The sequence below is a fragment of the Adiantum capillus-veneris genome, chromosome 1 (genome assembly GCF_014529385.1).
Source record: "Adiantum capillus-veneris isolate H3 chromosome 1, ASM1452938v2, whole genome shotgun sequence".
Lineage (NCBI taxonomy): Eukaryota > Viridiplantae > Streptophyta > Polypodiopsida > Polypodiales > Pteridaceae > Adiantum > Adiantum capillus-veneris.
The window spans coordinates 189,163,564-189,235,652 of NC_140931.1; the positions used below are offsets into that span (position 1 = coordinate 189,163,564).

General features: G+C 43.0%; 2 protein-coding genes across 2 annotated transcripts; both read right to left on the bottom strand.

Annotated features, from left to right (window-relative positions):
- Positions 1-12,018: 12,018 nt before the first annotated feature.
- LOC147466196 (uncharacterized) lies at positions 12,019-13,546 on the bottom strand. The gene is made up of 2 exons (XM_086524590.1): positions 12,868-13,546; positions 12,019-12,720 (listed from the first exon to the last, which is right to left on the bottom strand). The coding sequence occupies exons 1-2, from the start codon at positions 13,023-13,025 to the stop codon at positions 12,546-12,548; spliced, it is 333 nt and encodes a 110-aa protein (XP_086380716.1). The 5' UTR covers positions 13,026-13,546; the 3' UTR covers positions 12,019-12,545.
- Positions 13,547-13,688: 142 nt separating this feature from the next.
- On the bottom strand, positions 13,689-36,107 carry LOC147466197 (cell number regulator 6-like). Its single transcript, XM_086524585.1, has 4 exons — positions 35,892-36,107; positions 14,844-14,958; positions 14,450-14,715; positions 13,689-14,371 (listed from the first exon to the last, which is right to left on the bottom strand). Exons 1-4 carry the CDS (start codon positions 36,003-36,005, stop codon positions 14,162-14,164), a joined length of 705 nt encoding a protein of 234 aa, XP_086380711.1. The 5' UTR covers positions 36,006-36,107; the 3' UTR covers positions 13,689-14,161.
- Between the last annotated feature and the right edge of the window lie 35,982 nt (positions 36,108-72,089).

Below are 72,089 nucleotides of genomic sequence, written 5' to 3' on the forward strand. Positions count from 1 at the left end.
TTGCAGAAGTTATCATGGTTAAGATCCTGAATTTTAGATATTTTTAGGAGAGGTAAATGAAATTGTAACATAGAAGCAATAGAGAGAGACATAGAGAGGGTGTATGTATGTAGAGGTTCATAAAAGAACTATAGGGATGAGAGAGAAGGGTAATGGTGAAGAGGGTGGGAGAAGCCATGGAAATTGCAGGTTTGAGTGAGGGAAGGAGAGGGAGGGATGTGTAAGAGTGAGTAGGTGTGTGGAAGGGTGAGAGAAGACTAAGGGCTACTTGTGAGAAAAGTGGGCAGACTTGGATCCACTCAAAAAATCATAGCTCACCGTGGTAGCTTCAAAAATCATGAAAAAATTTGAGGTGATTATTCAGAGCGTGGGCTACAGTTTCTCTTTTGACCACCGCTCCAAATTCGGAGTGGAGATAGGTGCCAAAATTCTCACCAAAAAGCCTGTTTTTTATGCCTGCAAAAGTCTTTTAGGGGACCCCTCCTTTGTTGAATTTGTACAATGCATCCAAGAGTGAGCCCCTCCTTTGTCATATTATAATACAAAGCATCCAAGTTGCCCTTGACCCATGCATGGAGGAGGATTATTGGTGAATAAAGAAATATATACATGGTGGGACTAGTGTATGGACTATTCATGAACTTTAGCTCAATGAGCACATGGTGTTAGAATAATGAGTAAAAATAATAATAAAAATATGGAGGAGTTATGGATATGGAAAGATATTGGAATCATATGATATGGTCCCTCCTTGAATTATTTTGGGTGAAAGAGGAAAAGGTATGCAAGTAAATAATATAATAAACGTAACTAATGAGTAGAAATCAATTTTTTGTTTTCAGGAGGGTGAGGGTGAAAATGTGGGAGTGATTTGTATAAAGGAAAAATATGAGGTTAGAGTATGTACATATTGGCAAAAAAATATAATTATGGTGTAAGAGGATGAAAGAAGGTGTACATAGGTTTAATAAAACACACACCTAAGTAGAAATATTTAAATAAAATACCAAAATAATTATAAAAAATCCCTATATTTAGGCCATATATAAAATGAAATATTTACACACAAAGAGGCCATAATGTACTTTTATTTTTTTATTTTTTTATTTTTTTTATTTTTTTGGCTCAACTAGCCCAGTGACTAGCTAGCTGAGGGTTTTTAAGAAGATATGGGAAAAGCCCCCTAACTCACACACGCCTATGTACAGTGAAATGGTAGGGATAGCCATAGCGTTTGGGTGAATTTGGTAGGGTGGAGTAACTTACTATGGCAATTATGGAGAGCCAAAAAACGGCTATCACTATGTAAGTTTGGACTTGAGGATTGCAAACCTATTGCCACTCCCATGGAAACAGGTTTGAAGTTGAGTCTACATGATGCTAGCGATCCTACTAATGTCACTCTTTATCAAACTGTTGTTGGCTGCCTCATTTATGTACGCAACACAAGGCAGGATATTCAATTTGCAGTCTCACAGGTCAGCAGATTTATGCATAGCCCAGGGTCTAAGCATTGGCAGGCTCTCAAGAGGATTTTCCGCTATCTTAGTGGCACTATACATCTTGGCTTGTTTTATCCCAAGGGGGGATCATTTCCGCCAGACTTACATGCTTTTTCGGACTCAGATTGGGCTGGTTTTTTTGACACACGAGTGTCCACAAGTGCTTTTTGTTTCATGCTTGGCAATTCATGTATATCATGGTTGAGCAAGAAGAAACCTACTGTGGCCACTTTGAGTTGTGAGGCTGAGTACAGGGCAGTCTTCACAGCTACGGTTGAGTGTGTAGGGCTCAGACGCCTTATGGCTGATTTGGGTGTTGGACAGGACACTACCAACACTATCTACACTGACGGTCAGAGCGCAATGGCAGTTGCAAGGAACCCAATTTTTCATGCTCGCACAAAGCACATTGTTACCACTATGTCAGGGAGAGGCTCTCAGCAAGAGAGATCAGCTTGGCTTATGTGCCAACACAGGACAACCTTGCAGATCTTTTCACAAAGGCATTGTCTCGTGAGAAGCTTGAAGCTTTCCGCAAAGCTTTGGGCTTACTCCCCTTTGTGGAGTGATCATGTCCTTAGGGCATGGCACTTCCCTTTACTCATGTGCCAGCTCTCGTTCACCGCATCACTCCAGGGGGGATTTGTTACCATATACATGAGGTAGTGATGTGTGTGAACACACTAGGACCATCGGGGCATTTTTTCCCTCTTTAGGAGGTTGTTTCCCCCGAGCATTGTATATACGCCCATCACTCTAGGGCTATCTATATTTCCATTGCACACTAATTTATACACTCTCTATTGTGTGCCTTGAGCTTCCTTCATCTTCTCCAAGCTGTGTGTGTTTCTCTGCAACCCTAATTCCAACAGTCATATTTTTTGACATCACTATATGAGACATATTTCACATGTGGAGAATATGAGTTTGTAGGATTGAATGGCACCTTCTTCTTAATTATGTGTCACAACACAGTCCTTATATGCTGGTCAGATTCATTTTATAGACCGCTTCAAGCATACCGTATCACAAACAATGGCCAAAAATTATCAAAATATAGTAAGACTTGTTACTGTAACAAGTATTGTTAAACATTAACGGATGTTTTTTTTAGGCTACAATTTTGCATCCCCATTTTGTCTGTTGCAAGGCTATGTCATGTCAATAAAAATGTTTCATTATTTATACCTAGATGTGGTTTATGATCACATTCTATTATGGTTTAAATATTTTAGCAAGGCTATCTAGTACTTTTTCCATGTAGCCTAATGTGAATAGCTACGGTTCAAGGATAAAAGTATTTAATTCTTGGTGGGTCTACCAACCACCATACGAGGTCTATACAGGTGATTGTAGATAGGTTGAATAAACTCTCTAATTTTATTTCAACCAATTACACCATTCCAAATTCTAGGTTTAGTCACATTATTTGTTGAAAATTTGTATAGGTTGCACAGATTTTCCAACAATATTGTGAATGATCGTTTCCCAAGTTAACAGTCACTTGGGACAATAGTGTTTAAATGATGGGGAATGCAACTCAATATCGGTTATGTGAATCATCTTGAGATGGATGGGCACATAAAATTGCCATAGGATATGCTAAGAGCATTCGTTACCAAGAAGCAATCTAATAAGGACGGTTATCTCCCTATTTTTGAGAATATTATTGCACACTATGATACGGCCCGATTTAGTCCCTTCATGCTTATGTGCAGTTTTCAACCTACATCACCAATTGTGGTGGGGTTGACTTTTGAGAAAATTCAGCAACTTGAGGATTTTATCCAAGACCATATGGACATGATGGAAGTTTCTCAACGATACAAGAAGTATGTAGTTGAGAAACATCGGCAAGTCACTTTCAAGGAAAGCTATGAAGAAGTATCCTTACATATTTCAAAACCTTTAGAAAGTCTGAAAAGGTCATCACTCTAGATACCTCTTGTGTGAGTAAGAGGTTTGATCTACACCCTCTTATAGTCAACTAGTTCCTTATGCAAGTCGGTTACATAAACGAGATGTAGAGACAACAACTTAGTCAATCAAGATGTGCTTCATTGATTTCTTTGAGCCTCCCACTCAACCACATAACACTACCCATGTTTTTCACTATCAAGGTATAGTCCAAGAAAACATTAGTGTTATTGCAAAGACATATGCCACTTTTGTTTTTTAGAATGAAAACGCTTCTCGAAGGGGGGAGTAATGTAAGGGAAATGGTAGGACCATTGGAAAATCCCTAGGCTAAGCATGCAGTTTAGAGGTCTCTAGGCCAAGGGCTATATAGAGAGTGGTTGCGAGGAGAAGCATGCATTAGCTACCATTGGTATTTCATGTAGGATTAGCTTACTAATACGTAGTACCATTTCGAGGTCCTGTAGATTGTGGAGCACACTCTTGTAACAGATAGAAATTATCCCTTTGTCTTGTGGTTGTGTAGACATATCGATCACACTCCAGAGAGAGCTATAGAGAGTATAGATAGAATCCCACTCGTGCTGTGTAGAGGTTTCATCCTCACACTTCAGAGGTGGGCTAGATTTTTATGTCACTTTGTGTTGTGTTAAAAAAAAAATCAAACGTTAGAGACCATTGTGTATATAGAATATACACATTGACACAACTAAAGAGTGAAGAGTTAAGTTTGACTTTCTCTTCATCTCCTTTTGTGTCCAATGTGAATGCTTCTTTACACTATTTTCTACACTTTAGTTTGACGTGTCCCAATCGCCTAGCTGCATATGCCAACAAATAGTGAGCATGAGTTGAAGCTTTTCTTCTCTTTTCATCACTGTCTATTCCATACACTAGGTGATGAAAGATTTCTCCACATTAATTTAGCTTCTCCAACAGATAGCTACTTTAAGACGTGTTGATAAATGGGTTGGTTGTTGCATTATGTTAGAGGCCTTGTCCTCACACCCCAACAATGACCAGATTGATAGCTCAATCTATGAATCCTTTGCATAGCAGGGTCTAGCTATTCACTCACACAGATGGGTTTCTTTTACATGATGTAGTCTGCTACTAGTGATCTACGTTTGAGGTTTTTTAATACTTCAATAGAGAGAAGTAAGTGATAACAAATCTATTGGTGATGATTCCATATTCAAATTTTGTCATAAAATCTAATATCTAATATCTAACCAACCCAAATGATTTTCTCATATTAAATTGATCACTTAATGTGGGAGAATAAACGGGAACAAGTGTTAAGATATAGACATGTGCTTATAGATCTATCTCAACACGGGGCCAATGGTAAAGGGGCCCAAATGAGAGATGGTCTATCAAAGACCAAGGCTAACAAATGGTGCATAATACCTTAGGGTTAGCTTCATTGAAGACCTCCAATAATGTGTGTAAAAGGCCTTTGACCTTAGGTAAGCTAGGGCTGAGCTCATTAGGAGAAATATGGACCCTCTAGGGGCCCTTTGGGATTAAGGTTAATTAGAGGCCAGCCAATAGGAAGAGGGTGGTGGACACACTCTACAACTAGGAGGAGCTAGGTGTGTCATAGTTTGTCCCCTCCTTCCCTTGGTTTTCCTAGGTCAAAACAACCTTTTAGAGGAGAATACCATGCTCTTACAAGCCTTTAAAACCTGGAAAAGGGGGTGTGACAGTGAGGTGACAGTTGGAAAAGTGAAGATGACATGATGGTACAATGTAATTTGAATTTGGGGAGGGGGAAAGGGGGGGTGGGCTTCAATCTCAACCATTAGATCCTTTTTTCATCCAATGGATATCATCAAAAGGCGCCTTTCAACCTCCACCCTTCATCTTGAGTGAGATCTAGTGGCTAGGATGGGCTCCCCTCTCTTAAAAATGCATCTTTTCACCTCCTCCCTTGATCTTGATCAAGATCCCCCCACTTCAAATGGCGCCTTTCAACCTCTACCCTTGATCTTGTGTAAGATCCAATGGTCAAGATTGCACCCCCACATCATATGGAGCCTTGCTCTTTTACCCATTAAACAATTTGCACCTTCCCCTCCAATTAACCAATGGTCCATCTTCCAAGGCCTATTAAATATGGGCCAAAGACCCCACTAGTCAGTTTCTTTTGAAAACTGACATATTCTAGCTCAAAACCACTAAGAGGTTTTTTGTGTCCCCTTAACCCCCTACCAATTAGAAATTTAATCCCAAACCTTACAAGGCCCCAAAGAAGTCCAATATTTTCCTAATGTTGAGGCGCGGGAACCCGACCCAGCTCGAGGTGCTTGTCCTGCTTGTCATGCTTGATGACTAAGGTGCTTGAGGTGCTTGATGATTGAGGTGCTTGAGATGCTTGAGGTGCTTAATTATTGAGATGCTTGAGGTGCTTGACATGCTTGAGATGCTAAGGTTGCACTTGAGGTGAGAACCCAGCCCAAGCGTAAAGTGCTTATGAGCCAAGCTTGTGGTGGGAACTGGGCCTATGCATGAGGGGCTTGAGGTGTCAAAAAGTCAAAGATTCAATCCCTACAAGGAGGGGGCGATCCCTACATGAGGGGGGATGAGAGAGAACACCCACACACTCACACAAGGCATGCATGGTACAAATAAAGCAAAAGGGACACTTGTCAAGTTCCTCCTCATGTTGCCCTCATGGTGTGCCTGAAGCATATTGGTTGGCCACCCAAGGGGTCCAATAATAATTTAGGAGATTTAATTAAATGATTTAGCATTTATCTAGCCCTCTCTCTCAAAGGGGAAAGGGGGACACTTGTCTCAAGGCTACCCTTGCTGCTTGTAATGCCTCCTGCTTGTGATTGGCTAGGCCTGGAGGGGTCCAATGAGCTTCAAGCATGAGCTACAAGGGAGGGTCGACCCAAGCAAGCTAGGGGGTTTCTTAGGGGGTATACTCACCCACACACACTCACAAACACTCTCATTGTGTGCTATGCAAAGTGCAAGAGCTCCCTCTCCTTCTCCAAGCAAGTAGAGGTTGAGAGCCTACACCAACACTCTTGGATATGGAGTGCAAATCCAACCAAGAGCCATGATTCAATGCTTAATCTTGCCATCTCCTTCTTCTTCATTACTATGCTATTATGTATGCTAGCAACAAGAGTTATGATAAGTGAGGAACTAATTCTTTCTCCTACGAAATGTTTCTTCTTCCTCTTCCCTACCCTCATTCCCTGCTAGCTCTCTCCACCTTCGAAGGTGTTTGAGGTCTTGGGACTAAGGCTTGGGATAGTTAAAGCTTTCTTCAAGTTTATGTTATGTTTTTGATGCATGAAGCTTTCCATCTTCATTGCATCACCTAGGTCACAAGGAACACAAAGATTGTATTGTAACAAGTCTCTCTTAATGGTAGAAATCATAATACAAATGCCTATTGGAGGGGGGACCGGCTCCACATAAATCCGGTCCTCAACTATTGTCATGTTCTCTAAATTCTCTCTCTTGCAAAAGTATTGTTCATGCCAAGTTAACTAATTTCTATGATTATGTTGCTATCTTCAATTATGTTCACCCGCTATGCTCACAAAGTCATTTCTCAAAAGTACTCTCATTAATTTCCGCTATTCTCAAATTAAATAGGCCAATTCCATGACATTGGTATCAGAGCATTTGGTTTCTCTTTTCTTGCTTAAGAAAAGAAGAGAGGTCCTTAAGTAGCCTATAAATGGTTGATGTTGTTAATTATATTAGGGTAAGTGGAACTGGGACCTCTCTTCTTGCTTAACAAGAGAGGTCCTTAAGTAGCCTATAAATGGTTGATGTTGTTAATTATATTAGGGTAAGTGAAACTGGGATCTATTATCGGTTTTGTTGAGCCCACTATGTGGGGGATGGTGCACACCTCAGGAGCCTTGGACTTAATAATGGAGTCTTTTTAGACTTGCCTACGGCTTTACCATTATTGAGCCATAAGAAGTCCGAAAGGAGCTAGCCCTTGGCAACTCTGCTATGTTAGACCTACTCCTCTATTCTCTATAATTAACCACTTCGAGCCGTGGGTGTAGATACTTAAGAGCCGATTTTCAAAGGCTAAGAGGAGTGGCAACTAAGGTTTTGAATTGCCAAAGCATACACTAAGTACATACATAAATTTTGTTAACATGGCTGACAATAATCAAGAGAGTAGTATGAACATTGATAGTGCTACTCAAAGTACATGGGAAGATCTTCGCCGCCGATGAGTATAGCCGTGACCTACAAGAATCTTTTCAAAAGATTAGGGAGGCTATATCCATCTCTCAACAAAGGCAAAAAGCTACTCTACTGATAAGCACAGAAGAGCCTTAATGTTCAAAGAAAATGATTGGGTCTTACTCAAGTTTCCTAAGGCTCGATTAAGGCAAACGACGGGAAAAAATCCTACGGGCCATCAAAAGTATTATGCTAAACTAGCAAAAAGATACTATGGTCCTTTCCAAATCTTGAAGCCCATCAATGAGACGGCTTATCAACTCAAGTTGCCCTACCATTGGCTCATACACAATGCCTTTCATGTAAGCCTATTTAAGCCCTACAAAGGAGAGCCACCAACTGAACCAATTATTGAAGACCCTCCCGAAGTTGAAGACCAAGAAGAGGTGCTACAACCCGAAGCTATCCTTCGGCATGAAGACAAGGTACTACGACATGGTAAGATCATCCGACGGTATCTTATTAAGTTCAAAAATTATCCTTTTGAAGATGCTAGATGGATGCAAGGAATACAGCTTAAAGATAGTATGAACCTTGTCAATGCTTGCAATGCTACATTAGAGTAAGCAAATGTACAAATTTCTTTTAAATGACTCATGTTTTTGTCTTATAAAACTAGTCCTCTTTTTAATTGTGCACAAATTTAACTAGTCATGCTTGATGACTAAGGTGCTTGAGGTGCTTGATGATTGAGGTGCTTGAGGTGCTTTATTATTGAGATGCTTGAGGTGCTTGACATGCTTGAGATGCTAATGTTGCACTTGAGGTGAGAACCCAGCCCAAGCGTAAAGTGCTTATGAGCCAAGCTTGTGGTGGGAATTGGGCCTATGCATGAGGGGCTTGAGGTGTCAAAAAGTCAAAGATTCAATCCCTACAAGAAGGGGGCGAGCCCTACATGAGGGGGGATGAGAGAGAACACCCACACACTCACACAAGGCATGCATGGTACAAATAAAGCAAAAGGGACACTTGTCAAGTTCCTCCTCATGTTGCCCTCATGGTGTGCCTGAAGCATATTGGTTGGCCACCCAAGGGGTCCAATAAAAATTTAGGATATTTAATTAAATGATTTAGCATTTATCTAGCCCTCTCTCTCAAAGGGGAAAGGGGGACACTTGTCTCAAGGCTACCCTTGCTGCTTGTAATGCCTCCTGCTTGTGATTGGCTAGGCCTGGAGGGGTCCAATGAGCTTCAAGCATGAGCTACAAGGGGGGGTCGACCCAAGCAAGCTAGGGGGTTGCTTAGGGGGTATACTCACCCACACACACTCACAAACACTCTCATTGTGTGCTATGCAAAGTGCAAGAGCTCCCTCTCCTTTTCCAAGCAAGTAGAGGTTGAGAGCCTACACCAACACTCTTGGATATGGAGTGCAAATCCAACCAAGAGCCATGCTTCAATGCTTAAGCTTGCTATCTCCTTCTTCTTCATTACTATGCTATTATGTATGCTAGCAACAAGAGTTATGATAAGTGAGGAACTAATTCTTTCTCCTACGAAATGTTTCTTCTTCCTCTTCCCTACCCTCATTCCCTGCTAGCTCTCTCCACCTTCGAAGGTGTTTGAGGTCTTGGGACTGAGGCTTGGGATAGTTAAAGCTTTCTTCAAGTTTATGTTATGTTTTTGATGCATGAAGCTTTCCATCTTCATTGCATCACCTAGGTCACAAGGAACACAAAGATTGTATTGTAACAAGTCTCTCTTAATGGTAGAAATCATAATACAAATGCCTATTGGAGGGGGGACCGGCTCCACATAAATCCGGTCCTCAACTGTTGTCATGTTCTCTAAATTCTCTCTCTTGCAAAAGTATTGTTCATGCCAAGTTAACTTATTGCTATGATTATGTTGCTATCTTCAATTATGTTCACCTGCTATGCTCACAAAGTCATTTCTCAAAAGTACTCTCATTAATTTCCGCTACTCTCAAATTAAATAGGCCAATTCCATTACAAATTTTGTTTGAAAATTGCGTATGTTCATAGATATCTCGTGGAGGTAAACCACAAAGCCCAACATTTCCTAGCACTTTGAACAAATGCTCTTTGATCCTAGTACCATTAGCATTGGACACATGGTGGAAAGACTTGCACTTCAAGCGAGATACAGTTCGTCTCAATGAAATTTCATGCACATACGTCCACCCATCATCATGAACCATAATGCGCAAGAACGTTCTAAAAGAACATAACAATTTTAAGTTAGCCATTTCTTCAAAGACACACTTAAAAACTATTCATCATCTATGTCAAACAATCAATGATAAGTAGTCAAAGATACCCTAAACCATTCCCATCATAAGCACACTTTAAAAGAAAAATTTATTTATTGTCTAATCATTCAAATAATTACCACATAGTTTATACACATGGAAAGGATGAAAATTGTAAAACAAGTCATCAAGTAAAACATTTTGTCACATTGGGTCATCTTGAAGTGTGAGCAACATGCTCCTACACAATGAGATGGTTGATAACCAACAAATTTTAGATTTCTATTACATTTTGCTTTTATGCAAGTCGCAATTTTGTAAAGACAATTTGTATTGACCATTACATATCATATCTTCTTGGAAGTGTGAGTAAATTCTTTGACAAAAATAGGTGATAAAATTGTATTGATTGAAGTATTTCCAACCTTAAAAAATAAACATCAAGCATGGTCAAAAAACTTCAATGAAAAATCTTAATCAATTCCCTGACATGTGTGAGTACTTCACTTTAACACAACAACTCAAAGAAATTCCTAACTCTACATTCATTTTGAAGTGTGAAATAAACTCGACAATTATGAATAATTCAAACTCTACCTAAATTTATGGTATATACACTAAAGCTTAAGCTTTAATTCACACTTAACAAATAGTTTCTGAAGTTAAACCTATAATTCAAAGCCTTTACATTGTTAGATTTTGTGCCTAAACCCATACCATGGAGCTCTCCTCTTAGCACACTTGACCAGATTCTTTATATATGTCCACTAGACTTGCCTATCACATTTAGTGGATTCTTGCATTGATTTTCCATGATACACACACACACACACACCCATGAAGGATCGTGAACAATGACGAGGCCATTTGGGTTGATCCCTACTCATTCCATCATCCATGATGTCAACCGAAGCCCCCTCTACATGCCTATATAATAGCTCACTATGTACATTCTTTGCTAGCTCAATAATCAATCCATTTTGTGCTCATTTTCATTGTGTATTGAGTTTCCTAATTGTGCTTATCTTGGCTACACATGATGCTCTCCCTATCATCATAAATGCAATCTTTATCTATCCTCCTTAACCTCTTCAATTAGCCTGTAATATCAGAGCTTAAAGTTAGACTACTCCCATTAGTCTAGGTTTGGATATTGGATGTTAATTACATGTACATTATCAATGATAAACAAACAATAACATTTACAATAAACGTGAAACAAATGATTATCTTCAAGAACGAGTAATCACTCTTATCATGAAGACATATAATCTTTATTTTTAAAATGTAATCATCTTGAAGTGTGAGTATGCACTCTCACACAATGATAGATGACTATAACACACAATGATAGATGGTTTATAATCTTATACAACTTCTCAACTTCTCTTTTAAGTGTGATAAAATTTCAATGCAAAAAGAGCAAATTTTAAAACTAATAAAAGGTAAGTTTAAACTTTAGAACCAAAAACAAAACTGCAAACTCCTACTACAAATTATCAAATGTAAGAACGATAACTAAAATTTTTTCTCTCTACTAAAATTACACCTTTTAAGCAAATCTTTTGGTTAATTACAAGAGAAGTAATTACTGTTTAATTCTCTTGTAATACTTGTTGCTTTGATAATTGATGGGGAATACATCTGACGAGGACTCTATATAATTCAAGAAAATGATACGATACTCCATTTATGACGTGTCCTTGTATTATACGATCGTTTTTTTAAGCCGGACATCTTATACCCCCTTGAAATGCAAATAATATGTTTCCCATTTAATGAATAAATGCAACTTAGTAGTTAATCGATATGAGCAAGATAGCTTGTTCTATTCCTATAGCCGAAATTGTCAAAGCCCTATAAGTAACATATTTGTTTATTCAGCACATAATCAAACTACATGGATTTACAACCCATACTGATTTTTGGTGCAAAGTGTGTGCCAAATTAGATGTTACTCTTACTATAAGACATGGTGATCACCCAAAGGAGCGATGATCAAGCAAAAAGGGTGAATCCAATTTTAGAAGACATGCTTCATGCCTATGTTACTAATAGGCAAATCCATTGGGATTCATAACTAAATAGAATAATAACAGTCCTCACAGAGCTATGGGATTAACACCATTTGAAATGAATTATAGTATGGCCACATTAACTCCAAGGATAGTAGGCTCTTGGGTAAGTTGCCCATGTGCGTGAATTTTCTGACAAAGATGCACGATCTACCAACTTATACAACAAAAGGATTCAACAAGCTTTTGATAGGGCTAAGACTTTAGCTGGTAAAAAGCGATCGATTAGTCTTTGAAAAAGGAGAAAGAACATTTCTCCAAGTCTCTTCAAAATCTACTTCTCTATCCACTAAAAACTGTCATAAGCTTTTTACAAGGTATTATGGACCCTGAAAATGATTCAAAAGCTTAGTGGCTTTGCTTATGGACTTGAATTACCCTCATAGTATCGAATTTATTTAGTGGTTCACGTCAACAAATTAAAGCTGATTATTGGCCAAGATGATATTTTAATATTGTTGCTTTAGTTGAATTCAAAGATCATGATCCTAGTCCAGAGAGAGAGAGAGAGTCTGCAGCATGCGTCTGCCTGGTTGCCTACAGCAGCAGCACCCAACTGTGCCCAGCACCACCTCAGCAGCTAACACAACAGCACAACAGCGGCACCTATCAAATAGGCCCCCGCAACAGACACACAAATAGAGGCTGCCCTTGAGCTACGTACAGAGAAAGAGGAGAAAGAGGCAGCAAAACTTCTGACTTCTCTCGACACCTCCTGCACCCTTGTCCCTCTTCACAAGCTGCACTATCCATGCATGCTACGGCCAGCTTTATGATATTCTTGCTACCCTTATAAGCAAGTTGAGATCGGTGAACAATCACAATCAATCTTATAGTGAGTGGGTATCAAGCTATCTGTGACGTCGAGGCAGAAACAACCAATCACTTACAAACTCAATCAAAGTGGAAGTGCACAATAAGACTTGCTCACCTGGTTAAATAGGTGAGAAATGCTCCAAAAAGATCCGGTGAAGACGCATTTGTAACACTCAATGGTCTCCTCTTCACAATGGTGAGGTAAGGCATAGAAATCGGAGTTACGAGGTTAAGCAGAAATTTGTCAGCAGGCAATGTAAATAGATCTAGCATGTCAATCAAAGTCAAAGACGAAGACTCATTATTGAAGGCATGCCTATATGGCAGGCCAAGAAGAAGGCAAGCCCAACAAGGCTGGATTCTTCAATAAATCAAATGACATGCATGAGTCCATCTGCATGAGTCCATCCCTTGCAAGGAGGATGACACAACCGGACAATGCCATGCGAAAGAACCCTTGTTCTTCAATCAGTGGACGCACCAACCGCACAAACAATTCTGCCATGCAATGTAGATAAGATGAGGTATGCAGTGGCTGAAATTCCATCCACCTTTAAAAGTATTTGTGCAAAATCAAAGCACACATCAAATGAAACAATCAAACTTAGCAACCCTACTAAGACTAGTCAACCAAACCAGCAACCAAATAAGCTTGTGCTAATTGATTGAAAAGACCAATGTCATACGCTAGTTCATTAAAACGTGCAGGGTTGCTTTTTGACAGGCATTTTACCCGTTTTGGGGGTATTTTGCCCGTTTTGAACGACTGAAAATGTGAGCTACCCTTCACTAAATACAATTCAGCGCCTAAAAAGTCATAAAATCCTACAAATTTGAAGAACAAGGGTGCCCGTCAAATCAACCCTAAAAACACCTATTGCTCGAGTTCTATAAAATCAGAAAAGTCAGAGAATATGGGTGCACCAAGTCCTGTGGTCATGTAAAGCAAGCTGATCATGTTGCTTGAATGAGAATCTATAATTATTTGCATCAAGTGTTCGCAGATTGAGCACACAATGCTTCACAATGAAGCAGCCATTTTATGCACGAGATCTGTAAGTCTAGCCCAGCCAGCTATTATTTTCTTCGTAGGGTGCGATGTCCTTGGAAACAATCTGCACTCAGTTCCATCATGTCATGAGAGTAATACCACTTAAGAAATATATGAGTCACCCAGACGTGAACATAGAAAAAGAAAGAATTGAAATCAGTGCAACCGAGCATGTTGGTAAACAATTTAGACTGCAGCTCACACCCTTGAATTAACACCATTACTCTAGGGCAGCAGCAAAATTTCCAACCCTGGCCAAACTCATGTAACCTGCCAAGCTGCCGCCTCCCAACATGCCTCAAAATCCATCATCAGAAGAAACATTTGAGCAATTGTTACACCACATCCATCATGTCAACTATGGAGCAGCTACATTGTCCTGCTTGCCATTCACAAGCTCCACCTGCTGACTCTCAGGCATTTGCATCTCTTGATGAGTTGGTGGGTTTATCATGGTCATGGGTTCAATGGCGTCGTCTGAAAGCCTTCCCTTCATCTCCCTATGTTCTTGGCATATGGCACACCAATGCATGCAACAGTGCACCATACAAGGATCACACGGAGAATCCTGCAAAAGCCTTGCCTCTCAATGTTGATGCAATCTTCATGTTAGAGAGATCCAAAACTGAAAGAGTCACATTCTTACTTGTAGATGGTACTTCCTTTGTAGCTGTTGCCTAAACAAACCTGTATAGATCCCACACATCCACCAGGCAAAGAGTAATCCTTCCCCTATCAAGAATGACGTATGTGGATTCACTCCATGAAAAGCCAAAGTTGCTGCAGCAAGAGCCAAACCCCCTTCAACAAAGATTGCATGGCACGTGCATGGAGTCGTCCACGGGATGTCCTCTCTCATTTGCTGCACATTTCTCCCAAACAGCACACAAGGGCAAGCAAGCCCTAGCCAGACTGAGGCAGTTTTGCAAATAAACCAACTCAAAATTAGCACGCAGGTAATACTATCAGACTTGCTGTGCAGCCCCCTGTAAAGAACAATGATGAAGCTGCTTCAAAGTTTCACACAGAAAAATACTTACAAGATTCCACGTCATCTGCACACCCACAAATGCCTGTTGTCCATGGCTCACTTCTTGGTGGTTCATAGCTTTCAGGAAGTGGTTGGCCACACTCTGAACAGCGGTGCACTATAAGCTGCACCCACAGTATGAAAATAAGAGATATTGTTGTACAAAAGACCTCAAAACTCTGCACAGCTCGATTGCATGCAGCAACTAGATAGAGTGTTAGTGCGCAACTTGCTGAACCCAGAGGTCAAGAGGGTGGAGACAGCTTGACAAGTTGCACCTCTGTAATTAATTAGTCTTTGGACCTTCGGCAAGTTTAGACAGCTTGAAGTGGGATTGATCAATGCCAAGGACAACAGATGGAAGACAAATGAAGCCACTTGCACAGCTTCAATGGGACAAATGCAATTGATTTGACGCTTTTTCCCGTCCACAGGTAGCCCTTCCTCTAGCCAGCAGACAGGCTTCTTATGGAGCAAAATCTTAAATGTAAATGGCCATGCTGGTGGCAAGTAGCTGGGATTCAGAATCCTGGTGCTTAGAAAGTTTGTGGGCCTGGCCCAAATTATACACAACTATTAGAAAGTCGTGATGCTCTCAACAAACTGCACTTTGAGGGTTTAGGAAACTAGGAGGTTGCTTCTCTGTGCAAGCTTGCAATACCCCCTCTAAGTGTTAGCAGACCAACTATGGTCCCATAATTTCAGGTGTGGCTCCCATTCTCAAGTTTTCAAGTTGTGCTCATGTGCTTGGTGTATGCGGAAGGTTTTCTCTTGGTCTGGCAGGTTTTAGAGGTTGAAGTGTATCTCCACACCCACTTACACTTTTTGTTTTTTTCTTTTAAGAGGGAAGAGAGGGGAGGGTGGGTCTCTTTTGGCTACATAATTGCCAATCTGGCCTTCACCTCTCAAGCCTGAAGAGAGTAATAGACTCAAGCCTCGGGTCATTATTTTCTGCTCATTGCTCAAGCTTCTCACCCTTTTGAAGGGTCCCTTTCAAGCTTCCTCTCTCGCAAGGTCCATCATGTCCGCCAATTACGCAAGGCTCAAACCTCCCATTCTCTAAAGCTTCACAATATATTCGTAACTAAACTCTCAAGTTCCACTATCTATTCTAGTCTCAGTTATCGCCTCTTACTCTTGACTTCCGCCATCTACCAGACCAACCGCTTAAGTCCCCTCTCTCTAAAGCTCCATAGACCACATGTTGCTATCTGTGCAAACATTCAAGCTCACACATCAAATCTTTGCTACATTGCCAATGTTTGAGCCATCTCTAAGGTTCTAAGATTCTGATGAATTGTGCAAGTTTCAAGAAGAAGAGCACCCAGGAGACATCCCAAATCAGCGCCAAGAGTACTGAGTAACTTGGAAAAGGCACATGGCTTGAATGATGGTTCCTTTTACTTTCCCTGAAGAGAGAGAATGAGAGAGAGGTAGAGATGTGCAAGGGGATTGGGGCGGGGGGGAGGGGGCGGGGGGGAGAGACCGTATTCTTGTAATGGTGATGGAAGTCCAATTGTGTATCCCTCGCATTGGTCCTCCAAAGGAGTCAATTTGAAGAAAGACACAGGAAGGTAGACATCGAGAAACATTTAGTTGTAGTCTTCCATGGTCTCCATGGCAAGCATTTTCAAGTTGCTCCACTCTGACAAAATCTGGACTTTAAACAGGGAGGTCATATAACTACATGCAAAAATTTTCATGAAGGCTTGCCAAGTCCTTGGAACATGCGGTTGTGTCGCGATTGAACTCTACCACTGCATAGTATTATCTTTAAAAAATCCCGCAGCTCAAGAAATCTTTGATTCTTCTATATAATTGCCAAACGCATAGATGTTGTCGAATTGTTGTAAAAACTGTAAGGCTTTCTTCCGATCTTTCACTCCAAAAAAAAAGTGGAAAATCTTACTGTCTTCCCGCCATCCTTGAAATCCTTTGGCCCATTAGGTGCATACCCTGGATATGGATAATAAGGATATCCATACAGGTTCCAACCATTGTACCCAAGTGGAGGTGGTGGTGGGGAACATGGTGGCAATGGCGGTGGTTGCACTAGATCAAGGTCAGACGGCTGCACCATGTTCCTGGAGACTCCCACAATCGGAACAGACAACTGAGAAGGTTGTCCATTAGAGGCTCTTGCACTTTTTGGTGTCGAAGGAGGGGGTACCACCTGGGACATCAGAGGGCGCAACATGTAGTTCAGAAACTGTTGGAAACTTTGCAACATCGAGAGATTCTGCTTAGGATGCCACAAAGTATGACGCGAAGCTCGTCGAGAAGAAACCGCAGGTACTCTGCCAAATCCATGAACGCCATTATGCTCTGTTTGTTCTTGGAAAAGGACCAATATCCTCTCAGAAAAGCACACGACTGGAGCTCTGATACCACTATATTGGGAGGGCAACACGTGCCAACTGAAAAGAACCGACAGAACAATATAAGTACTTCAATAACAATTAAACAGAAAAATATGCAAGACACACAAGACGCGGAGTGGTGGAGTTCCACTCCAAGAGAGCACTGGCCCCAAACCTTGGCGCCCCTTTTGATAACTCAGTACACGGAGGTGGCTCCGCTCTACTCCTGCTCCCGCAAAGATGCCAAAGAAGAGAGCACACCCTCGTATTTATAATCCCTAGGCCCAAAAGCAATTTACAAGAAAGGCATACAATCTAAAAGCATGTGCTCTCCCAAAAGCAAGTGCTCAAAAGCAGCCGGCACATTTTGCGGAAATCCATACTGCCAGGTTAGCAGCCTATCAGCAGAAAACACAGATCTACCCGTACAGTCTGCCACATCAGCATGTTAGTGGGATTTGCGGGGAATCCGTACAATTGTTGCCACATCAACAGTTTTTATACTAGCTTGGTATGTGTGTGTGGGTCCTCCTTTATTTTTATTAGGCTCCATCGGATGAGGTCCCATAAGTTGGAATGTTTGACCCACTCGACGAGGATCTGTAAGTTGGTGAGACCTTTGTCTTCTTCTGCTTCTAGGATTTAGGCCCCTCAACTGGGATCTACAAGTTGGCTTGGGTCTTTAGTGGCTTGACACGTCAGCGGTTTTTTATAGACTTTCTTGTAGCACTACTGGACAAAAAGGAGAAGAACTTGGTTGGATCAACTCGTTGACTTGGCTCATGATCTCTTCTTATTGAGCTCTCCTCACTTCGTACGCTAGTTGATTCGCAAGGGTACTCCTCGATATCAAGTCGATGGTGTGAACTTCTAGTCAGTAGCTCGCCACGTAAGCCCTCTAAGAAACAATCGCATGAGACTGAAGGAAACTCTGACTCGCTAGGCTCTAAAGCCTTGACCGGTTCTTCCAACAACAAGAAGAAGCAGAAGGGTAAGAAAAAAAGCAACACCACCAAAGACAAGAAGAGTGATGCCAAACGGGAAGCCTTCAAGGCGGCATTGCAACAGTTGCGTGAGAAGAGACATTATTGGAGAAAGTGTCCAGACTCCAAAGCGAGTTGGTGATGCTTCGACTTCTTCACCGCAGTGATGCAATTACCTGCCTTTGTTCATTTGGAGATTCTCCCCTCACGGGACTCTCCAAGGGCATCGGAGGTTGTGGGGACTCTTGCGGGTCGAGATGATCGTGATTGATTCTAGATAGTGGTACATCATGGCACATGACACCTTCGAAGGATCTTTTGTCCAAGATGCGACGACACTGTGGTACCATCTTCATTGGAGATAAATCTGAGATACCTATTCACAGGGAGGGATCTATGGAGTTGATACCCGATGGCAAAGGAGGTATGCATACCTCCAAGATACTTTATGCTTTGAAGCTGGGATTTCATCTTATGTCTGTGAACAAGGTGTGCAAGCTAGGCATATGGGTGATTTTTACAGAGGATGCGGTATCTATTCGGAATCGGCAATCCGGTAAGGAGGTCGGAGGGGACTCAGTGGAGAACGGACTCTACAGGCTCCATGCTCTTTCTTCACCGTCACGGATACCTACAGGTGATCTTTGGCATTATAGATTTGGTCATTTGAACAACGATGATCTTCAGCTTGCTTTTTCGTGAGCAGATGCTTACAGGCTTACCGGATGTTGGGAGTAAGCATGGGAAATGCATTACTTGCATTCGTGGGAAGCAACATCGAGAATCTATTCAGAGGCTTGCTACACACAGAGGCATTACCGTTTTGGAGTTGGTTCACACCGACCTTGTGGACCTATGCAAGCCCCTTCTCTCGGCAAGGCTCTCTATTTCATGTTGCTGGTGGATGAATTCAGCCGCTTTCTTGGGTATACTTTCAACAGCACAAGTACAAGGCGTTTGGCCTCTTCAAGAATTGGCGCTCTCGTGTGGAGAAGGAAAGCAATCAAGCGTTCAAGACTATTTGATCGGACAAAGGCGGGGAGTTTACCTCCAATACTTTCATTCAGTTTTGTGCGGACCATGGCATCAAGCGAGAGCTTGCGAATACCGGATCACCTTAAGAGAATGGAGTTGTGGAGCAGAAGAATAGGACAGTGGTAGTAATGGCATGGACCATGCTTGAGCATCGAGACTTGTCAAAGTCTTTATGGGCAGAGGCACTTGTTGCGACGGCAGTTCATACCATAAACCAATCTCCAACCTCTTCAGTTCCTAAGAAGAACCCATTTGCAGCCTATTTTGGTAAGCAGCCCGACGACTTTTCCCACTTTCGGATTTTTGGGAGCGATGCCTATGTCCATGTACCAAAGGAGTAGAGAGGGAAGTTTGAGCCCAAGTCCGGGAGGATGATTTTTGTTCGCTACAACTATCTTTCTGAGGGATATCAATTTTATGATCCAAAGAAGAAGGATGTTGTACTCAGTCGTGATGTTGTCTTTGTACTCCTTTCAAAGTGTAAGGTGCAACGGAAGTGAATGTTGATATTGCTCAAGATGAGTGCTCCAAACTATGCTCAAGGGTTCCTTTTACTTACAAAAGGGAGAGCCTTCCGTTTGTTTAAAGAGAGAATGCAATAATCACAAACAAAGTGAATGCTACTGTGCATGAAATTGTTGAGACTGAGAGAAAGACAGAGAGAAGAATACAACAACAAGCGGGTCTCAAACCCTCCTCCAAGGGCCCCTCTCTCGATGGCGAGAGAGGTCTATGCTATTGATTGCACAAATCTGGTACAAAGGTGTTGAACCTCGATGCAACGAACTTGTTGCTATGATGCAAGGGAAGGCTAAGTCGATGATGACGGTGACGACGAAGGCGGTAACAACCAAGGGCTGAAATCTGAAAACGCTGGGCTGTCTGCTGAAAACTGAAAAAGCCAGGTTGATCTTGAGAAAACGCTGAGACCTGTGGGTGCTTGTCTGCTCTGCCTACCCTTATGTGTCCTGCTTCTAGTGAGTGCCCAATGGGTTTCATTTATAGGAATTATATGCTGGGAACAAACTTACAAAAAAGAATTCCAAAAGTCACTTTTCATAAATGACTTAGAAGAGGTGGTTCACGCGACAAACAGTTTGCATGATGAAATGATTGTTCTTGTGCAAGAGAGGGTAAGCAACTATGACCGGCCTGGACATGCACGTCCCGCTAGAGGCTCACAAAGTGCCAGGCTAGGTCCTACGCTAAGAATGACGCTAGACTATGGCAAAAGTATGTCCACGTGGCGCAAGTGAAGTGCGCACGTGACACGATGATCTTTTGCAGACCCGGATTTATACATTTACTGTGAGGGAGAATTGATGACATTTGTTATCCTCTATGTCGATTTTCTTGTGATAACAGTAGCCATGTTGAGCACATCCGCACTACTATGGAGATTTGTTAGGTGCAGCGGAATGAATGTTGTATTTCCTCAAGATTAGTCATCTTTATTGCTCAAGGTTCCTTTTAGTTCGCCTCCTCCGAAGGCCCCACTCTCGTCGGCGAGAGTGGTCTATGTCTTGATTGCACAAAGGTGTACAATGCGTATGCAATGGACTATGCAACTTGGTCTATGCCGACGACGACGACGATGGCTGAAATCTGAGATCTTCTAACTGCTGAATTTCAGGACTGTTTCCGTGGCTGAAAATGACTGTTTTGGCTGCGTTTTTATGGCTGAAAATGGGGGAACATCTGCAACCAATCTGGGGGGGATCTGCCACTGTGTAGTAGGCTGAAAACGCTGTGGATCTGATGTTGATGAAGGCTGAAAACAAAAACGCTGGCTGAGTTTGTACCTTGCCAAAAACGCTGGCCTGTTGAAGACAAAAACGCTAATGGCTGAAGTAGCAAAAACGCTGATGCTAATGAATCTGCTGGCGATCAACAGGGATCTGCAATCGCTAGGGTGCTGGGAGGCTGGCGATCAAGTACTGCTAGAAACGCCATGTCTTGGAGGGTAGGCGAGGATGGGGAAGTCCAAAAACGCCAAGAGGTTCTGGGGGGTACTGCTGAGAAGTTGCCTGTTGAGCGGGAAGCTCCTGCTGCCTCTTCTGCCATTTAGTGCTAACTTGGGTTTGCTTATATAGAAACTTAGCAAAATTGCCCTACTTACTTTTGTAGGAAAGTCACTTAAAAATAATAAGTGAAAATCCCAATAAATAGGAAAATAGGCTAAATGCACTGGAAAATTGCCCTAACTGATGCTAATGGATTCTAGTGGGAATTCCGATGATCATGCTCTGTGCAACCGAAGGATATGCATCTATGCTAAGTGACTGGGCATGGACGGTCTACGAATAGACTCACAAAAGTGCCAGATCACTGTTAATCTAGACTTGACTGAACGGACTGAACCCTGTTGTGGTGTAGCTTGTCCACGGACACATAGGGTTGGGATGTGTCACGTGACATCCCCTCCTTTTCAAAGTGAGGTACTGGTACCGAACTGTATGGCGTCGAGGGAGATCGCCAGCAGCATCCGGAATCCTGGAAGGGACTCTTCGCCGGCCCACTCTGATGTGTGGGTCGTGCGGTACTTGAACTTCATAAAGGTCTGCAACGCTTGCTTCTTTGGGCCGCGCCGAAAGCGACACAAAGTCTTCTGAATCTCCTTTCTTGCTTCAACTTCGTGTAGAGTCCTGCTTCTTTCGTCTTCAAGAATCTCCATAGCTGAAAATTCCTGAAACCATCTCCAACACAAAACCATGAACATACCCATTCCATGTAAAGTGAAGGAAAAAAATCTTGTCTTTGCTAAAGACTGTGTATGCCATGTAGATGAACAAATAGATGAAGTGACAACCCGTTCATCAAACACATGCAAACAATGAGATCGAATCTTTTCTGTTTGACCGAAATCAATCAATTGTGGCAAATCACAATGGAAATGCCCATGCTTGGTGCTCATACTATCATGTGCTCTTTCGAAAACTGTGTCATGCCAAGGAAGAGACATGGAATGCGACTTCCTTACATACAAACTTTTCAACTTTTCATGAACAATCCGCATACATTCGTGCTCATCCATGAGAGAAACGTGCTCAACATACAATATGTCATGCCTAGGAAAAGGGATCACATACGATGCTGACTAAAATACAAGAAACCTTCACGAATGAAACACTCGAACAATGCGTGCGTATCAATCATGCGAACACACAATACTTCCTGTGATGGTTCTTTGGACCAAGGCTCGAGAGCCAAGATCTGTTCTTCCTGACGGGGTTCTTCTTGAGTGGATTCTTTCTGAGGGGGTTCTGTTGACCTAGGCTGGAGAGCCAAGATCGATCCTTCATGAGTGCCCAAATCTGCAACGAGGTTAACTTCGCTAGAAAAAGCATCCACTAACACATCATCCTTTTGAACAATCACATCATCTTCATGCAACTCATCATGCTTGTCATTGGTATCCAAATCATCATGCTTGGCAATATCATTCAAATCATCATGCTTATCTTTGTCATCCAAATCATCATGCTTATCATTGTCAATCAAATCATCATCATGCTTCACACAATCATGCAAATCCTGTGTATCATGCTTAGGAGAACAAGAGACTGAGAGAGTCTCCTTTTCTCGATTCTGTGCAAAGTACGCCTGTACTTGAGAAAAAAGTCGCAACATCTCTTTGTTCTGTCGGTCGCTCTGTTCTTTGAGCGCTTTGTTCTCGCGATAAAATTTTGCTTGTCTTGCTTGGTTCTCTGCGTGTCTGCGTTCCATTTCTGCTTTTCTTGCTTTGGCTTCCAAGCGTGCTTACACGCTCTTACGCGCTATGGCTGTCATTCTTTCTTGGGACTGACGCTCTATGGCTGCCATCTTTTCCTCGTAGTCACGCTCTATTTCTGCTTTTCGTTCGGCATCTCTTCCTTTGTCTGCTAACTTCTTGTCAATCATCCTCTTGTCGAAAGCCTCCATAGGAGTAAGTGCAATCGGTGTCGTAGATGGGGAAGGGTCAGAAAAACCTCCTAGTGGGGAAAATTCTTCTTTGCCTCTCTCATGCTCATCACTTCCAAGTGAAGTATCCATTCCGCTTCGAGTGATGATCATTCTGAAGTCGTAGCTTCTTGTGGGTTCTTCGGGGTCTTGGGTTCTTAAGTCCACGAGGAACTTGGGTTCTTGCGGATCTTGGGTTCTTACGTTCACGAGGAACTTGGGTTCTTGGGGGTCTTGGGTTCTTGAGGTTTTCTTTCGTTTGCAAATCGCGTTGGAGAAGGATCTTCTCTTCACCCAAGTTCTACCCTTTTCTGCGGGCGCACCCCTTGGTGGCCTTGCGCTCACACCAAGGTTGCTTTTTCCCACCTCACGTCGATTGGCCGGCCGCTAAGTGCACGGTCCGCTCTCAATGAGTGAAAAGAGACACAAGGGAAGGCTGGACAAGCCCTTCTTTCTTGGGATTCCTGTCACTCTTCAACAAAACACGATTAGGAATCGCCACGCCCAAGTAAACTTGGGTTCGTGCGATCGCAACAAGCAAAAAAAAATTCTTGTGGTTCTTTCCTTGAGTAATGCAGAACACTTCCAAAGCTCTGATACCAATGTTAGGTGCAGCGGAATGAATGTTGTATTTCCTCAAGATTAGTGATCTTTATTGCTCAAGGTTCCTTTTAGTTCTTAGGGAAAGAGAGAGCTTTCCGTCTTATGGAGAGTGCTATGATCATGAACAAAGTGAGTGGATATTGTGCGTGCAAGTGAATGAGACTGAGAGAAGGAGAGAGAAGAGATACGACACCCGAGAGGTTGTAAAACCCTCCTCCGAAGGCCCCACTCTCGTCGGCGAGAGTGGTCTATGTCTTGATTGCACAAAGGTGTACAATGCGTATGCAATGGACTATGCAACTTGGTCTATGCCGATGACGACAACGATGGCTGAAATCTGAGATCTTCTAACTACTGAATTTCGGGACTGTTTCGGTGGCTGAAAATGACTGTTTTGGCTGCGTTTTTATGGCTGAAAATGGGGGAACATCTGCAACCAATCTGGGGGGGGGGGGGGGGGTGTCATGAGGACGTGGCAGTTATTAACCATGTCACAGAGATGTGGCAACTGCTAACCTTGGTTGTTGGTTTCTTTCCAATGGGGTTTATTTTATTTGTTTAAGACCCTCTTCTTGAAGTAGCAAACGGTCGGACATTGTATGGCCAATGTGAACGGTAGATTCACCCGCAGACGGGAAGTGGTCAGCACTGGAATTCGTATGGTAAGAAGATGTCTAGGCTCAGAGCAAGATCATATAGGTCGCCCCGTCGCACTTAGCAAGTTGGTGGATACTAGGAAGTGAACTCAATTAAGGCGTAAAGTCAAGGTGGGACTTCCAACAAAAAGTATCCGACAGTTGGGCCACATTGCATTTTTGGATGCGGTCCCAATGAGGATAGATGGTCAGAAGACCAGTGGGAGCCCAACGGAAGCATCTCCTAAAATTTAGGGAACTGCTATTTTGGGCCACGAAATGTGTTCGCGTCATTACCTTCGGTATGACTAGGGGAACACTTTACAACTCTGCCGCGAAGTCAACTGACGCACCAGTTGAGATATTTTTGGCAGGGAAAGCCCAAACTCGGAAACTGGGCGACGTGTCAGCTTGTGAGCGATTCTGCCACTCTGGGAGGCAAAAACGAGCTGCATATCATCAAAGGGGGCGCCATTTTCAGCCACAGGCGGATTGTAACAGGTACAGAAGCTATGGAATGCTTACCTTGCCCTCTATGCACAGTATGGTGACGGGAGTGATGCCCCACACGCTACATACTGCTCTCTTTCTCCCCTACGTGCAGTTATGTGATGCCCCACAAGAGGGCTACTCATTTGACTGATGTACAGTTGTGTGGGTTCATGCTTTTGTGCTGAGGCAAGAGCCTCCTTGAGCAGGAACAGGGGTAGCTAACTGCTGCTCCAAAGCAGGCACTGGTGAGGGTCATAACCTCACCGTACAGGTGCAAAATCAGCGCTGTGTATGCACTGTAATTTGACTGTTTTTCAGCCATACGGACGCCAGGATCATTGGGAATCGTGCCCCACTAGCAAAGGACAGTTAGGGGACTGTTTGGGGCTGAAAACAGGGCAAAAACCAGTAAATACAGCGTGCTGAATTTACTGTTTTTGGACAGGAATCAGAGGGTATACGACAGTGCAAGCGAGTTCCAGCAGGGGATTCGGTTTCGCGCAAGTTTTGGGGCTGTTATGCTGCCGAAATTTGGCCAAATCAAATGGTATCTAGGTGGATACACGTGAAGGATTCCCAGGACCTTACCTTGTAATTTACCCTCCTAAAGAATAAAGAAATACCGAAAGGGGCGCCAATTTTGGGGCCTACAGGTTGTCGGCGTCTGCTCGGAGCATTCTAGCTTCCGAGCCGTGTGTGTATTCAAGTGTTAACTCCCGTCGCAGGTTCTCTTTGCAAAGTGCTCTGTGTGTGTGTATAAAGTAAAGAATTTCGGGTGAAAGCCAACGCCTACCGCCCTACGGGCCGGTTACATGGTTCCATTGCCGGGATATCAATCACTTTTTCCTCAAAGAGTGAGCCTGGATTGTTCAGGGTAAAGACACACATTGCAAGAACGCGGGGATTACACTATGGCCGACAAGGGGAAGGGAATTATGGAAGAGGGTTCCTCTCCAAAGGACAGGCAGGAGATTCCTATGGTTTTTGAGATTGGCGAGAGCTCACGGCCACGTCAGTCTGTGCCTCCTGTCAACGTGAATGTCCCTCCAGTAGTACAGGGCTTTATGACAGGGCAACTCGAGGATGATGCGTTTAAGACTCAGTTAGTTGCCGCGGTGAATGTCTTTTCGCAGCTGGTGCAGAATCCGAGGTTTATGGAATTCTTGTAAGCGCCACCAGTGCAACATCAAAATAGGCAACCTACGCCACGTACGGAGCTTGTTGAAGCTCAAGCCCAGGTACTTCATGAGGCGCAGGAGGAAAGGGAACACTCGCATGTTGCGGAGTCGGGGGCTCCAAAGCAGGTTCCTCCCGTGCTTGAACAGGTGGCTAGAACGCCTATTCCACAGGTTATGCCAGTTCAGCCCGCCACCTTTCAGAGCCAGCATGCTGTCTTGAATGGACAGGGAGCTGGATACCAGGCTATGCACTCAGTTTTTCCACCACCCACGGTACATCCTGGGTATTTCGGGGGTGGATCAGTGTTCCAAAGTATGGCTGGTTATGCGTCTGGAAGTCAGCCGTACCTGCCAGGAACAGTGTTCGGGGGTATGCAAGGCATCATGCCAAACCCCATGTATGGTACTATCGGCATGCAGCAAGGTTTCCACGGCAACCAGGGCCAGTTTGGGGTGCCACAGGGTCATTTTGGCATGGCTGGTTTTTCTGGACAGCAGCCAGATATCGCACCTCTGACGCAAAATGTGAATGGCCAACACGTGCCGATCATGCCTACTACAGTGCCCATGTTGCAGACCATCCCGTATGACAACTTGGGGGCACTAGAGAAGCCGAAGGCTTACAAAGAAGGTGGTGCAGCGGTAAAGTTCAGTACCTTCAGTGGTTTCGAGGATAAGACAAAGGCACTCACTTTCCTCCAGCAGTTTGATACAGCTTATGCGGGAGGGAATTTTACAGAGGCCTCGAAGGTCAGGAAAGCTGCCACTTTCTTAAAGGACAATGCGCTTACATGGTGGACGACATTGTTAATGCAAGGACAGGCACCCGCCACTTGGGTTTACTTCAAGCAAATGTTTGCATCTGCTTGGCTATCAAATGAATTTGAAGCCGATGTCTTGACAGATTGGCACCAGCTTACGGCAGCTTCGTGCAAGAGCTTGCTGGAGTACAATAGGAGGTTTTGTAAAGCATTACTCTCAGTGACCTCCTACAGATTTGTGCCATTGACAGAGCAGATAGAGAAGTATTGTTGTGGGCTGCCTAAAGGGCTTCGTGATTACTGTACAAAGAACAGAGTGGCTACCCTTACTCAGCTTATGGAAGTTGCGAACACTGGTCTTGCCCTGTTGAAAGGAGAGGACAGTGGATTTCCGAGCAGTGATAAAGGAGGGCAGCAAAAGAAAAATTCAGCGAAGAAGCCCTTTGTGAAGACGGCTCCTGATGCGTCACAGGGGTCAGAAAAGGCCACCAAGGACAAGGATTCAGCTGGGACTTCTGGAGCGCAGGCAAAGAAACAGAAAAGGAAGCCTTTTGTGCGCAAGTCGCTCGAGAAAAAGAAGGTCCTAATGGCTGAGAACAAATGCTTTATATGCGAGCAGCCTGGTCATATTTCTATCAATTGTCCACAAAGGAAAAGGCCAGCTGACTCAGAGGATAAAGAAGACCAGAAAGGCAAGAAGCCAAAACCCACGGCAGGTTTAGTGCCAGACATGGTGGGTGACAGACCCAGCACAGATGCCAGTGAGTTATGCAAGGCATGGGGTAAAGTTAGGGATCAGACGGCACTCATCTTCTTTGATCCAGGTGCCAAAGCCAACTTTATCTCACCAGAGTTAGCTATGAAGCTCGGCATCAAAGCTGAAGAGATGGGGTACACAGCAGAGGCAGGGTTGGCATGTCCTGGCCACTCAGAGTGTGTTACTCCCATCATTGGAAAACTGCGTCTGCATATTCAGTCGTATGTGGACACTGAAGAGTTTTACATCATGCCGCTCGAAGGTTGTGACGCCTTGTTGGGGATCCCGTGGATGTTCCGAGTGCATGGAGTCTTGGATGCCTACAACAAAAAGATCACTGTACAGCATAGGGGCAAAACTCACATCTTGGATGTAAAGCTTAAAGGAGAGTCAGTCCCTATTGTATCTGCTTCTGCTATCACTTCTGTAATAAAGAATCATCTTTCTGTGTACTTGATTTTTGCACGTGATGTCTCAGATAGGGATCAGTCAAATTTATCTGTGTTAGATAAAGAAAGGTCAGCATTTTTGCAAAAGTTTAGTGACTGTTTTTCTGATTCATTACCGTCGCAATTACCGCCAGAGAGACCTGAGGACCATCGGATAGATTTGGTGCCAAGGTGTAGCCCACCAAATAGACCTCCCTACAGGGTTAGTGCGGCGCAGCAGAAAGAGATTATGGGCCAGGTTGAGGAGTTATTAGAGAAGGGGCTGATTCAGCCTAGTTCTTCACCCTTTTGCTCCCCAGTGCTCCTAGTGCAGAAGAAGGATGGCTCATGGCGCATGTGTATTGATTACCGTGCGTTGAATAAGAATACCATCAAGAATAGGTTTCCTATTCCTCGCATTGATGATATTCTCGATCGTTTAGAGGGTGCTGCAATTTTCAGCAGGATAGACCTGAAGAGTGGGTACCATCAGATTCGTATAAGCCCAGAGGATGTGCACAAGACTGCGTTTAGAACGACATTTGGTCTTTATGAGTTTCTAGTGATGCCGTTTGGGCTAACAAATGCTCCAGCCACGTTCAACAGAATGATGGACCGGATTTTCCGCTCGCATCAACAGTTTGTTGGAACATTCTTCGATGACATGATTGTGTATTCGAAGAATGAAGAGGAGCATAGGCGTCACTTGACCATTGTGTTCGAAGAGCTGCGCAGTCACAGGTTGCTTGTCAATCCTAAGAAAAGTGAATTCTTCCTTGAAGAGATCCACTTTCTGGGCCACATAGTCTCAAAGGATGGTGTAAGAATGGATCCCGCAAAGGTCGAAGCTATCAAGACATGGCCAGACTTGAAGACTGTGCACGATGTCAGAAGCTTCTTGGGATTGTGTTCCTACTATAGAAGGTTTATCAGAAATTTTGCAGAGATAGCATCGCCTCTTCACGCATTGCAAAAGAAAGAGGTCACTTTCAGATGGACCCAAAAAGAGATTTCAGCTTTTAGTCTCTTAAAGGAAAAGTTGACTTCAGATCCAGTTATTGTTTTGCCAGATCTCAGGAAGTCATTTGTGGTCCAATGTGACGCGTGTGGCAGTAGCATCGGAGCAGTGCTAATGCAAGATGGACGGGTAGTAGCCTATGAAAGCCGAATTTTGCAAGGGCCAGAGAGGACTATGCAAGTCTATGAGAAAGAGCTCTTGGCCGTGATTCATGCGCTTTCTAGCTGGAAGCACTACCTCTTAGGTGCTTATTTTGTTGTCCAAACAGATCATCAGACCTTGCGATACTTCTTGACACAGTCAAAGTTATCCGAAAAGCATATGCGATGGGCAAACATTCTTTCCATGTTCCACTTCCAGATTATGCATGTGGAAGGCAAGAAGAATGTTGTGGCTGATGCGTTATCAAGAAAGCCACAAATTTCAGCTGTGTCAATTCCTTATCATCATGAGTTAGATGACATGAAGGAACAATATATTGCTGATGAAGATTTTGCAAGGATCTTTGAACAGTTACAAGAGGGGCAACATCACGAGCACTACCTCCTCAGAGATGGTTTTATGATGATGCATGGCAGACTTTGTGTCACTAGGCCACTGCGACATAAGGTCATGGAAGAGAGTCATGTCCCACCGTATGCAGGGCATCGTGGCATTGATGCAACAGTTAAAGCGGTAGAGACGTTCTTCTATTGGCCTACCTTGAGGAGAGATGTGGATGCCTTTGTGCGAGCATGCATAGTTTGCCAAAAGGTCAAGTTTGACAGGCAAAAGGCACCAGGGTTGTTACAACCACTGCCGATTCCGGATAAGCCATGGGAAAGCATTGCAATGGACTTTATCTTTGATCTTCCAAGGACACCAACAGGGAATGATGGTATATGGACCATTATCTGCAGGTTCAGCAAGCAGGCCCATTTTATCCCTGTCAGGAAGAAGATAAAATCTGATCAGATGGCACGCTTGTTCATGTACAATGTGTTTAAGTACCATGGTATGCCACAATCGATTATCAATGATCGTGATCCTCGCATGACCAGTTTGTTCTGGAGAGGATTGTTTGAGAACATGGGTACTACGCTCAAGTTCTCGTCTTCGTTTCATCCACAAACTGATGGACAGTCAGAAGAGGCCAATTCTACTGTCTTAGATCTGCTGAAATGCTATGTGTCAGATAATAAGAACAAGTGGGAACAGTATTTGCCTACGCTTGAGTATGCGTACAATAATACAGTGCATTCGTCTACTGGCAAAGCACCTTTTGAAATTGTTGAAGGCGGCAAAAAGGTTCCTCCCATTTTGCATACAAAGGACAAGATCTTTGAGGCAGATCGATATGTTGAGAACTTGGATGAGATGTATAAGAAGATTAAAGTTGCCTTGGAGAAGACTCAGGCAAAACAGAAAAAGGCTGCTGATCGTCACCGTCGTGAATTGCTACTATCACCTGGTGATTGGGTTCTTTTAAGGTTCGAAAAGGCAAGGTTAAAGAAGATGAAGGGTAAGGAACGGTTGTTTCCTAAGCTCAGCATGCGTTACTATGGGCCTTTTCAAGTGCTTGACAAGATCAGCGATGTGGCTTACAGGCTGAAATTGCCTGATGCGTGGAAGATTCATAATGCGTTTCACGTGAGTCTTCTAAGACCCTTCGTGGGTGATGTGCCAGAAGATATGCCAGTTGAGGATCAGCCAGAAGTTGAGGAACTTGATGAGATCCTGGTACCTGAGCAAGTTTTGGCACATAAGGACAGAAAAGTTAAAGGACAAGTTGCAAGACGCTATTTAGTGAAGTTCAAGAACTATCCGCCTATGGATGCAAAGTGGATGGAAGAGCATGAACTGTCAGAGTCACCAAATGTATTGCAGCTTTACCTTGAAGCCTTTGGGTTACAGCCTACTTATGCCCTAACCCAACGTGTGCAAAGGAGGGGTAATGATAGAGCTAGTACATCAAATGTACATATGAATTCAGTGCCATAGATGGAAATGGCAAAAGTATGAAGGCCTCATTAAGTCATTTGTATCTATGTATGTTACGACCTTTCTTGCGGATACATGCGATGATAAAAGAGTGTTAATAGCACAAGATCATCAGTGGCGTGTATTTATGGTATGCAATCGAGGACGTTTGCGATTTCAAGAGGGGGGTATGTCACGAGGACGTGGCAGTTATTAACCATGTCACAGAGATGTGGCAACTGCTAACCTTGGTTGTTGGTTTCTTTCCAATGGGGTTTATTTTATTTGTTTAAGACCCTCTTCTTGAAGTAGCAAACGGTCGGACATTGTATGGCCAATGTGAACGGTAGATTCACCCGCAGACGGGAAGTGGTCGGCACTGGAATTCGTATGGTAAGAAGATGTCTAGGCTCAGAGCAAGATCATATAGGTCCCCCCATCGCACTTAGCAAGTTGGTGGATACTAGGAAGTGAACTCAATTAAGGCGTAAAGTCAAGGTGGGACTTCCAACAAAAAGTATCCAACAGTTGGGCCACATTGCATTTTTGGATGCGGTCCCAATGAGGATAGATGGTCAGAAGACCAGTGGGAGCCCAACGGAAGCATCTCCTAAAATTTAGGGAACTGCTATTTTGGGCCACGAAATGTGTTCGCGTCATTACCTTCGGTATGACTAGGGGAACACTTTACAACTCTGCCGCGAAGTCAACTGACGCACCAGTTGAGATATTTTTAGCAGGGAAAGCCCAAACTCGGAAACTGGGCGACGTGTCGGCTTGTGAGCGATTCTGCCACTCTGGGAGGCAAAAACGAGCTGCATATCATCAAAGGGGGCGCCATTTTCAGCCACAGGCGGATTGTAACAGGTACAGAAGCTATGGAATGCTTACCTTGCCCTCTATGCACAGTATGGTGACGGGAGTGATGCCCCGCACGCTACATACTGCTCTCTTTCTCCCCTACGTGCAGTTATGTGATGCCCCACAAGAGGGCTACTCATTTGACTGATGTACAGTTGTGTGGGTTCATGCTTTTGTGCTGAGGCAAGAGCCTCCTTGAGCAGGAACAGGGGTAGCTAACTGCTGCTCCAAAGCAGGCACTGGTGAGGGTCATAACCTCACCGTACAGGTGCAAAATCAGCGCTGTGTATGCGCTGTAATTTGACTGTTTTTCAGCCATACGGACGCCAGGATCATTGGGAATCGTGCCCCACTGGCAAAGGACAGTTAGGGGACTGTTTGGGGCTGAAAACAGGGCAAAAACCAGTAAATACAGCGTGCTGAATTTACTGTTTTTGGACAGGAATCAGAGGGTATACGACAGTGCAAGCGAGTTCCAACAGGGGAATCGGTTTCGCGCAAGTTTTGGGGCTGTTATGCTGCCGAAATTTGGCCAAATCAAATGGTATCTAGGTGGATACACGTGAAGGATTCCCAGGACCTTACCTTGTAATTTACCCTCCTAAAGAATAAAGAAATACTGAAAGGGGCGCCAATTTTGGGGCCTACAGGTTGTCGGCATCTGCTCGGAGCATTCTAGCTTCCGAGCCGTGTGTGTATTCAAGTGTTAACTCCCGTCGCAGGTTCTCTTTGCAAAGTGCTCTGTGTGTGTGTATAAAGTAAAGAATTTCGGGTGAAAGCCAACGCCTACCGCCCTACGGGCCAGTTACAGGGGGGGGGGGGATCTGCTACTGTGTAGTAGGCTGAAAACGCTGTGGATCTGATGTTGATGAAGGCTGAAAACAAAAACGCTGGCTGAGTTTGTACCTTGCCAAAAACGCTGGCCTGTTGAAGACAAAAACGCTAATGGCTGAAGTAGCAAAAACGCTGATGCTAATGAATCTGCTGGCGATCAACAGGGATCTGCAATCGCTAGGGTGCTGGGAGGCTGGCGATCAAGTACTGCTAGAAAGTTGAAACGCCAGGTCTTGGAGGGTAGGCGAGGATGGGGAAGTCCAAAAATGCCAAGAGGTTCAGGGGGGTACTGCTGAGAAGTTGCCTGTTGAGCGGGAAGCTCCTGCTGCCTCTTCTGCCATTTAGTGCTAACTTGGGTTTGCTTATATAGAAACTTAGCAAAATTGCCCTACTTACTTTTGTAGGAAAGTCACTTAAAAATAATAAGTGAAAATCCCAATAAATAGGAAAATAGGCTAAATGCACTGGAAAATTCCCCTAACTGATGCTAATGGATTCTGATGGGAATTCCGATGATCATGCTGTGTGCAAACCGGAGGATATGCATCTATGCTAAGTGACTGGGCATGCACGGTCTACGAATAGACTCACAAAAGTGCCAGATCACTGCTAATCTAGACTTGACTGAACTGACTGAACCCTACTGTGGTGTAGCTTGTCCACGGACACATAGGGTTGGGATGTGTCACGTGACAAGATCTTGGTTAAGGAGTTTGAGATGACAGATCTTGGCTTGCTTCACTACTTTCTTGGATTGGAGGTATGGTAGACAAAGGGGCCCGGGGGCCATCTTTCTCTCCCAGGAGCGCTATATCCAAGAATTGTTGGAAGCATTTGGTATGACCGAGTGCAAACCTATCTCAACCCTTATGAATCCCAATCAGAAGTTGCCACAGTATAATCTCCCAAATGTAGTTGATGCTATTAAGTATCGGAAACTGGTTGATTCTCTCATTTGGGTTCTCAACACCCGGTTTGATGTCAGTTTCCAAATGAGACTTCTCATATATTTCATGCAAAAACACGCCAAGTCACATTTGGAGCAGGCTCTTCGGACTTTGCGTTATGTAAAGCGACCAAGTCATTAGGCATACATTATGCGGCTGGAGGTACAAACTCAAATCATTCTACAAGGATGGAGTGATTCCGATTGAGGTGGAGATCTAGATGGATAACGGTCGACTATAGGTTACACCTTTTCTTTTGGCTTAGGAGCAATTTCATGGAGCAGCAAGAAACAGCCTACAATTGCCTTATCTTCCACAAAGGCAGAGTACCGAGCCGTTTACAGTGCTACATGTAAGTCAGTTTGGATACGGAGGCTACTTTTGAAGATGGGATTTCCCCAGCAGACGACCATCTTGTACTCTGACAACCAAGGTTATATAGCCATTGTGAGGAATCCGGTGTTCCATGCCCAGACCAAGCATATAGAGATACAGTACCATTTTGTTCATGAGAAGATCAAGGATGGCTCTATCCAACTAGAGTATATCCCGACTCGGGACAACCCTACTGACATCTTCACCAAACCTCTTCCACAGGTGACATTATTCTCTCATGCCAACTCCCTTGGACTTGTTTCCCATCCAGGAGCTAAGAGAGGGTGTTAAGAGTTCAGTTTCCTGTCTAGTGGTAGCTCCAATATCTCCAAGAGCAGATTAGGGAGTGAGGCCTGTTTTGTGGCTATGCCCGGCCGTATCTAAGGTAGACGTACTTGTACTCGGCGATAACCCGATAGGCTAACATGAGGCGGGAACCCCGTTCTTAGGATTTCTCAGGGTCAGAGTCTTGAGTGCTTTGCAGTGTGCTACTAAATATGTGTGTCAGGTCACTTTCAGTGAGTTTACATATTTATTATCATTTATTAGCCATTTATAAGGATCGTTGGGTTTTGCACTAGGTGGGGCAAATCTTAGATTTGGCTATATATGCAACCCCTCCCCTTGTACTTTTGGCCTATGTTGTGCGGTGCAGAGATCCAATGTTTTAGGCTACACCCTCTCTCTAGCGTTTCGGTGTGTGAGGCAACACTTAGTAGTGTTCTCTCCACCATCGATCTCTCTCTCCCTGACGTTTTTCACTTGCGATCACCCTCTCTTGCTAGCGCTCCCTCTTCCAGCCTTGTGCACACCCTTTTCGATGTGGCATTGCTTGCGGTGAGTTCTCATGCCCCTTCGGTGGCCGGTACGCACTAGGAGCTTGACGACGAGATCCATCGTGATGGATCCGAGATCTATTGGCTGCCCAGTACGGAGAGGAGGTTTGCTCACGGTTGCAAACAAGTTCATCACCCGATTAACCCTTTTCCGTTGCACCTTTGACAAGGGAATGGCTGCTTTATACTCATGGAACTGACCTTGAGGTTTGCAAACAAACGGCTGCCTACCGATGTTGCCAGATGCCCACCAAAGTTTAACAACACCCATCAAACACGTGTGAAACCATTCATGCAAAGAGGGTTCCAAAAAAGAAAAACCTAATCTAATCTATGAAATTTTTGGGACATGCAGCTCTTGCAAATATGGTCACAAAGTTGCCGAATCAATAGACTAACCTTGGCTCTGAAGAAGTAATAGTAGTAGAATGTCCATATGGCATGTAGAGCCATGTGCACTTGACATCTATCCTCTATTGTTTGCACAATTCGCATTGCTTCTAAAGGAAAAGGAAGATGGCCTCTTTTCTTAAGACACAGGATCGCAACATAATAACTGACTGATGCATCATTCAATCTACCTCTCTCTCTGGATTCCTATGTACCTTGTAAGACCAACTTCAAGTTTCTGTTGTAAAAGGAAGAAACAAGGAGGGCTACAAGACTGAGAGAAAAATATACTCAGCTTCAATGGTGCCCCATTGACCAGCGACACTCAGTAAATGCAATTGATCTTTCTACATTGAGTCTGCTAAGCGCCACTCAGATCTACAGTTAGTCACGACTACAATAGACTATCTGATTACAGCTGATAGCAGAGAAAATATATGCTATCACTTTGCGATGCCCGCGAAGTTTGATCTGCTATAAACAGGAAGATGAATGACGTGTGACAGGCAAATGCATCTATAAGCACAAAAATGGAGATCGCACACACTCGTATAATCCTACGAAAAGATACCTCTGTATAAGGCAATCAATATATGTAAGCCAAATTTCAAAGACAGTTGTGCGTTTAAACACAGATCGTCAGCTACTTCAAAGCAACAACACAAACCTCGGGAACGGGCATGGGTTGGTTGAGCTCGCCTTGTCTGATGTCTTCAGAAGCTTCCTGCTCCTTCACAAGCTTAACATAACGGGACGGATTGTTACCATCTTCTGTCGCCATAGCTCAATGCGTGAGTGCGTGAGTGAGTGCGGGTTGTCGCGCAAGAGTGCGTTCGACAGCGCGCGCGATTGTGTTTGTGGGTGCAGCGTTGGGTGGACAAATGTCCGAAACTTCAGTGGACGCCCACGATTAGTGTAGCCTTTTTTCCTAGACGGCTAGATGCAATTTGAAATTTTTACAATTTGCAGGAATTTTGAACTATTTTCTTGTATCTTTTACCACTTTTTCTATCCTTTATTTTGATTTGCAACTGGCTAATCTTGATTTCTAATCCGCTCAATGCTAAGCGGAGGCAAATTTCTCCCGAACACTGCCCACGATTCTCAAAAATTCGATGAGGAGGTCGATCGGATAACCACTCTACCATACCTGGGCGATGTATGTGGTTGATAGAAGGATTATTCCAATTTCCTTGCACACTTTCTTTTTTCTTTTTGTAAATCTGCTTTGATTAATTTGCAAGTGGGAAACCTCAAAGCGAGGAAAACCCATGAAAAGAAAGGGATACAAAACACGGAGCACTATGAGGCTCCCAAGGCTAGAAACAGTCAAAATAAATCATGGAGGTTTCAAGAGTGATGTCTCCAGCGTCATAGGCAAAATGCAGTGCTTGACCAAGAGATAATTGAAATAGGGAAAGGGGTCAACAAGAGTGCCCTGGAACATTAAGGAGTTCCTATGATGCCAGATGGCCCACATAGTCCAAAATCTGACCCAGGTGAAGAACACCGCAAACTGAGATTGCTGTGACCGAAGCACTCCAAAAATCCAAATCGTCTGTGAAAAGAGCCAGAAGGAAAACGCAGTTGAAGAGCAGTCGACACTTGCCGAATGAAGGCTCTGGAGTGACGACAACACCACAGTAAGTGTGGCACGGTCTCGTCAGCTTCAAGGCATCCGGGGCAGCAGGAAGGCGCAATATGCCAAGCATGCAACACACTGCCAACAGGTAGAGCTCCCACCAAGCACCGCCACAAAAAAACACGTTCCTTCAAAGGCAAATGACTCTGCCAAATACGAGACAATGTGTGTTGCCACCACAAGGATGACTCGGAAAGCGACCATAGCTGATTACTCCAATGCACAATCCATACATCAGACTGAAGAATGGCATAGACACTGGCAGCTGAGATGCAGTCCAATCTAGTAGTAGCCAGATTCCAATCAGAGAAGCAAGAGTCTTCATCCAGAGGAGGAATGGGCGAATGAGCAGCAAGCATGTTTTGAATCTCCCGCCAGAGAGGAGAATAGTGAAGACCCAACCGAAAGCGGGAGACGGAATCAGCGAAAGAAAGAACATAACCCGAGTCATCAACCACCTGATGCACCTGACATATTCCTTTTTGGGAAATAAAATACGCTTGGTGAGGAGACCGTTGAACCAAAGTTGAAGCAAAAACCCTGCTCCAATGCAGACTCTCCAAGCGAAGAGAGTTACCCCCAGAGGATTGTCGACCATCCCAAGCCAAATGCGAAGTGACAACCTTCCAATCAACAATTAGAGAAGAAGTAAAGGGACATCCAGGAATGTGTCCTTCAATTTTCCCAAAAAAAACATCCCAATAAGTCAGTTGCCAATGACCAAAAGAAGGGGTGACAATGTGCGCACATAAATGTGTGACCATGAGAGCCCAGGGTTGCTGCTGCTCCACCAAAACTGGCAACAACATAGCTTTCCGAGCCAGAAGATGACGTCTCAAGTCCAAAATATTCAACCCTCCAAGCCGCTTGGGAGAACACATCTTGTCCATAGATAGAAGCCGAATGCCCCTCTTGGTAGACGAGGTCCGCCGAAAATGTTATAAAATATGGACGTGAGAGACTGCAAGCGCAACTGAGGCCAGGATAACAAAGGCAAGTAAAACTGCACATAAGCCACAAGGATGCATTGGAAAATCCTGAGACGCACATGAAGTGGCCACGTGGACAATTTCCAATAATTCAACTTGGAATGTAGACGTTGGAGCACCCAATCTGTTTTCTTCATAGCTGATACATTCCAACCCAGCGAATAACCCAAATGGCGAGCCAGAACATGGGGAGGAGCAATCTCCCCAGGCCACGATATCTTATGCCAGTCACACTCTATCAGAGGCAATAGCTTGGATTTGCAAAAGTTAACTTTGAGACCTGCTGCCAATCCAAACAAGTGAAGAGCATGCATAATCTGTTGTACATCATCATAGTTATTACGAGGCATGAACAAAGAGTCATCCGCATAAGCTTGACCAGCAAACTGTTGACCAGAAGGTAAAGTAAGGCCATGTAGCCTACTAGTGGAGGTCAAGGAATCCAAATACATAAACAAGGGATGAGTAGCGATCGCATAAAGCAAAGCACTCAGAGGGCAGCCCTGCCGTACAGACTGTCCCAAAGGCCAAGATTCTATGAGAGAACCATCCAGCAAGCCTACAGAAGTACTGTTTGCATACAAGAAAAGCACGACACGGGATAGCCTAGGCCCAAAGCCCAAATGTCGCATGGTATCCACAATGTAATCTCAAAGAACAATATCAAATGCCTTTTCAATGTCAACCTGCATTACTAATACATCATGTCGAGTATATTTTGCATATTCCATACCAATAATGACATTTGCGAGGTTATCAGTAATTTGCCTTGGCGGAATGAAGCCGTATTGAGATTGATGCAAGCCTTCATGCAGAAAGCATTTGAGTCTGTTAGCAAGCATTTTTGCCATTAATTTATATACCACAGGCATAAGTGTAATAGGCCGCCAATGTGAAAATTCTTCACACAATGCATGCTTAGGGATCAGCTTGAGCAAACCTTCTTTCCAAGAGGAGGGTAATTCCTGTTGTTCCCAAGCTGTATTCATCATGAATAATAGAGGCAACTTCAAATAATCCCAGAAAGTCAAGAAGAATTCCACAGAGAGACCATCCCAACCAGGAGCTCTCCATCGATTTAAATCAAGCAAGCTGGCATACAATTCCGACTCAGTGAAAACAGCTTCCAAGTCTTGAGCCTGCCGCAACAAGAGAATGGAAGTAACATGCAATAGAAACATGTGACGCACTTGGCGAGCTTCTCTCGTGGGAGAAGAAGGGGCCTCAAAAATCTTGCCATAATGAGAGCGTAGGGCTAGGGATAGCTCTCGAAAAGTGGAGGTCCACTCCCCTGACGGTAATTTAACTCTCCGTATAGCTTGAGACTACCTCAAGTGATGCAAATGCTGAAAGAATTGTTTAGAAGCATATCCTTTATCGGCAAAAGCATGTTGAGGAGCTCGAGTCTGCCATTTGGCCAATTTCCTCTCATCATTGTTCCTTAATATTGCACGAGTAGAGAACAACTCAGTCATTTGAGCATCAGTTAAGAGAAGAATGATTAGCCAAGTGCATTAATCGGCTACAAGCATCCTTTGCCTGGTTAACCTGGTCCCTTAATTGTGACAAATAATCCCTGCCATAATCCCGTATAACTGATTGAACACGCATAACAAAACGAAACCATGCTATGTCCATGTCAACATACATCTGGGAGAGCAAAGGTGGGATGATATTCACAATCATAGTGCGAAAAGGCTCATGCTTGAGATAAGCATTATTGACATGAAAAAGTCTTTTATTGGGTAGGCGATCATTGACATCAAAAGAGCCAAAACGAAGTTTCAAGCATACGAGAAAATGATCCGAGAGACACATAGCATAATCAATCCTCATCTCGCATACAAAGTCATCATATTGTTGCATGTGAAAAAGATACCAGCGATCCAGTCAAGCACGATACATGGATTGAGCATTGTGCTGAAAAGTAAAGCCTGGATCAGTCGCATGCAAAAAGGGCCACAAATCAAGCCCATTACAGGTCGACATAAATTGGTCCCAAGATTGCCATTCCATATGAAGCATGTGAGAATGGCCAGTAGTATTATCCACAAGGTTTGGTGCATTATTAAAATCCCCGCAGAGAAAGACATTGGAACGCCAACAATAAGAAGAGATAGCACTCCACAACCGTGCTCTATCTGCAGAAGCTGTGTATGAATATAATCCTCCAAATTCGAAAACTTCTCCATTAACAATACATTGGAAGACCATCCATCTCCCAGCTGGGTCATTAAAGACCAAGGTCGGGAAGAGTTCATGTCGAAGAAGCATAAGCACTCCAGAACAGCCAGCTGATCCTGCATAAGCTATCCAGTAGCCCGCAAAGTAAGAAGTCTGTCCTGCAAATTGGTGTCGGTTATGCTCTTGAAGAACCACAATGTCTGCTTTACATGTATGTACATAGTGCCAGGTAAGCCGCCACTTGTCGTGATTGCATAACCCACGCACATTATAGGAGATGCAAATCAAAGAACTATGCATTCTATATGGTATATACAGTGGACGAGGAAACATGAAAAGAAAGGGGGGAATAAAACTCAAGTACCAGTGCCCATCGACACATCGAGGAAACATGAAAAGAAAGGGGGGAATAAAACTCAAGTACCAGTGCCCATCGACACATCCTCCCCAGTCGAAGGTGCCTGAGAAGGTGGGTCAATACCTGGACCTGGATAATTGAAAGGAAATGCACCTTGCGATGAAGAAGCTTCTCCATTAACAACCTCCTTGTAAGAACGAACAACCTTGTCCCAAGCTTTAGCCAAAGAAGTGTTGTCATTACAAGGGAGTTTTTTCTGAGCAACATTCTTCAAAGGAGGCACATAATTACGAGAAGATGCCGGAAGACGAGGTGTAGCAGCTTTGACGGGTTTCTTGGGCACTATCCAAGTTTGAGAGGTCGAAACCTGTTCTTTTCCCTTGTCTTTAATATTTGGAGAAGCAGAAAGTGCAGACAATTGTACTTGTTTCCCCTTGCCTTTAATCGCCCCAGCTGAGGGGGAGGAGGTTGAAACTCCTTTATTTTGAACCTCAGTAGAAGGTTTCGGAGGCGAGCGAGGTTGAGGAGCAGGGACGGCTGAAGGAGGTGGTTGCAGATTTAGTTCCGGATATTCGGACTGCATATGACCAAATTTGCCACAGCGGAAGCAAGAATTTGCAAACTTGCCCCATTTAAGCTTAAATGGGCGCTTTCATCCCCACAATCGATCGAAATACTACGGATATCTGTGTCCCACAAAATACAAAAACGGTTTGTGTTTGCCTCCGGCTTAGGAGGGCAAATGACTTTGCCTAACTGAGCAGCCAACAAAGGAAGAAAATGACGCCAAGCGCGAGGAAAGTTGATCACCTCAACCCAGACAGGACACTTGTGACGAATGAGACTCTGATAGTCCTTGGTAAGAACCCAGGGCAACACATGATTCATCTGTGTATTGAAGAAAAGAGGAGGCATTTCAAGCAGAGCATCCCGAGCATCCATGTCAGCCAGCAAGACTTCGTAGAACCCTCGCGCATCAAAGTAAACCCCTCGGACTGCTTGCCGTTTGAGTAGGAAATCAACCCATTGGCCTACATCCTAAGCAGTAGGCATTCTACCCGGGGAAAAAAGAATCACAGCGTTAAGTGCATATTGGGCAACAGGATCCATGAGCTCCTGTATAGGGATGCGCACTTCCATAACAGGAGCGGATCCTTCCCAGGCTTGATGTGCATCCTCGAAGTCCTCATGCAAACATTCTTTGATAAGACTCTAAGCATCCATCTCCGAAGTTTCCATGGCTTTCCGACGCTTATATATACACTGATCAGTCGAATCCATGTGAAGCTCTCTCACACACACACTCTACTTTTTTTGGGAGTTTTTGATATATGACTACTATATATACAGGTAGACACACCCACCGGCTAGCTATACAAAAACACACACCCCTCTCTCGCACACAAGACGACGGAGGGACCGCGTGCAGGCAAAATCAAACTTCCACCCCCGGCGCGCTGTGAAGGGCCTGCACGGGGTAGATATTGTGCAGAACAGAGTCGCGCGACAGACGAGGCCAAAGGATTCACCACACACCCAAATCCCCCACAAGCGTACACACACATGCACTCAACATAGACACACACACACACACACACACACACACGCAGGGCGGCTGTGATGCCACACACCACACACACACTACAAATCTGACCAGCACGTTCGTGACTTATGTGCCCTGCTGTACTTTGCCTGTAAAGATGCTTTCAGTACCTACTCATATCACGTTAGGGGTACTGTCTAGCTCATTTAAGGCCACCTTGGGTGTCCTTGGAGGTCAAATATGACCTATGAGACCAAAGTTACATGTGATGGAGTATGTGTATGGCTGATGAGTGACTCTCGATGCTCCAAAATTGTGGTGATGAGAGTCGCAATGGAGAGCCCACACTGTGGTGGCTGGGAGAGGAAAGTGTGTAGGTCTAAGTCATGGCTGAAAATGTGAGAGAAGCAAGTTCGGATGTGACCAAAAGCTGAGCACTCTAGTAGTGTGTGGTACTTAGACTCTCAAACTTGCAGTGAGCATAATGTGCAGAGTCGATTTGACTCTTCTCCATTGCCCCAACGCCCTATCTCGCATTGAAGGAAATGGGAGCTAAGTTGAATGGTTGCGATAGTGCGTATAATGAACAAGGGGATAGGCTCAAGCATGTAAGTGTGAGTACGGTTTCCTCTTTCAGCGAAGAACATGTAGTTGGGTGGTGTAATGTATGAAGCATGACCTACCTGATTTCTCCCAAGTCATAATACATTGGCAATGTAGAAAACCTTCATTCACTTGGGAGTCAATTGAAAGCATCATGTAGCAAGTGTAATGCATCTCATCTCCCAAACCACTTCTTTATGTCTTGCATCCATCCCGTGCTCAAGATCTTGCTTTTACGTGTCTTTCGAACTTTTTTGCTTGCTTCCCATTCAATTGTAGGAAATCGGTGTGTGTGTGTGTGTGTGTGTGTGTGTGTGTGTGTGTGTGTGTGTGTGTGTGTGTGTGTGTGTGTGTGTGTGAGAGAGAGAGAGAGAGAGAGAGAGAGAGAGAGAGAGAGAGGAAAATATATAGATAAGGAAATGAATATTGAGGGAGGGGTGGATAGAGGGAAAGGGAAATAGAGATAGGGAGAGCCAGACAGATCGATATAAGGACAAAGGTAGCGATAGAAAAGAATAGAGAAATAGTAAAAAAAAGGTAGATTGAGAGATAGAGAGGTTAACAGAGGGAAAGGGAAATAGATAGAGAAGAAGAAAAAGAAGAGAATTTTAACGTCATAAGAAACCCAAGAGACCTCAAATATCTACAGCAACGAGTCTAGAACTATTCAAGAGGGAAATGGAATAACTAATCTACACTTGAGAGAGAGAGAGAGAGAGAGAGAGAGAGAGAGAGAGAGAGAGAGAGAGAGAGAGAGAGAGAGAGAGAGAGAGAGAGAGGGGGGGGGGGGGATAAAGATATGGAGAGAGGTAGAAAGGTAGAAAGAGAGATAGGAAGATAGAGAGAGGTAGATTGAGAGATAGAGAGACTGGTAGAGAGTAGAGAGAAGGATTGACAAATGGAGAGATAGAGAGGTGGAAGTAGAGGTAGGGAGATAGGAAGATAGAGAGGGGTAGATTGAGAGATACAAAGAGTGGTAGAGAGTAGAGAGAGGGATTGACAAATGGAGAGAGGTAGATTGAAATAGAGAGGTGGAAGTAGAGGTAGGGAGATGAAGAGAGGAAAAAGAGGGGGAAAGGATATGAGAGAGAGAGAGAGAGAGAGAGGTGAAAAGTGGAAAAGGGAAATAGAGGGAGGTAGATTGAGAGATAGAAAGAGGTGTAGAGGGTAGAGAGATCCAAAAATGGAGAGAGACAAAATAGAGAGATATTGAGAAACGGAGAGAGGTGGATGGAGATCAAAGATACAGAGGTGAAGGTAGAGGTAGAGAGGTGAAGAGATTGAAGATACAAAGGTGAAGGTAGAGGTAGATAGGTGAAGAGAGGGAAAGAGAAATAGATAGAGAGAGATGTGGAGAGAGGGAAAGGAAAATAGAGATAGTGAGACAAATGGAGGGAGATAAAAAGAGATATAGATCATAGAGAGAGGGATTGAGAGATAGAGAGAGATATATTGAGAGATCAAGAGGTGGAGGTAGAGGCAGAGAAGGAGAGATAGATAGATTTATCATCCATGGAGGTCAGATTTGACCCATGGGACCAAAACAAAACATTACAACGCTTTTCTACTCGGTGAAGGCAATCGATACATATCACTTAAGGACTGAGAGTCCATCAAAAGGCTCTTCTTTATCCTTGAGAGTGAGGATACAATGGCCAGGTGGCACGTGCCTATGTGTGTCATTGATCCAAGTGACGGTTTCAAGCTTGAGGTTAACTGGTTGAAGGATTTCATTGAGCTTGGTGATTGCTTCTTTGAGGGTGTCCTCATCCGTGCACCATGGAGATTGGAGCCCCCCAATCCTAGTCTTGAGACTAAGGGATTCTTGGAATCTACATTCTTCTAAGACAGCTTGTATCTTGGTGTCGATATTTGCCTCGCACTTTCTTCTGAACGGCCATGACAAACTCAGCAAGGGAGACTTTGACTTCGTTTGCTTTAGCAAGAAGGGCTTCACTCTCTGTTTCCTTTGTGTCCTCAAGGTTACAACGCGTTCCTTGAGTCTTTCATTCTCCTCGATGAGTGCTTAGATATGAGCCTCTAAGGCTATAAGCCTGGTGTCTTGATGGGTCATAGGATATTTCCTTGGGGCAGCTGCCACCGCAAGGAAACTCTTGCGGGTGTTAGGGACGGGCGTACCAAAAGTCGACATTGGACTTGCTGCACAAGCTTGAAATTTGTTGGGTGGGGCAAACACCTAAGTTAAACTTAGGCTTTGGACTTGCTAGAGCTCGACAGAGCTTCAACTCATCACATTAAGATCAAGGCTAGAACCCATTGGTGCTGAGGTGGGAAACAATCTCCAAGCGTTTTGTTGTGAATAGCTAGTCGAGAGCAACCTTCGCTTATTCAAATCTCTGAATAGATCCCTGAGCACAAGCATGTGTTGCTAATGGTTGAGCACAGACCTGCAGAAGGAAAAGCTCGCGTTTTCAACAGACCTGGCCTTGCTGTTCACGGACCTGCCGACAGTGTGGCTCAAGCTTGGGGGCATGACTTGCAAAGACAAGGTGCAGGGCAGCTATTGTGCAGATCTGTAGATGGCAAAGCTCAAGCTTGGGGATGAGATTTACAAAGGTAGCTTTCGGGGCTACAGGTTGTATCTTGGTGAGGGCGGGGCATAATCTTGGGCTTAACGCCCCCCACAGGGCTACCCCTTGCCCACGGGGGGACTGTGGCAGAGTTAGGGTTAAGGTTTACTCTGAGAGAGAGAGAGAGAGAGAGAGAGAGAGAGAGAGAGAGAGAGAGAGAGAGAGAGAGAGAGAGAGAGAGAGAGAGAGAGAGAGAGAGTACTTTCGAGAGGGAGTGCTTTGGGGTGTAGCATCTCAACTCCAAAAAGTCCAACGAGAGGAAGGAGAGTCTGTGAGAGACTTTATTAGTCGCTTGAAACATTTGAATTCTCGTTGTAATCCAAATGAGTGCTTCAATAATAACCAATTGCTCGATAGATTCATTAGGGGATTACAACATGAGGATATCTACAATGGCCTAGTCATTAGAGGAATCACCACCACTTGGGAAGCAGTGACCACCAATGCAATCCAATTGGAGGACAATTGAATGATTCAAGGAGAAAGAGTGTTTGTTGAGCCTAAATCTACTAGCTCGCAAGCATCGGGGCATGAGCCAATGACCCTAAAGCCTATTGCTAAAGAGCCTAAAAAATCTGAGATGACTTTAGCAGACATCACCAAGGCCATTCAAGAAAGTCTTAGAGACAATCGTGCTCCACAAAACAATCATATGTATCCAAGAAGGGAGCAACAATGGTGCTCAGTTTGCTATGGTCTACATAGTACCAGTGAATGCTCTATGTTTAGAGTGAAATTTAATGGGAATTGCAATGCATGTGGGAGGTATGTTCATCAAGACAAGGATTGCATAGTATTTAAATGCACAATGGCCAACAGACCAACCTTAGCATGGACGGACACACCTCGAGTGCCTGCATTGATACTGGCCCCACCTCTTGAACAACCGTCACAACACTTGGTCCTAGGTCCCAAAATGTTGTTCAAACAACACCTTTACCACCTCCAGTGCTAGGACCGCAACCTCCACATCCAAGGATCACTTCTGTGAATCAACTGGGTTGTAAGTCATCTATTGTTGATTTGGAAGGCTGTGACGAAGATATAGACCCTAATATTGCCTATGGGATTGATGCACTTGAAGAAAGTCCACAATACTACATGGAGGACTATTGGGGACAAGTCAAACCTGTCTATCAAGTAGCTGCTCTTGCAGCAAGAGGCCAAAATATCAATTTCACTTCCAAGAGAGCACCTCTTCAATGCTACAAGTGTGGGGGTCCACATCGTGTAGCTGAATGTCCCATTAGACTACAAAAGAATGCCACACTAATGCAAACCAATCAAGTGAGCACATCTACAATGCCGATACTCATGTGTAATCAATGTGGCATAGATCATTTGATTGCCCAATGTCCTAATAATCCAAATGCACCAAAGATAACGCCATTGAATTTAATTGAGGTTACCAAGGAGCCCTCACAAAGTACGCATGTGGTACTAGTAAATGTACTCACATGATTGATGCTTCAAAATCAAAATTATATTCTTGAAGAAAGAGACACGACATCAATTGCCCAATCTCAGAAGAAGAAGAAAACACGAAGAAAAAGATTGCAAAAAGCAAGCAACAAAGTTAGACCCCAATTCAAAGACCAACGTAGGGACTGGTGACGACCCCATATATATGAACGACGTTGAAGAGGATTCTGATTCAGGTGAAACCATGGAGACTAATGACCATTAGAAAAGAAAAAAAACAAGGAAGATCATCATGAGCCACAATGGCCAGGACCCAAGGAACCCAAGAAGAAGATATGAACTTACCCAAACCCTATAGAGGAGATCGAGCGAGTCAAGCAATCAATGAGTTTGGTAGACGAGACCCAAAGGGATCTATAGCCAGTACCGAGGCAGATCCAGATTACACTGTGTTCCCTATGCAAAAGCAACCTCACAAAGTCCATAGACCACTAGCCATACCAAGTGTCATCCAAGAAGAAAGCGACTTTAAGTCATGGGAAAGTGGGCGTACTCCCTTCTTGTTGAAGAGAATGTTTACAGAGGGATTAACTGACCCTATCGAAGAAATGGAGATCCCAGCTTCCCCATGTCAAGGGACTGAAGCTCAAAAAGTGTCGTTAAATATTGCCAAATTGATGGATTTCATGGCTTCATAAGTTAGAACCGCCATCATGTCCAAACTATATGGAGACCCTAAGCTATTATTAGCTCTTCAAGCTATCCTCAATGAAGAACTGAAAGTCGAGCTACCACAATTTTCACAGATGGATGGAGCTAGGGAGGTGCCAATAGAGGAGGAACACTTAGATCCACAACCCAACCTAGATGAGAAATACCTGTTAGCAAGTTGGGACAATACTTTGAAGGCGATGAATCCAATGCGACCATACCAATCACTACAAAGGGATTATTTGTGAAAGGAATCCTTGATGGTGGCATTGGGGCTAGCATTGTGACTAAAAATTGCTGGGAAACTATGGAAAGACGGCACCTTGGGACTACAAATATAGTGGTAAAGATGGTCAATGGGACTATTGTTAAACCTATGGAGATGCTAGAAGATCTCAAGATCAAGGTCTTTGGACACAAAATAAGGCATACCTTCATTGTTATGGATTTTTCCAAGCACACTATGTCATCTGAGATGATCTTAGGACGTCCTTTCATGAGGGAAGCAAAAATGGTGCATGGTCGGGCTCATCCTCTAGGAAACAGATTTATAATTGATCATAGATCTGACATTACAATTCACTCGGCCCCATTGCAGTATTGTTATACGTGTAAAATGGACACTGATGTTGGAGAAGGTTCTCCTTATATGGATATTCTACCTCGGATGACTGAGTCTGACAATGCGGATTGGGTCCACTTAGCAACAACCATAGACACTTGGAGAAATAGGGGGATGACTTGGGTAACACCCGAGGGGGTTAAAATGCCACCACTTGTATCTTTAAATATGATAGGTTCACTCCACACATTAAAATAAACGTTGCAATTAGTAGAAAGATCCATTTTCAACAACGTATGGTGTTCATGTTTATGTTAGGAAATAAGACGTAGCTAAATAGATAATTGAGTAGATTACTTAATGGAGAGAGACAGATTTATATACACGAGATTATAGAGTAGAGAGAGAGAGAGAGAGAGAGTACACACGATATACGTGGTTCACCCAATGTGGGCTACGTCCACGGGAAAGCAGCCACTCAATGGCTTTAGTACTTCAAAACAAGAAGTAGTTTACAAAGGGATTATACCCTTAATGGAGCTCCCGCCTTGCTTCACTCTCACCACCTCACACTCACCTTGTTGCATCAACTTCACACACTATGAAATGTGTGTAGAAATGGCCTCCTTTTATAGGCCAAAAGGGCTGCCCTCTCTTATGAGAGACAGCCATGTGTAGCCGCCCTTGTGCGAATAAGTCCAAATCGGACCCTCCAATCCGCCCATGTGTGGCCGCCCTTGAGAAGACAAGTCCGCTTTTGAATTCGGCCACCGGCCATTGAATTCGGCCACCGGCCACCGGCCATTGACTTCCGACCACCGGCCAACCGACCGGTTGTTTTCCGACCACTTTTCGATCGCCGTCCGGCCATAATATTCCGGCGAAAAAAAGTCTCGGGGGCCTCCGCCCCCGAGGCCTTTAAAGTTGCCCCTGATTCTTGTCCGTGAAAATTTTGGTTTCCAGTGAGTGATTTTCCTTCACGCACGATGGCTTCTCCTCATAATGGGGGCCTTACAAATTACCACAGAAAATTACAAGGGTAAATCAGGCTCCATACTTAACAATCTCCCACTTGGAGACTGATCTCCAAACCAAACCTGTGATTGCTTTCCATTCTGGCTTCTTATCCTTGAATGCCGATTGAAGATGAGCAAAAGCTCAACTTCTCCTTGTTGACCACCTTTGTAAACATGTCTGCAGGATTTTCACTTGTATGCACCTTTCCTAGCTTTAGTTGTCCCTCTTCCAAAAGAGTGCGTATGAAGTGATATCTCACCTCAATGTGCTTTGTCCTTGAATGAAAGGCTGAGTTCTTCGCAAGATGGATAGCGCTTTGGCTATCACTGTACAAGACACAATTGTCTTGTTTGAATCCAAGCTCTTCTAAGAATCTGTGAAGCCACAGAATTTCTTTGCTTGCCTCCGTCATTGCTACATACTCTGCTTCCGTGGTAGAAAGTGAAACCACTTTCTGCAGCTTTGAAGCCCAGCTTACTGCTGTGCCTCCAACCGTGAACACATAGCCAGTAGTGCTCCTTCGAGTATCTTTGTCACCTGCCATATCTGCATCAGCATACCCTTCTAGAAAAATATCAGTTCCTCCAAAATACAAAGCATTTGTTGTTGTCCCTTTTAGATACCTAAGTATCCACTTCACAGCTTGCCAATGCTCTTTACCTGGGTTGTCCATGAACCTACTCACAACTCCCACTGCATGTGCAATGTCTGGCCTTGTCCAGACCATAGCATACATTAGAGAACCTACCGCTGCAGCATATGGAACTTTAGACATATAGGCTATCTCCTCTTGTGTCTTTGGACACATATCCTTCGTTAGTTTAAAATGACCAGCCAAAGGTGTAGAAACTGGTTTTGCATTTTGCATTGCAAACCTTTCTAGTACCTTCTTGATGTAATCTTCTTGAGATAGCTTTATTGTCTTCTTCGTCCTGTCCCTTGATATTTTCATACCAAGTATCCTCTTTGCAGCACCTAAATCTTTCATTGAAAAAGATTTGGACAGCTCCTCTTTTAGGTCTTTGATGTCCTGCATGTTAGCACTTGCAATCAACATGTCATCAACATACAACATTAGGATGATGAATTTCCCATCTCCCAAATTCTTCGTGTAGACGCAGTGATCCGAGTTGCATCTTGTGAATCCATGATCCAACATCCATCGATCAAACTTCAAGTACCATTGTCTTGATGCTTGCTTTAAACCATACAAGCTCTTCTTTAATCTGCAAACCATTTTCTCCTTAGCTTTTACTTCATACCCCTTTGGTTGAAGCATGTAGATTTCCTCCTCTAAGTCACCGTGAGGGAATGCCGTATTTACATCCATTTGCTCGAGATTTAGATCATGAGCAGCCACAAGGCTTAAGACAAGCCTAATTGAGTTCATTTTTACAACAGGAGAAAATATTTCATTGAAGTCAATACCTTTCTTTTGAGAAAAACCTTTTACCACAAGCCTAGATTTGTACCTTTTCTTCCCACCTTCTTCTTCCTTTATCTTGTACACCCATTTGTTTTGAAGTGCCCGCTTACCTTTAGGCAACTCAACCAACTCCCATGTTTGGTTCTGATGTAGTGAGTCCATCTCCACTTGCATGCTCTTTGTCCATTCTTCTTTGGATTCATGTTGCATAGCTTCTTCATATGATTCCGGCTCTCCAGAATCTGAGATCAAGAGATGGTTGAAGGAAGGAACAAACCTTTCTGGAGGTCTACTTGCTCTTGTAGATCTTCGGGGAATAGGTTGAGGCTCCTCATTTGGTTGACGTTGTTGCACATTGTCACCGTTTGCAGTCCTTGAGTCTTCACCGTCCTCAAGCTCCATGTACTCATCACCTGTTTCTTTTGTTTGTTTTCTTTCCAAGTAATCTTTGTACATATTTTGTTCGTTAAAAATTACATCCCTACTCCTTAAGATTTTACCATCTTCAGGATTCCATAGGCGATACCCAAAGTCTCCTTCTCCATAGCCAATGAAGAAACACTTTTTGGACTTTGCATCTAACTTTGATCTTAGGCTTCTATCTATGTGCATGAAAGCCTCACACCCAAACACTTTGAGAAATGCATAATTCACCGGTTTACCTGTCCATGCCTCTTCTGGAACTCCCCCATCCAATGCCGTTGAGGGTGACCGATTGATTAAGTACACAGACGTACTTAGAGCTTCCGCCCAAAGCTCAAGCGGTAGGCCTGCATGTAGCCGCATGCTTCGTGCTCGTTCCATGATTGTCCTGTTCATCCTTTCCGAAATCCCATTTTGTTGAGGTGTCCTTGGGGTTGTCCTTTGCCTCCGAATGCCATTGCTAGCACAAAAGCTTTCAAAAGCTTGGCTGCAATATTCACCTCCATTGTCGGATCTGAGGCATTTAACCTTGGTACCTGTTTCATTCTCCACAAAGGCTTTCCACCTTTGAAATATGGAAAATACATCGGATTTATTCTTCATGACATAAACCCATGTTTTTCTAGTCGCATCGTCTATGAATGTTACATAGTACAATGAGCCACCAAGTGATGGTGTACTTGCAGGACCCCAAACATCAGAATGAACCAACTCAAGTTTTTTATTTTTTCTTTCATTTCCTGATTTTTGAAATTTTACCCTCTTTTGTTTACCATAAACACAATCTTCACAGAACTCTAAGTCCACTTCTTTCAAACCTGGTAAAAGCTTCTTTGTTTGAAGGATTTGCATTCCTTTGGCACTCATATGCCCAAGTCGGTAGTGCCACACCGCACTGTCAACTTCTGTAGTTGCTGCACAAGTTGAAGGTTGTGTGCTAACAGTACACAAGTACAGTGTACCGACTTTTTCACCCTTGGCAACCACCAAAGATCCCTTTGAGATCTTCCACCGTTTGTTTCCGAATGCAATGTTGTGACCTTCATCGTCCAATTGTCCTGTAGAGATCAAATTTTTGCGAAGAGAAGGAACATGCCTAACATCTTTAAGCTTCCATTCATTTCCGTTAGCAGTTTTGACAGAAACTGTACCTTTGCCGACAATCTCACAAGCTTCATCATCTCCCAAGTATACATACCCAAAGTTACCTTTGGTGTAGTCTTGGAAATGTTGCTTGTGTGGTGTCGCATGGAATGAAGCCCCGGAATCTACTATCCAGGAATTAGACACATTGTCTAATGAGAGAATTAGAGCATCTTGCTCTACTTTACCTGCCACATTGGCCTCCGATGTTGGCTTGTTGTCTTGAGACTCTGTCTCCTTCTTCTTCTTGGACCAGCAATCCTTCTTGACGTGGCCCTTCTTGCCGCAGTTCCAACATTCAAGAACTGACTTTGTGCGTGACTTGCTCCGCCTTGAGCGATCACGACCCTTTTGGTTTTTGAACCTCTCCTTAGGCCTCCCTCTTGTTTCCACTGATAGTGCAGCACTTGATGATTCTCCTGTGCTTCTCCTTCGCATTTCCTCGCTTAGAAGAACACCCACAACATCATCAAACTTAAGAGTATTTGTGCCAGAGATAGAATTACTTACAGCCATCACAAGGCTGTCCCAACTATCCGGTAGAGATGATAGTATAAGGAGAGCTCGCACTTCGTCATCGAAATTGATTTTCACTGATCGAAGTTGACTTATGTTTGTGTTAAAGTCATTTAGGTGTTCTGCAACTGAACCATTCTCTGCCATCTTTAGATTGAACAAGCGCTTCATAAGAAATACCTTATTGGATGCCGATGGTTTCTCGTAGAAGTCGTCAAGTGACTTCATCAAGTCCTCCGTGGTCTTCATCTCTGAAACATTGAAGGCCACCGTTGACGCCAAGCTTAACCGGATTGTTCCCAGTGCCTTTCGATCAAGGACAATCCATGCTTCATCTGCCATTGTTGCGGGCTTCTTCGCAAGACCGCCTAGTGGCAAATAGAGGTCCTTCTGGTAGAGATAGTCTTCAATCTGCATCTTCCAATGTTGGTAGTTTTTGCCGTTGAACTTCTCAATCTTGAGCTTCCCTTCCTCCGCCATAACTCCCACTCAATTCAAGGAATCCTTTCCTTGAGATAATTTAGCTACGAGCAAACCTTGCTCTGATACCAGTTGTTAGGAAATAAGACGTAGCTAAATAGATAATTGAGTAGATTACTTAATGGAGAGAGACAGATTTATATACACGAGATTATAGAGTAGAGAGAGAGAGAGAGAGTACACACGATATACGTGGTTCACCCAATGTGGGCTACGTCCACGGGAAAGCAGCCACTCAATGGCTTTAGTACTTCAAAACAAGAAGTAGTTTACAAAGGGATTATACCCTTAATGGAGCTCCCGCCTTGCTTCACTCTCACCACCTCACACTCACCTTGTTGCATCAACTTCACACACTATGAAATGTGTGTAGAAATGGCCTCCTTTTATAGGCCAAAAGGGCTGCCCTCTCTTATGAGAGATAGCCATGTGTAGCCGCCCTTGTGCGAATAAGTCCAAATCGGACCCTCCAATCCGCCCATGTGTGGCCGCCCTTGAGAAGACAAGTCCGCTTTTGAATTCGGCCACCGGCCATTGAATTCGGCCACCGGCCACCGGCCATTGACTTCCGACCACCGGCCAACCGACCGGTTGTTTTCCGACCACTTTCCGATCGCCGTCCGGCCATAATATTCCGGCGAAAAAAAGTCTCGGGGGCCTCCGCCCCCGAGGCCTTTAAAGTTGCCCCTGATTCTTGTCCGTGAAAATTTTGGTTTCCAGTGAGTGATTTTCCTTCACGCACGATGGCTTCTCCTCATAATGGGGGCCTTACAAATGTGCGCTTTTACCACAGAAAATTACAAGGGTAAATCAGGCTCCATACTTAACAGTTTAGTGCCCAAAGAGTAGGAGAAATTCTTGCATCACCAAACCCTGTCATCCTACCTCTTGTTGATTATCATAGATCATTTGATGTGCATATTTTTATTTTGTTGTAGAACAGATTGCCATTTAGAAAACATTATTGTGTAGATATTTTTAAGAAAAAAAAAACGTGAGTCACTTTGAAATTGATTCAATGGAGGCCCAACGCCAAATGTCCGGATATGCTCTTTTCTTTGGAGAGCCTAGAGAGGATGCAGAATTATTTTTAGCAAATTTCAAGATGTCTTGCCGTATCAAGAGGATAGTAACTGGTCAAGAACGTGTAGAAATGTTTGAGGTGGTCCTTAGGAAAGATGCTAGCACTTGGTTTGACTCTTTGCTTGAGGAAGTTAAAGGGAATTACAAGAAAGTTGTGAATCATTTCAAGGGATAATTCTTCGATCCCCAAAACACTCAAAAGCTATGGCAAGACATTGTTTCACACAAACAAAAAGACTTAAATGACTACTACATGTATAAACAAGAGTTTCTACGTCTTTGGGCTGTATGAGTGAGAAATGTTGCTAACCCTGGTGATGGTGCAGAGTTCCTAAATAAGGAGAGGTGTATAGCCGGTCTCTTTCCCACACTCAAGATAAAAGTTGAGGCGGGTGCACATGCTATCTTTGAAGCAGCTGAAACTAGGGCTATTGAGAAGTATAGAAAACTCAAGTGTCTAAGAGGAGAGGTTCCAATAGAGGGTCCTAGACCTAAGGGAAAATTAAAAGCATCAACATCTAGAGGGATTCCTGAGGTAACAGCGGAGGTAATTGAAAAGTTAAATGAATCCTTAAGCAACTTGTCAATCCACCTTGCACAAGCTGTAGGTACAAAGGGACAAGCAAAGAAGTCTGAAGAGCGAAATCCACGACCTAGGAAAGTCTTGCAATGTTGGAATTGCGGAGAGTCTGGACATGGAATGTATAATCATCCTTGGCCCCGTGGGGAGCCAGGGAGACCTAACTTGAATTACCTAGTGATGAATGCAGGTGAAGGAACTAGTCAACAACCACGGCTTCTACAAAGGCCAAATGGAGCAAGACCACCTCCACGAGGAGTGGAAGGAGTTCCACCTTTGCCAGACCCAAATTTGCATGTGGTAGAGGTGACAAATTCCAATGAGGTGGACATGGAAGCAAATGGCATTAAGCGTGGTCGTGGAAAAGGTAAGGAGAAAGAAGGAGTCACGTCACAACGTGATCATGGAAGAGAAAAGAAGGCAAAGGAGACCAAGGAAACCAAGAGGACTCGACGTCGTATCAACCTCCAAGACTTTCCTCTTGGACATGGTATGGGTCCGTACAACTTGTTGGAAGACATGAGAGGTAAGGTCCTGATATCTCATGGCCTCAATTTCTTGCATTATGTCCACAATTTAGGAGGAATTTAACAAGGGCAGTTAGCACGAGGAGAAAGGTAAAAGAGAGTGTGTCTGTTGTAAAAATTGCACAAGCTGAAATGAATGAGGACATTACACCGATGCTAAACTGTTACATCAAAGGAAGATTGGTTAAAAAAGGTCTAGTGGATGGGGGTGCACAAATTTGCATCATGACAGAGGGACTCATGCAAAGACTAGGCATGCACATCCATGAGACACCTGAAATCAAAGTCAAGATGGCAAACAATAGCAAGTCTAGGTGTGTAGGCATTTGTAAAAATGTTTTTGTGGAGGCCTTTGGCATTAAGAAGGCGGTGGATTTTTATGTTATGTCAACCAAGGGAAGTGGTTATCCATTTATCCTAGAAAGACCATGGCTAATGAAAATGCGAGCTTTGCAAGATTAGGAGAGTGGAAAATTAATTTTTAAGAATGACAATCATAAGAAGGTTGTCTTTGACATGAAGGAGCAATGCCCAGAGGAGCTCCATGAAGAATCATCTCAAAGTGAGACGAAAGAAGATTGGACCGATAACACTTCAAAAGAAGAAAGTAGCGGCAGCATTACTGAAGGGGAGTCTTCCATTGAAGTCATGGGGGTAAGGTTTAAGACAATCAACCAAAAGACCTCTTGTCAAGGTTTGGAGGAGGTAGGTTCCCAAGACAACCAAAATGTGGAAGATGAAGGAATGTTAGAAGGTATGTTGTCTACAACACTTACAAAGGATGAAAGAGAGGAGTTCAAAGGTGTGCTAAGGTAATTTCCTAAGCTTTTTGCTAAAGACTACACCAACGTGCGTGGAGTAGATGACGTTCAACACAAGATCGAGCTAAAGCCAGAGGCCAAACCTAAAGCTCAAAAGCTACGAAGGCTAGGAGTCATCAAGGAGCAGGCTTTACTTAAGGAGGTAAGAAAGCTTCTAGCAGCAGGTTTTATCTATCCAGTGGAGAATTCGGAGTGGGTCTCTCCCGTTGTTGTCACTCCCAAGAAGAACAGCAAGTGGAGGGTGTGTGTGGATTACCGTCCACTAAATGAGGCAACAAAAAGAGATCACTTTCCCCTCCCATTTCAGGATGAGATACTAAATGAAGTAGCTGGTCACGAGAAGTACACCGTGTGTGATGGCTACTCAGGTTACTTTCAAATAGGGATTGCATTGGAGGATCAATTGAAAACAACCTTCATCCTTGGGGTTGTTTTGCTTTTAGAGTCATGCCTTTTGGCTTGATAAATGCTCCTGCAACTTTCCAATGTTTCATGAACATGGTGTTTCAAGCATTCTTTGGAAAGTCAATTAGGGTGTTCATTGATGATTTCTGCATTTATAGTTCAAAATCATTACATCTACAAAGGGTAGAAGAAGGTTTGAAGAAGCTCTATGACATGGGAGGTCAACTCAACCCTGACAAGTGCCACATAGGTGAGGATGAAGTGATCTTGCTTGGTCACAAAGTTTCTTACAAAGGCATTGAGGTGGATCCTTCAAAGTCAAAGGCTCTTATTGAATTACCATCACCGAAGAGTCTTAAGGAGGTCATCTCATTCATCCAAAAGGTGAAGTATATGTCACACTTCATTCACTTAGCCTCAAAGTTACTTCACCCTTTACAAAAGTTGACACAACAAGTCGATTTTGTTTGGTCTGATGAGCTTGAAGAATATTTTTGTAACATCAAAGTCATTCTGTCAGAGCTACCAACACTCATGCCTCCTTGTTGGGAGTACACATTCTTTGTTAGCTCTAGTGTTGGGAAAGAAACAATTGGTGTTGTTTTTCTACAACAAGATCTCCACAGTACTAGGATGCGACCCATCTATTTTTCTAGTAGGGTCATGAATGCCTTGGAGAGAGGCTACACGGAGGCAGAACTCATGATGCTTTCTCTCATGTTTGCGGTGAGAAAGTTTAGATCCTACTTGCTACCAAAACCTTTTGTAATTCTCACTGCAAAAAATTTGTTCCCTTGGGTGTCATCTCAAATGAATCTTAGTACTAGGATCTCTAAGTGGATTATGGAGTTGCAAGAGTTCCAATACTCTTTCAAGATAGAAGATAGTGTGCGTGCACAATTGGCAGGGATTCTCACTTATAGGGTACATGAGAAGGAGATTAAGGTGCCTGAAGTAAAAACCCTACCATTGCCACCACCTAAAAGTATTCCTAATGCTTTTACCTTGTTCTTTGATGGAGCTTTTTGACGAGTCAAGGAAAAGCAGGGGGAGGGCTAGTGTTGTTCAACCCAAGTGGAGAGGTGGTCATGAAAGAGAAGGTCAATCTACCAGGTTCAACTAGCAACAATGAAGCAGAATACGACACACTACTTCATGGTTTGAAGATGTGTATTAGTCAAGGTATACAACGTCTCATGGTAAAGGGGGATGCACTTCTCATTGTGAAGCAAATCTTAGGCATTTGGACATGCAAGAATGAAAGCCTCAGGACAAAGGTTCATGCCATTCGTAGGTTGTTTAATCAGTTTGAAGAAGTGCAACTATATCATATTCCTAGGAAACAAAATGAAGATGCCGATTTACTTGCACAACAAGCAGTTACATGTGTTGAGAAAGGAGTGCAGGTCATCATGGTGGCAACAATTATCAAGCAACCGAGATACAAGGGGTTGGAGTTATTGGCTCCCATTATTGGCTAATTTTGGAGGGCAAGTTTCCACAAGACTTCACTAAATCTCAGAAAAGGAGACTCATGAAGAAGGCAAGTTTCTATCTCTTCCTAGAAGGATCCCTCTATCAAAGAGGGAAGGATCAAGTGTGCAAAAGAGTACCAACTATTGAGGAAATTCCAGCCATTTTAAAAGGTTTGCATGAAAAGGCATGTGGTGGTCATTTTACCCAAGAATTAACTGTGAAGAAGATTTTGCTTGCGGGGTATGTTTGGCCAAGCTTGCATGTGGATGTCCAACATTGGTGTAAAAGCTGTCACAACTGTCAGGTAAATGGAAATAAAAGGCTGGTGCGTGGTCCAAGGCAAATAGTTGCTTGCAAATGGACCCTTTGAAAAGTGGGGCATTGATGCTATGGATCCTCTGCCTAGAACAAAGAATGGTAAACTCTACATTCTAGTGGCTGTAGACTACATGACTAGGTGGGTAGAGGCTCAAAGTGTTGCCAAGGTAAATGGAAAAATAGTGAGTAGGTTTGTCTACACTAATATTTGTTGTAGATTTGGCACACCTTTGGAGATTGTTTCTGATAAAGGTCCAGGGTTCAAAAAGGATTTACTCACAGAAGTTTGTGAAGAGATTCACATTCTACATCGTCATAGCACACCATACTTCCCACAGTCAAATGGTTTGGTGGAGAAGGCTAATGGTGTCATTGCAGGCATCATTAGAAAGATGGTGCAAAACAAAACAAAGTTATGCGATGACTTCTTGGATGGTGCCTTGTGGGCATATCGAACCACATATAGGGAAGCCACAGAGTTCACACCATTTCACTTGGTGTATGGTCAAGAGGCTTTGCAGCTTATTGAGCTCAACATCCCAACAATACGGCTTCATGGCAGAGGTGCACAAGATGATCAAGAGGTATGGATGGATCGACTTCTTACACTAGTGGAGCTTGAGTGGAAAAGAGAATCAGCTTACGAGTGCTACAAAAGAAAAGCTACACAAGCAAAGGAGAAGCTTGACAAGAAACTCAAGGATAAAGGCATCAAAGAAGGAGAGCTTGTGCTAAGGTATGACAATCGACTTGAGAATAATTTTGATGCCAGGTTTAAAACTAGATGGCAAGGGCCATACATAGTCAAGAAGGCTTTCAATTCAAGTTACTGTCAGCTTATGGACTTGAATAGTAAAGAGCACTCTAGGAAGGTAAACGGGTATCTCTTGAAGCCCTATTTGAGTTGCCTTCTACCAAAGGATCTACCGAAGGACTGTCAAAAAGCTACTATCTCAGGTAAGTTTTGTTGCATGATGTATAAGTGTGACAAGAAGCCACACAATGAAAATCCTGTCAAGGGACCATATATCATAGAAGACTCAAAAGCACTCTCTTTGCAAAAGATGCTCTATGATGGTACATGAATATACCATCATCCTAGGGGAGGGCTAATGATAGCCGTTTTTCGGCTCTCCGTAATTGCCATAGTGAGTTACCCCACCCTACCAAAATCACCTAAACACTGTGGCTATTCTTATCTTTTCACTGTGTGAGTTAGGGAATTTTTTCCATATCTCCTTAAAACCCTCAGCTAGCTAGTAATTCGGGCTAGTTGAGCCAAAATAAATAAATAAATTCAAAAAATAAAATATATTATGATCCATTTGTGTGTAAATATTGCATTGTATATAGGGCCCAAATATAAGGAATTTTTATAATTATTCTGGTATTTATTTAAATCTTTCTACCTAGGTGTGCGTTATTTGCCTATGTATGCTATGTACATTGACTCACCATTACCACAATTTTTTTACCATTTTGCATACTCTTTATTCCATATAAAATATCTTCAAACAAGCTTCTCTTATTTTTGGTGTGAATCTACTCCAAGGGAAAACTTCAAAAATACCTTTCACCATCAGTCATTGCCTTTCACTAAATTCTTATTTCCTAGAGGTATTTTTTTTTATCTCTTATAAATAAATGTACTTCAATAAAAACAAATGAGGATCCCCTCATTTGATTCCTTATATTTTCATATAACTCTTTTTTCCATTTTATATTTATATATAGTTGACACTATTCTAAATTCCATAAATTGTTTATATATACTAACCTGTTTTTTCCCATCATATCCATGTATTATATTTTGTATAATCCACAACCATGCATATTTTCAAACCCCTAAAAATCAATTAGGTCATGCTCTAATGAAAGGAGGGGCTCACCGTTGGATCCATATGCAAATTCAACAAAAAGAGGGCCACTGAAGACTTTTTTGTGAAGAAAAATAGGTATTTTGGTTGGATTTTTTATATCTATTTCCACTCCGAATTTGAAGTGGTGTTCAAAAGCGAAAATGTGGAACACAAGATGAATAATCACCTCAAAAATTTTGGTGATTTTTGGAGCAACCACTGGTGAGCTAGGATTTTTTTAGTGGACCCCAGTCTGCCCACTTTTCTCACAAGTAGCCCATAGTCTTCTCTCACCTTTTTCCACACTTCTACACACACACACACACACACACTCATTCCTCTCAATCTCTCACTCAAACCTGCACCGTCCATGGTTTCTCTCACCTTCTTAATTCACCATTAACCTCCCCTCTTACTTCCATAGCTCTCATATGAGTTCTACATGTACATATACCATCTCTATGCCTCTCTCTATTACTTCCAAAGTACAATTCCATCTTATCCCTTCTCTATATACATAAAATTCAGCATATAAACCATGCTTAACCTCTGCAAATTGAGAAATCTCATCAACGGAATTGCCATTTTCATCGCGGTAACCAACCTTGATGGAGGTAGCATAAAGAAGATAAGAAGAAGATGATGATCGATAATCATTTTGGGAACCTACACAAGTAAGTACTTCTTCAAGCTTCACCATCACAAGGATATCCTCACTTCATTCAACCATCTTACTTCAACCATCCACTTCATTCTACCCATTGTAAATATATCATTAACTTTCTAGTGATTACTAACACTAACACTAAAATACTAACACAAAATAGCCATTGACCTAACCATAAAAGACACCTCACCTCAATATATGTGCATAGTAACTCTCTCTCTCTCTCTCTCTCTCTCTCTCTCTCTCTCTCTCTCTCCCCCCCCTTAAACTCTACTTTCACCTTATCTACCATCAATAATGCTTTTTTTGAGCCTACATCCATGACTCAAGCAGACAAAGAAGGCCCGCAATGTTTTTATATTCAAAAAAAATTATAATCCTGATTTGTTAGCTTGTAAATTAGGATTTCCAAATAATCTTAATGAGGGTCTCCAACCTATAAGTAGGCCCCTCTCATTCTTGTAAAAGAGCCTCCAATATCTCAAATAGCAGTCCAACACTCTATACGTGAGGAGAGAGTTAGGCATAGCAACCACTTTGTGAGCTTCACTTTTTGTGTGAAAGAAACTTTTAAGCTACACATTGCAAGTGAGAGAGCGTGAGTTCAAAAATCTCAAGACCAATATTGTATATGTTCCTCCATCATCAATAAATTGAGGTTTGGTGCATTAAAGGCGTGATTCGACGTTCAAATCTTTGTCCTTCCACTTGTGCAATACGGTTTGGTGAATTCAAGGTGACTTGTGTATTTTGAGTTTCTATCGTTGATCTTGTTTTAGAAAGTGTTTTAGTGTGTTTTCATTGCCAATTTTATATCCATTGTAAGAGGGTATTGTGGTGAGAGGTCTCCCACACCCTAAGACAGTGTGTGTGTATGTTGGCAATGTTTAGCATTTACTAAGCATTGAGTTAGTTTCGTACAAGCTCAATGATAGCATCATAATAGACCATCTCCATTTGCAAGTCACAAATAAGGTATTACGCAAGATCCCTTCCTCTCTTTCTTCCCTTTGCTCTAGCTCTCCTTGGTCCATTTTGTGTGTGTCTTGTTGTGAGGTTGCTTGTGGGTGTTTTGTGGCGCATCTTCTTGGTTGTGACAAAATCTCTCTTGCGTCCTAGTTCGCATACCATAACTAGGTGGTGCCCCTATCTTGTTTGGGTTTGGTTGTGGGTTTTTTGTTGTGTTGTGCTTGTGGTTGCCCCAGCCCCAATTGAGCAGCACGGGAACCTTGAGGGGTGTTTAGAGGTCGCCTCTCTTGTTGCCCGCCCCAGACCCCCTCACCAGTTATGTGCTAGATAGGTTGCCTTGGTAGATGTGCCATATGAGGTTTTTGTCGCATTGTTAGGGTTTGTATGGAAGCTATGTGGTGTATGAAGGCCATGGGAGTTGACAACACATCAATCAGAATTCGGATCGGCAAGATATGGAAAGTTGACGTCGGCGGCTTGCGAGTCGGCTGGTGTTAGATGGCGTTTGCCAGTTTTTGCGGCATTGGTTGGCGATCACAGTAGGATTAAAATGCGGCAAGATCTTAGTGATCAAAGTCGAGAATGAGGGATTTCAATTGAACGTTGCAGCTTGAGCACTGAACAAGTGGGTAGAGAATTATGGCAGTTCAAATGGGGTACTAAAAGAAATTTTTTTCTCGACACTCGAGGTTTTTTATGTGATGGCTTGGGAGCCTTTGAGGCCAGTGTGATGCGAGGCTGTCACGTGTCTGTAGTATTCCAATAGGGGGTGTGAGCATGGATTTCTACATTATATATGGCGCATTGGAGTAGGCCCTTAGGTGTATCAAGTGGAACGTGATCTCCTTGTGTTGTTGGCTATGGCAGGCCCATGACGGCACTGCACAGATGGCAATGATGGTGGTTTTGTGGCCGCGCGGCAACATGAGTTGTGGAGGGGGTGTTGCTTGTAGTTAGACGGAACCTCGTGGTAATAGTGACCTAGCGCTCTCTTAGGGGTGTGTTCCCGCGCACCCTTAGGGATTGTACCTTTTGAGGGAGAGGGTTCCCACCATCGACGGCACTGTTGGGGCTCAACGAGGAAGAGGCTCACACACACCTTAGCCTCCAAGGCATCTGGAAATAGAAGGAGGTCATTCACATGCAAAGAAATCCGCAAATAAAACAAAAGTAGATAAAAATAGCGAGGGATCTCACATGCCCATAAGGGCCACTTTTTTTACAAGGAAGGGAGAGTTATTGTTTTTTGGGAAGGAGAGAATTCTCAGAGTTTTTGGACAATATGAGCTCAAGGTGACACGGGAATTGGATCGCTCTCATCATCATCATCATCATCGAACGCTCTATTAGCTTATGCTCTATTAATCTTAATGATAACTTCTTTAGACTTTTTTAAGGAGCTTAAACTCCTTAATCCTCATTAAATCCAAGTTACGATGCTGTTAACGGCTCGCTTTGGCTATTGATTAAGCTTTACTCAAGGTTTATATACCATCATGGTGATTGCTAGAGCTATGTGTGTGTGTTGTTTTCTCTCTCACACATCTCTCACAGCAAGAGGCCCCGTGACATCCTGGCTCACCTCTCGAACTCATATCCCCCGACAATGCTTGAAGTGAATAAAATTTTAGGCAAAACAATTGTTGCATTTGCAACTACTACTAGAAGCTATAATCGATAACACTTGGTGGCCACAATCTAGAGTTCCAGTTTGTCTCCCCCATATTCCTTCCACCACACTAGAGAAAGGTGCTCCATGATTGCTTCAATCTTGAAAGATGCCTTCTCCATTAGCGTAATCAACACATGGTGGAAAACCTCTTTCCATAATTACCCAAAGCAAATGTTTGCATACATTTGTAAAGTTTCCCATGACCTCCCTGTTAGAGCTTTGACCATGTAGTAGGAGTTTGGGTTCCAAAACAAATGTTGCTCCATTCAAACACGTATGCATTTGGACACAATGTCTTTCTACAGCCATTGCTACTTGTGCCTTCTCTCTAACAATATGTTTGATCACTTCAAACATCAACCAATAGACTTTGCCAATTACAATTTGTCAGTGTTGAAAATCCTCAAGAGTTTCACATAAGGCTTGCTCACACCGCACACCTCTTTGTATTGTGTCAAAACATAGGCGATTGGATAAGCGACACGCATCTTTGGGGCTTGATAACTTGGATACTATGAGAGCATCCCTCCCATCTCTGATCGGAAACTTTCTCTATCAATGCTGTTTAGACACCCAAGAGACGAGCCAAAATGTAGTGTGTAGTTGTGACTTTACAAAATATTTGGAGGGCCTTGTTAGGTGAATTGGCCCATAATAGGGTATACATGAATTAGTGCTCCCTACTTTACCACAGGGGTTGACATCTAATAAGACTTGCTTTATAAATGGTATTTTGTCAATGTCTTTCAAGAGCACGTTCATCAATGTATGGGTTGCACATGGTACCCACATAATTTAGGGCACTTCTCTTGGATTTCCAAGCCTACACCCTTGTAGTTGGACGTGTTGTCTATCACGATTGCTCTCACATTGTGGGGGGACCCTAGGTAGTTGATGGCATGCTCATACACTTTTGTCAAGAACTTCTCTTTTAAAGAGGTGCTATGGCTTCCAAAAACATTGAGCCCTTGGGGTAGATCACCATGACATTGATCAATGGCTTAATTTGATAGCTTGTCTACCCGTCCAATGCTATAGTATCTCCAAACATTGGGCATTGTCCGCTTGAGTATCACCCCCACATATTCTATGCCCATTTTTTGTAGTCAAGTAAGACAACCTTTATTTTTATAGTGAACATTAATACATCCCTAAAAAGGGAATTCCTAATGATGTTGAATAAAACCCCATATGCCATGAAGACCTTAATCCACTTTGTTGGAGCTATATATGGCTCACTCTACTCAACTTGGCCTTACCTATATATTTGTATCTTGTCATCAATATGAATCAGTCTTTGGGAGCTTACATGGTGTGCCTCTTGTCTCGTCTCTCTCTCTTTCTCCCTACATCTCAACATGGTTGAGAGCAATAAAAATCACGTGACGATTCAATTCATGGTGACAAAACAGAGTATGTGTATGCGATTCCAATATGTAAAATTTAGAATTGCTACAAATTTTATTTTTGAGGATTGACTCTTGTTAATTGTGGTTGTTTTGTGTTAAGAAGAATATGATTAGTGTTTTGTGTGGCGTTTATTGCTAATTGATATGGTGAATTGTTGATCACATTTGCTTGTTGATTTGTCTTTTGACACCCTCAACTTTGTCTCAATTTTTTAGGATCTTCTTCTCAAAATTTGGAGAATTAAGAAAAGCACAATGGAGCATAGCGCAATGGCACTTTCCATCCAAAACTTGTTCGTCCTCTCGTGCTCTTCAATTTGAGTCCGGGATCAAAGTTTGCAACAGAAAGTTATGTTGTTTTTACTACAATCGAGTTGGACGCAGGTTTCGTCCTCGTGCGTCTTCGTGAAGCGTCCACGATCGTTTTTCTAATTTTGGTGTCAACTTTTTCGAGAAAAATTAGCATTTTGCTATTCATATTGCGGATGTCAATCTTGAATCTTACGTCGCATCTCACGTCACTCTATTTTGAGGATTCTTTTATTATTAACGTCTCCTTTTCTCTGCTTTCTTGGGTGACGTCCCTCACATCTTTGGACGTTTGTTGAGCATCCTTCTTACGTTTATCATTGACAGATCACAGTCGTGATATTTTTCTTGTCCTCAATTACAGTCTTCACCATATATGGTGTGCAAATTTTGCAATCTTATGTTATATGTCTTCTCACAACCGGATATGTCTATGACTATTCTGAAGACTATTTTCGTCAACGGTTTTCCTTCTGGTCGACGTTCTGTTCCTCCTTTCCAAGGCCAAGGATTTCCTAGTTGGAAAGCAAAGATGTTGCTAATTCTTGAAGGCAATGAACTCTCTGATGTTGTCCTTGGAAATCGTGTATGTCCACCTCAGTCTGTTGATATGGATCATGACAATGGGCTTATCATTGAAGGACCTCTATTTGAAGACATTCATGTTGCATATACGGATTTGCAATGACGTGATAAAGCAGCTTGTCGGTGTATATTCTTTTTACTCTTATGGATTCCCGTTTGCTTGAAGTGTATGAACTTCCTACTTTGCACGACGTACCTTATTGCAAACTTTTAGAAGAAACCTGTTACAGAAATACTTTATTTGAGAGGGGTTTGCTTTCCAAGTTACAATATGAAGTTGGTACTGCCACATGACGGGACATATTGAGTCTTTCAAATCAATTATTAATTAACTTGTTGTTACTGACGATCTTGTTCCACGAAAACAACTGATTACACTTCTCCTTGACATGATGAAGGACTCTTTCTATGATCAAATTGTTATCATTTTTTCTAATAAGGATGGTATGAACTTCGACCAATCTTGCATATCTTTAATTGAATACTTTCAACATCAAGAACAACGTAATGTTGGTCATGATACATTTATGATTTCACAAGAGGAGACTAAATCACAATAGATGGAGCATGCTTTTTATGCTCAAAGGTGTCCATTTCAACGAGAAAATCGCAGAGGTGGCCGTCACAGTACTATTTTGTCTCGTCTCAAATTTTCTAATAAGCATTGTTTTTAGTGCAAGAGAAATGGCTACACTGAAGATTGTTAGGTTTAATGGCCATGTGGCCGATCGCCCATCACTAACTGCTACTAACCCTAAGTGTATAGCTAGATACAGAAGAAAGAAAGGGGGCATATTGTACGTTGGCTCTCCCCTTCAACCTGTGTGTGTGGCTATGGTGGTGTGTGTGTGTGTGTGTGAGTGTGTGCATGCATATTCCTCTTCCGATGTGCTCCCAGCTCCTCCCCTTCATCTGGTATCAAAGCGGTTTCATTTTCGAAATCGTTTCCTTGCGCACGGATTTTCAAGAGTGCGAACAGGATTTCGATTTTGGTATCGGCAATTTAAGCTTTTGGAGAGCGTTTGCAGTAGGTGTCCTAGGGTTTTACCCCCCTTTCGGAGCCATTCGAGCCATCAGAAACCCCATTCAAGCTACGATTCAGGAGCTGAATTTTTCAACCCTCTTTTGGTAGTTTGTGTTGTAGAGCTTCCATAGCCAGTTACAGGTACCATTGTTGCAATCTCTTCCATCTACGAGAGCCACGGCTCATTTAAGAGTGTGTAGCCTCTTTTGAAGTGGCCTCATACACACACATAGAGTGGAAGTTCGACGGTATTGTCTTCTTCGACTACAGGTACAGGTACAAGTACACAGGTTCCAGTGGGAGCAATTGTTTATGCGTACATGCATATGTTGACACTTTTGATAGTGTTTGAGCTCTTTTGAGAGCGGTTTGACTCCCCGCAGGGATGTTCATTTGTATGCACATGCTTTTGACGCCTGTTTGAGTGCCATGACAGACTTGTACATCCTTTGTGGATACTGCCATTGTACACTTTTGTGGAGCCATCTTTTGACTAGTATGGCAGTCCTGGCCATGTCTGAGACTTGGTCTGGAAGACAGCCATTTCTGAGACTTGGCTATATGTTTTGCTGCATAACCTACGTTCTTGAGGGTCGATAGCATGAGGTTTTCATTGAGCTGGGGTATTCTTAAATGTGGAGATACCTTCGGTGATACAGGTAGCTGGAGCATCCCTTACGAGGCCTCGCCATAGGACATGTATAGAGTGGTATAGGTGCTTTTGACACCGAGTTGGCGGTCTATGGTCAGTTTGACAATTTATGCACCTTAGTTGGTCTCTATACAGTGTGCTTTTGAGAGGCATTGCTCTCTTTTATGCTTTGTGAGTGACATACTTGGTCATTTTGTGTCGTATTTTGGTTGACATAGTCCCAAATACAAAGGAGACTCTGTCAAAATTTTCCCAGAATCTTTTGGTAGTTTTGTCACCATGTCTACTAGCAAAGACCGTGACATTTGACATAAAGAAGTTTGATGGCACTAATTTTCAGATTTGGAAGAACCAAATTCATGATGAGCTTGTCCAAAAGAAGCAAAAGTTGCCTATTGCCTATGCGGCTAGAACTGAAGATATGCACATGACTCAGCTTCAATGGGAGGATCTTGATGAGCCATGCAGGTCTACGATTAGACTGCACCTTGGTGAGTCAGTGTACTTTTCAATGTTAGAATGCGAGATTGCTCATACTTTATGGCAGAAATTATGCGACACTTACGAAAAGGATACGGCTAGCAATATGATTTTCCTGCTGCAAAAACTTTTCAACCTTTGTATGAAGGAGTCAGCTAGTGTTGCTAGCCATATCAATGATTTTGATTCTCTTTTTGCCCAGTTTTTTGTACAGCGCATGACCATTGATGATGAGATGAAAGCAATCTTTTTGCTTTGTTTATTACCACCCTCTTGGGATATCTTTTGCACAACTGTTAGTAACTCTGCTCCTAATGGTACGCTAAAGTACGATGATGTTACTAGCACATTTCTGTCAGAGGAGATACGTCGGAAGACCATGACTAGCTCACATTATGGCAAAGCTCATTATGTGCAAAGGGATGATAAGCAACGTAAGGGCCGTTCTTCGCAACATGAGCCAAGAAAGAGGGCAATAGAGATGAATCAAAGGATAGATCAAAGTCTCGTGGTCGCCGCAATGTTCAATGCCATTATTGTGATAAGTTTGGGCACATAAGAAGGATTGTTATGCTTGGAAGCGTGACAAAGGCAAAGATCATGATGATAAAGAGGAGAAACCAAAGAGTTTGGTTAAGATTGAAGAATTGAACATAGTTCAGGATGACAATGATGCGCAAGACATTAATGTGTTGACTGAAAGTAATGATGTCTTTTATGATACCCAGGAAAATCTATCTTTGCAGAGTTCTATGCCAACTGAACTCCTTGCTAGTGGTGAAGTATCCCATACATGGATTCTTGATTCGGGTGCTTCATTGCATGTCACACCTCATAGGCATTGGTTTACTACATACGAGAAAACCATTGGCTCTGTTACACTTGGTGACAGTTACTCTTGTGACATTGTTGGCGTAGGTGATATTGCCATGGTTATGGAAAATGGGGTGAAGTTTATCATCCATAATGTACGTCATTTTCCAGCCTTGACACGCAATCTGATCTCGGTTGGATATCTTGATGACTTGGGTTACAGTCACGTTTCATCGGCAGTCTTGGCGTGTTGCAAAGGGTCATCTTATTATAGCCTATGGTTCTAAAGTTGGTTCGCTTTATACTCTTTATGTATTTGATAGAAACAATGTTCTTTCTGTAATCAAGCTGCCAACCGTTGCTTTGTGGCATAGTCAATTAGGACACATGTCAAAGAAAGGAATGGAGACACTCTCTCGTTTGGGCTACTTACCGTCTTTGTCATTTTTTGAATTCCTTTTGGTGTGTTAATATGGAAATCAAACACGGACACATTGTAGACATTCTTTTGACAAAGAAAGAAAACCCTTAGAGCTTGTGCACACTGATTTATGTGGTTTATGCCTTCTAAATCCCATGATGGTGCATCCTACTATGTTACATTCATTGACGATGCAACACGGCATGTTTGGGTCTATGCCATGAAGTCTAAAGGTGAGACATTTTCTTGCTTCAAGAAGTTCTTATCGACTGTTGAAACTCAGTTTGAACATAAGTTCAAAATTTTGCTCTCAAAAAATGGTGGAGAATATGTCTCCAAAGAGTTTACAAACTTCTATTCAAGTAGGGGAATTAAGCGTGAGTTTACAGCTCCTTATACCCCTGCACAAAATGGTGTTGCAGAATGAATGAATAGGACTATCCAAGAGTGGATTATGTCTATGCTATCACAGGCTAATTTACTACAAGCATTTTGGACTGAAGCATTATACACAATCGTGTACTTGATCAATAGATCACCACATGCTTCATTACAGTTTCGTGTACCTTTGGATTTATGGTCAGGACATAAATTGTCTTATGAAAAACTCCGCACATTTGGCTGTGAAGCTTATGTACATGTACCCAAGGAGTTGCGTGCTGAGCTAGATCCTAAGTCTAGGAAATGCATCTTCATTGGCTATGGTGTAGATGGTCAATTTGGCTATCGTTTATGGGATCCGACAAGTCGATTAGTGATCCGTAGCAGTGATGTTGTCTTTAATGAGACTAAGATGCATAGACAACCAGTGAAAGAGGTTGAATTCCGAAAAGTGACATTTTCCAATGTATCACCTCCTGTTCAAACAGCTCCCGAGCCAATTACTACACAGGCTAGTATGAGTTCTGATCAGCCGCGGAGATCTCAAAGAGTCTCACATCCACCAGAAGGTTTTGTTCCAGGCGTGGATTTTGTTTTGATGATAGATAGTGGTGAGCCTTCTTGTTACAAAGAGGCTATGCTAAATAATGATAAGGTTCAGTGTGAACATGCTATGAAGAGGGAGATGTCAAGTATTGCAAAGAACAAAACTTGGGAACTTGTTTCGTTGCCAAAAGGTAGGAAAGCATTGCCTTGTAAATGGGTCTACAAGAAGAAGATTGACAATTATAAAGCTCGTTTAGTGGCCAAAGGTTTCAAGCAAGAATATGGTGTCGATTTCCAGGAAATCTTTTCTCCAATGGTCAAGATGACCACACTGAGAATGTTTCTTGCTTTGGTTGCCACTCAAGATATGGAGCTTGATCAAATGGATGCCATTACAGCTTTCTTACATGGTGATCTCGAGGAAGAGATTTATATGCAGCAACCTGAAGGGTTTGTGCTAAAGGGCAAGGAACATTTGATATGTAAGCTTCTGAAAAGTCTCTATGGCTTGAAGCAATCATCCAGAAAATGGTATCAAAAGTTTGATGCATTTATGCATTCCCTAGGCTATAAGCGCAGTAATGAGGACCATGTCTTTACGTGAAAAGACAACCAAATGGACAGCTTATTATGCTTATCCTTTATGTAGATGACATGCTTATTGCTGGTCATTCCAAGAAGGACATTGCTGACTTGAAAACCAAGCTGAAAAGTCAATTTGACATGAAAGATTTGGGTGAAGCCAATCACATTTTGGGTATGTGCATTACTTATGACCGTAAGAAGAGGTTATTGTACCTTTCTCAAAAAGAGTATGTGCACAAGGTTCTTGATTGTTTCAACATGCAGAAGGGGAAGGCCTTGAGTACTCCATTGCCTGCATATTTGAAACTTAGCAAGAACGTTTGTCCCAAATCTATTGAGGAAAAAGTTGCGATGGCTAAGGTTACTTATGCTTCAGCTTGTGGTAGTCTCATGTATGCCATGGTGGCTACAAGACCTGACATTGCACATGCAGTGAGATTTGTCAACAGATTTATATCTAACCCTGGTAAAAAGCAGTGGATGTTATCAAGTTGATTCTCAGATACTTGAGTGGCACTGCAGATAGACAGTTATGCTATGGTCGTGGAGAGTCATCTATTCAGGGATTTGTAGATAGTGATTATGCAGGTTGTGTTGACAGTCGTAAATCAACAACAAGTTGGATTTACACATTTGCTGGTTTTGCTATTTCTTGGAGATCTGTTCTTCAAGATTGTACATACATTTCTACCTCAGAGGCAGAGTATGTTGCATTGAGTGAAGCATGCAAAGAAGCTATTTGTCTTGCTCGCCTAGTGAAAGATCTTCGATTGGAGCAGTGTACACCAATTCTTCATTGTGACAGTCAAATTGCTATTGCCTTGGCTAACAATCCAGTGTTTCATTCCAGAACAAAACACATTGATGTGCATTATCACTTCAGTCGTGAATGCTTGGCAAACAAGAGCCTTGATTTACTAAAGATTCCTACGTCAGAGAACACAACATATGCACTCACTAAAAGTCTTTCCAGCCATCAATTTCAGCACTGTCGTGAGTTGATGATGGGCATTGGGTGAAGAGTGGTTCTCTTCCATTCTTATGGTCTCCCACATTGGCCATCAAGTGGGAGAATGTTAGGTTTAATGGCCATGTGGCCGACCGCCCATCACTAACTGCTACTAATTCTAAGTGTACAGCTATACACTTGTGTAAGCCACTAACACTAAGTACAATGTGTATTGTGCCTTAGTCCAGTGCATAAGATAGAGAAGAAAGAAAGGGGGCATACTGTACATTGGCTCTCCCCCTTCACCCTGTGTGTGTGTGGCTATGGTGGTGTGTGTGTGAGTGTGTGCATGCGTATTCCTCTTCCGTTGTGCTCCCATCTCCTCCCCTTCAAAGATGATTTTTGGGCACGTCAATATGATGACAAACACAATATTACCACTAAACAACCACGTTTATCTTGAGATTATTCTTCTTCTTGTGGATATTGTGGAGAATCTGATCACCCCTCATATGTGCTATAAGCGTCGGTTCGACACGAATCGTAATAGAGCATATTCTATTGAACATCAAAATAATATTGTACCAAAAACAAGTTGCGTCTTATGTTCAGTTGCTCCAAACAGAATACTTCATGTACATGATGGATCACTTTTTATTATCGACTTTGGTGCTACAGGAAATATGACATATCAGTCTAAGTGGCTCCATAACTATCATCCACT

Bases quoted from the DNA above. Each gene is read 5' to 3' on its own strand.
- LOC147466196 (XM_086524590.1), bottom strand. From the start codon at position 13,025: ATGCTAGATCTATTTACATTGCCTGCTGACAAATTTCTGCTTAACCTC. The intron at 12,721-12,867 runs GTGAGCAAGTCT...TTATAAGGGTAG, and splicing joins TTTCTCACCTATTTAACCAG to CAAGAATATCATAAAGCTGG.
- LOC147466197 (XM_086524585.1), bottom strand. From the start codon at position 36,005: ATGGCGACAGAAGATGGTAACAATCCGTCCCGTTATGTTAAGCTTGTG. The intron at 14,959-35,891 runs GTTTGTGTTGTT...CTGTGGGTGCAG, and splicing joins AACCCATGCCCGTTCCCGAG to CTTATAGTGCACCGCTGTTC. The intron at 14,716-14,843 runs GTAAGTATTTTT...AAACTGCCTCAG, and splicing joins TGCAGATGACGTGGAATCTT to TCTGGCTAGGGCTTGCTTGC.